The sequence below is a fragment of the Centropristis striata genome, chromosome 15 (genome assembly GCF_030273125.1).
Source record: "Centropristis striata isolate RG_2023a ecotype Rhode Island chromosome 15, C.striata_1.0, whole genome shotgun sequence".
Lineage (NCBI taxonomy): Eukaryota > Metazoa > Chordata > Actinopteri > Perciformes > Serranidae > Centropristis > Centropristis striata.
Genome location: NC_081531.1, coordinates 33,821,056 through 33,893,144, shown reverse-complemented (window position 1 = coordinate 33,893,144; position 72,089 = coordinate 33,821,056). Strand labels below are relative to the sequence as shown.

The 72,089-nt window shown below is 37.7% G+C and overlaps 4 protein-coding genes and 1 long non-coding RNA gene across 5 annotated transcripts in view; 3 read left to right on the top strand and 2 right to left on the bottom strand.

The window, feature by feature from the left end:
* The window catches only part of hsd20b2 (hydroxysteroid (20-beta) dehydrogenase 2), a 10,110-nt gene extending 373 nt beyond the window's left edge, over positions 1-9,737 (bottom strand). Inside the window, exons 1-11 of the mRNA XM_059351608.1 lie at positions 9,380-9,737; positions 7,714-7,760; positions 7,474-7,549; positions 7,258-7,368; positions 6,776-6,843; positions 6,614-6,658; positions 6,470-6,504; positions 6,300-6,381; positions 6,111-6,176; positions 1,207-1,356; positions 1-582 (exon numbers count right to left, since the gene is read on the bottom strand). The exon at positions 1-582 is cut by the window's left edge and continues 373 nt beyond it. Coding sequence (XP_059207591.1) covers positions 442-582; positions 1,207-1,356; positions 6,111-6,176; positions 6,300-6,381; positions 6,470-6,504; positions 6,614-6,658; positions 6,776-6,843; positions 7,258-7,368; positions 7,474-7,549; positions 7,714-7,760; positions 9,380-9,530 — 972 coding nt within the window. The 5' untranslated portion in view covers positions 9,531-9,737 and the 3' untranslated portion in view covers positions 1-441. The remainder of the gene's footprint in view (positions 583-1,206; positions 1,357-6,110; positions 6,177-6,299; positions 6,382-6,469; positions 6,505-6,613; positions 6,659-6,775; positions 6,844-7,257; positions 7,369-7,473; positions 7,550-7,713; positions 7,761-9,379) is intronic.
* A 720-nt stretch (positions 9,738-10,457) lies between these two features.
* On the bottom strand, positions 10,458-10,880 carry LOC131986291 (uncharacterized). Its single transcript, XR_009395690.1, has 3 exons — positions 10,772-10,880; positions 10,628-10,662; positions 10,458-10,539 (listed from the first exon to the last, which is right to left on the bottom strand). It is a non-coding gene; the product is annotated as an uncharacterized LOC131986291 (long non-coding RNA).
* Positions 10,881-17,690: 6,810 nt separating this feature from the next.
* On the top strand, positions 17,691-32,963 carry gucy2d (guanylate cyclase 2D, retinal). The gene is made up of 18 exons (XM_059351818.1): positions 17,691-18,540; positions 18,643-18,944; positions 19,030-19,402; positions 19,500-19,578; positions 19,657-19,765; positions 20,871-20,990; positions 21,099-21,179; positions 21,569-21,745; positions 21,837-21,993; positions 22,088-22,237; positions 24,450-24,598; positions 24,681-24,844; positions 25,987-26,179; positions 27,676-27,850; positions 28,991-29,089; positions 31,848-31,942; positions 32,032-32,114; positions 32,239-32,963. The coding sequence occupies exons 1-18, from the start codon at positions 17,691-17,693 to the stop codon at positions 32,321-32,323; spliced, it is 3,441 nt and encodes a 1,146-aa protein (XP_059207801.1). The 3' UTR covers positions 32,324-32,963.
* A 7,241-nt stretch (positions 32,964-40,204) lies between these two features.
* si:ch211-284e13.4 (insulin receptor substrate 1-B) lies at positions 40,205-51,080 on the top strand. Its single transcript, XM_059350985.1, has 3 exons — positions 40,205-40,924; positions 42,343-45,480; positions 50,890-51,080. Exons 1-3 carry the CDS (start codon positions 40,576-40,578, stop codon positions 50,895-50,897), a joined length of 3,495 nt encoding a protein of 1,164 aa, XP_059206968.1. The 5' UTR covers positions 40,205-40,575; the 3' UTR covers positions 50,898-51,080.
* An 11,061-nt stretch (positions 51,081-62,141) lies between these two features.
* The window catches only part of slc25a15b (solute carrier family 25 member 15b), an 11,672-nt gene continuing 1,724 nt past the window's right edge, over positions 62,142-72,089 (top strand). The window contains exons 1-5 of the mRNA XM_059351989.1: positions 62,142-62,474; positions 66,138-66,238; positions 67,732-67,990; positions 68,821-68,958; positions 70,354-70,529. Coding sequence (XP_059207972.1) covers positions 66,184-66,238; positions 67,732-67,990; positions 68,821-68,958; positions 70,354-70,529 — 628 coding nt within the window. The 5' untranslated portion in view covers positions 62,142-62,474; positions 66,138-66,183. The remainder of the gene's footprint in view (positions 62,475-66,137; positions 66,239-67,731; positions 67,991-68,820; positions 68,959-70,353; positions 70,530-72,089) is intronic.

Sequence of the window (72,089 nt, the reverse complement as noted above, 5' to 3'; positions counted from 1 at the left end):
TAGTGAATTATATGTAAAAATACAAAATTATACACAATACAATAATTTTTTTAAATTTAATACAACAAAAAGTCTGGCTTACCAGGTTACCATCATATTAAAGTTTAAAAAAAACAAACTTTTCTACAGAAATATAATTTAAAAAAAACCCAGATATTCACTATATATTATCTGTAAAAGAATTTGCTCCAATATATTAGTTTACATTGCTAAAACAAAGTAAACTTTGTTTCACTGTAGTTATATTAAATATGACAGTTATTAATCTTAAAAATGTGACATTGTGTAATGAAGCCTCCAGTAGTATGACACACATTTAAGGCATCTGAGAAGTGGACCTACAGTGAAGTTAAATGTATTATAAAAACCCTATATTCAGCTGTTAAAATCAACATTAGTGTCAGTAACAAATTCAGCTTCTGTGCAGATGCAGGCATGTGACTAGTCCTCCTTTCCAACAAGCTTCTCCTTTTCCTTGCACACTCTTCTTTCATAATCAGCTTTGCCAAAGCCTAGCAGCTTTCCTATGAGGAACGATGACATACGAAGCCAGTCTGGCAGGAGTATTGTGAGAGCCGAGCTCTGTAGGATGTTAGGAAAGAGAAGAAGAGATGTTAAAGGAACACTCCACCGTTTTTTCATATTAAAACATGTTATTCGGTCAAGTAAGACGAGTTGATACAGACACAGATAAAAAGGAGAACTATAATGTATGGCGGAATAGCACTTGGGAGCACTTCGACTCGGCGCAGTAATATCATCACTCCTGAAGGGAGAAGATTTTTCAGGAGTGATGATATTACTGCGCCGAGTCGAAGTGCTCCCAAGTGCTATTCCGCCATACATTATAGTTCTCCTTTTTATCCGCTTAGAAAAGCGCCACGTTTTATTTTGTGTCGCCATACTTGGTCGTTTAACTACTCGTGTAGCTGTATTTAAATAGGGGAAAACGTGGAGGAGTTTGGTCGCTTCTAACTGTCCATCTGTTTGGATCCTAATGAATGAACTGGGCTAAGCTAAGTGCTAGCCAAGTGGCGCCGCGTGCCAGGGCGATTGAGTGCACGCATTGAGACGCAAGAGGTCTGTATCAACTCGTCTTACTTGACCGAATAACATGTTTTAATATGAAAAAACGGTGGAGTGTTCCTTTAAGACGTCACAGCAGTTGTGAGTTTGTAAGTGATCTCCGTCTCTCATCCTTCTGACCTGGAGTGCGTGGGACAGACAGCCGCTGGTGTAGTTGGAGTGACCCACAGTGTTCAAGGCCTCCCGGGCAAACGCCGACGCCGTCTTCACAAGACAGTTGGCTGGCATGTTTTGCGTCATGTTGGTGGACACCATGAAGGGGGCCACACACTGGGGGAAAAGTTGACTGCGGTTAGACAGGTTGAACTTCACTTCACATCGTACATACTGCTGACTGAGAAGTCCTGTGCAGAATTATCCAAAGTATAGTATGTTTTATGCAGCTTCACATGCAGTAAATTTAAAAAAAAGAGACGAGGAAGATAACCGGAGTTGGTAAGCGCTGCAGGAGGCAAAGCTTCGATCTATAAGCTGCATATTTGTTCAACATATAGTTAAAGTTAGTTAGTTAAAGTTCAGGGGTGAAAGTAGTTTTAAATTCTTGCCGGTACTAGGCTATTACAAAAACCTTCATCTCTCTTTCACTTCATGCATTTTAAAATAGCAAAGTCAAAACCCAAACAAATAAAAACATTGAAATATTTTACTGTAGACCAGGGATTCCCAAAGTGTGGTGCGTGGACCCCTGGGGTGCACGGGCTGCTGCTAGGGGTGCATGAGATGAAAAATGTAATGGCGGTCTGATAATTACACAATTTAAAAAAAATTTCCCCCACACAATAAAGACGCATAAATAAACATTTCCTTTGTAAAATGTAAAATCAAAAACTGTATTATTAATTAATTAATAAATGCAGGCTATTCATAATGCACTTAATCTTAAAATGAAGCGTAGAAGTTATCTTCTTCCATTTTTCCAACCCGTGTTATGATGACGGGGTTGTTTAGCGCCATGCTAAACTTGCTGCAATTTTTGTTCAACACTGCTAAAAATATTATAACATTTTCCCAACTTATGTGCTTCCTGCCTCTGATCTTGAACCTGTCATCATCCTCTTTGCTCTTAAAAGTGGAAGTTTGCGCATAATCCATAACTGCATTATATTGAAACTGTGTTTCAGATGAATTCAAATGCGAGCGTGCATTGTTGTTATGGTGATTATTTTATTACATGTGTGTTCTGGTCATTTGAGCATGATTAAACATGCCGCCTTCAATATGGCTATAAAAAAGCTTATTGCATTTTGTTTTTTTTTGAAGGTGTGGGGGATTGGGGGTGCGTCAACCTGTTTGGGACATAGAAGGGGGTGCACGGCTAAAAAAAAATTGGGAACCGCTGCTGTAGACTATCTGTAGGCCAGGAATTAGAAACACTTGACAATATGGTAACCCTAACCCTAACAAAGAAGTTATTTTTCTCTGCATTATTACTTTGGGGAAAAAATTGACTGTTTTGTAGTGTTTCTCTCCGTTTTTTGACTGACAGATATTTAAATCATGTTGAAAGTGTTTCAGCCAACCACAAGAGTTTGTGGAATTTTGTTTGTTTAATTTATTGTTCGTCCTGTCCTGGCGCAAGCGGCGTTTCTTGACGTCTGTGGACCAGTTGTGGAAAACGTCCCAGTGCATTAAATCAAACGCACCAATGCCCATAGCAACCGCTGTGTTTAAGAGTTAATATAATAATATAATATAATATATATAATATAATATAATTATATATATATAATTATTATATATAATATAAATATATATATATATATATATATATATATATATATATATATATATATACACACACTCACATAAACACATACTTAGGAGTTTATATTCAATGATAAGTAGACCAAGAAAAAAAACAACACACTGACACTTCAATATACATATATATATATATATATATATATACACTCACACAAACACATACTTAGGAGTTTATATTATATATATTTACAAATATTATGGAAGACAACACAGTAAGCAGGCTATTAATTAATGACATCAATAACCATTTACCCGATTTTTGTTATCTGTGACTGTGATTGTGGGAAAGTATGACTATTGTGGAATCCATGAGCGCATTTAAACATGAATCATTAACACAAAACTGGACGCTAAACAGAACGTGACATGGAATGAGAATATAATTTTTGCCATTGTGTGTACGTTGTCATTTGTAGTAAATTAAACATGGACATTTAGTCCTTTTTGACATTTACTCGTGAATAAGAGATCTGTGTTATATTAAGAGATCTGAGGGGGTGCTTTTCATGGCAGGGGTGCTTAATACGGCACAACACCGGCTTACTTTCACCCCTGTTAAAGTTAAAATATGTCTTTCTTTTACAGCCATTATCAAATCAAAGCCCCACCTGCTTAGAAATGTATATAATTCTGTATGGATGCATGTCATGAAAAAAATCCTTGGTTGTTAATGTTATTTATTATTCCTTAAACCCGGAAGTAAATTAGCATTTTAGCCCCTGGTCTAACCTCTCACACTACTTACTTGATTCCTGTGGTCTATGTCTAGTACCTTCAGGTTTAATGCACTTATTGTAAGTCGCTTTGGACAAAAGCGTCAGCTAAATGACATGTAATGTAATGTAATGTAACATTCAATGAGGACTTTGATTGGGTTGGTGGTTAGAGGCCTGGAATAAGGCCCGTGGTTTGTTGTACAAAATGAAATATGTTAACAAATACCCCAACTTGTGAATGATGGAGTTTTTATGTGTCCTTAAAAAGGTGGTTGCTAACAAATGGCTAAATTAAATTACAGTGGTTGTCAGGGATATTAAACATCATCACACTGGACATGAATGGTAACTCTTTCACTTGCCTGCCCTATAGCCTCTTGGAGGATGTAAATTATGTTAATAAACAATTTATTAGGCTACGGATTCGCTAGCTTGTCAAAGCCGCTTGTTAGCTTCTCCGAGACCGTCTTAAGGACAACTGCTGTGACGTTCATGTCATGCAACCTAGTCGCGATATCATAACCTTTGCTTTTTACTTTTGTCGACTGCATTAGCACTTAATAAAACATTATAAAAGTGGTGTTAATTTGTTAAGATTAGCCTGCTGAATAAAATGCGAAAGCATCAGAAACGTGTGTTTGCCACAGAGCTTATTTTCTGCAATGTTCCAAAATACTTGCAAAAATCCCATAGGCGAATTCTCAATAGACCCCATGCTGATGCTACTTTAGGGTTGGCCTACAAAAATACCTAGTTTTGTTTGTATCTTATACAGTCTATGTTTTGTATCTTATACAGTCTATAGTTTGTATTTTATACAGTCTGTTTTGTATCTTATACAGTCTAAAGTTTGTATTTTATACAGTCTCTTTTGTATCTTATACAGTCTATAGTTTGTATCTTATACAGTCTATAGTTTTATCTATACAGTCTATAGTTTGTATTTTATATAGTCTATGTTTTGTATCTTATAGTCTATGTTTTGTATCTTATACAGTCTATAGTTTGTATCTTATACAGTCTATAGTTTGTATATGCTCGCAATGTCAAGTGCCCTGAACGTGGGAAAACAACAACACGCATGCGCAAACCGTCACCCCGAGCTGCAATTTGATTGGCTGTATTCTTCGTTTGCTCGGTGGCGGTTGGCAGAAGTTAGTAACGAAGATGGAAACGGCAGCCACCATAGACATATATATATATATATATATATATATATATATATATGTCTATGGCAGCCACCACGAACAATTTTTACTAACTCTTACAGCTCAGATTTTATATTTTAAGACACATTTTAAATTCAGCACATCTGTTCCAATCTGGCGCTGAGTATTTTTCTAAATCCAAACCGCTAGTAAAATAATAAGTGGGGTGGTTGTCAGGGTCAAAATGGCGTCACCTAACTCCTAACCGTTAGCTTGTTGAACAAGATGCTATTTTCGTTACCCGTGTGTAACTTTCAGGATCTCAAGCATCTTTCCGAGGGGATTAAAAAACATGACAGCAACAGGACAACGCGGTAAAATGGCGCTTCCTCTGTGGCGAAACATAGACAACACGAACGGGAAATTGGGCAACAGCAAGATAAGTAGAACAGGTAAGGGTTATCAGTAATGTTTGTCATAATGTTTTATGTGAAACTATAATTATCTATCTATCTATCAAAAATTGTGTAATCTTTTGCAGGGCCGGTTATTCCTACAGGCCACCAAGGCGGCTGCCTAGGGCGCCAAATTGGCAGGGGGCGCCCCCTTGTGGCGCCCTTAAGCATACATCTTTGTTTTAACAACATTGATTAACGAAACATTTTTTAAAAAGCATGGGCAATAAAACCCTCATTGAATTAAATTAATTAATTAATTACATTTATTTATTGTTATTTTCAATTCAGTTGTTGTTGGTAAAGTTCCAAAGTTTCTAAAAATTAAAATGTTGAGACCATTATATTGTCTGTATGTAGTTCATGTATCAAATATAAATGTACATTTAAATTTCATTTTTATGTTTATTTTTATTGCATTTGTATGTCTACATTTTATTTATTTTCAGTCTTTGCCATTCTTAATTTGATGAAGATCTGTGTTTTCTTATTTATTTATTCGTATGTTCAATTCAGTTGTTGTTGGTAAAGTTCCAAAGTTTCTCAATATCGCCTAGGGCAGCCAATGGGCTAGAACCGGCCCTGATCTTTTGGTTTCGCATCTCTGAAGAACTGTAGTGTTTCCCCACCCTTTTCCTAAAAATCGCAGTGTTATCAGCCCACTTTTATCTAATTTATTTCTGTAGAATAACTTAAAAACACCGAGCCTTGCAATGAAACGGTAACAACATCCATTCATTTCTATTCACCCCCCCAATTGTGGTTGCGCGTTATTCTTCATTCATGAGATTGCTTATTATTTTTTAAGAAATCTTGTAACTGCCAGTTTTAAATTATATCTCCTTTTAAGAAAATAAGACTTTCTATCTAGCTAATGTTCACTTAAAAGATGGTTGTCCCCAGCTTGAGTACATGTGAATGACCTAAGTGTCGTACTTTACCTGAACAGTAATTCCCCTGGACTTGTACTCAGCATGCATACACCGAGAGAAATATGTTACAAAAATCTGAAGAGAAAAAAAAAAGTCAGTCATAAGACAAGCAGAGCAGCGGGGTGAGTGAAATGTGATTTTGAGTTAATCAGTGAACATTTGAGTTGATGAATGATGAATGTGTAACTAAGAAAGTACCTTAGTGGCGGAATAAAGGGACAACAAGGGCTGTGGGTGAACGGCCACCTCAGAGGAGATATTAATGATCAACCCTGTCCCTCTGGGAATGAGATGAAGGACAAAGATCACAAAAATCATCCTGTTTTATATGTTATCAACAATTAACTTCTGGATGTTTGTGATAATACCTTTCAACCATGCCTGGAAGAACCAGTCTGGTCATCTGAGTGATTAAAAAGCATAAATCATCACCTTTTTATGAAGCAAAGCCAAAACTGTATAAAATGTGACTTCATAAACACAGCCATACAGTAAATATGTAGTTATCTTACCTCAGGGACTGACAGTATGTTACAGTTGATAACCTGAGTGGTTTTCTGGTCAGAATAAACACACAAGGGGAAAAACGAGTTATGAATTGGAGATCAACATGACCTCTAACAGCCTGAGTCAGTGAAAATACATCATCATTACATTTAAGATGCAAAAGTTACCTGTTCAACATCTGGCATGTCCAGGAAATAGGCAAAATGATTAGGATAGATCATTCCTACATTGTTAACTGTATGGGTAACAAGGACACACACATTTTGCATTACTCATTTTAGTTTGGCAAAGCTCAAGATCATCTTCTTGAGTACAGTTCAGCAATAACAGGGCAATTGAATTTAGAGTTGTTCCGATTATCCGATAGTATCGGAAATACTCTGTATCGGGAGGGAAAAAATGGTATCGGAACATCTCTAATTGAATTAGCATTTTAAATAGTTGAACATTTTGGGAAATACATTGATTTGATTTCTTGAGAAGATTTGGCTAGATTGTGCAAAGATTGATACAATTGTTAGACATGAGAGTGGTTTTAATCTTCAAAACGTTTCCTCTTTCTACTGTCTGTGTTTTCTGGAAGAATCAGAAAGTAATGGAATAACTTCTTATTGTTTTTCCTGTGCTGTGTGACAGATTTTCCTATTACCCAGAATCCCAATCTCCAGTCCTCGTAGTCCTTCAGCTATAACAGGATAGATACTTTGGCCATCTGTGAAGTCCACTCGAATTGTGTGAGTCTTTCGTCCATACTGATCCTCTAGAGGAGACAATTACTTTTTTGATTTTGCTGTAGAGTTGCACATGGAAAGACACAATGTACTAGAAAACAACAACAATAGCTTACTGTTTTAACTTCACTCACCTATTTCTTTGGCAACCATTTGAAGCTTATCGTCAGATCGGCTTATCAAAACAACATTCAGGCCTCTTCTTGCCAGCTAGAAAGAGACATACAAGACAGACTGGTTTTTCACCAACAAGAGTGCTCTACACTAGTGAGATCTGAAACCCTCGCTCTAAAACAGCCTAAATATCCAGCTCTGACCTTGACATTTCAACCCAAAAATTGAGGAAGTTTTGGAGAAGGAAGTTGGAGACTTACCTCACTGGCATAAGCTTTACCAATGCCACCTGTGGCCCCAGTGACAACTGCACAAAGGTGAAAACACAGACATGGAACCAATTTTATACACATACTTGTCTATTTGTTTTAAATGTCATGACAGAAGATGTGGATTTGACTACCAAGGCAATGAGTTGCAACCTTACCCTGATGGCCATGGTGATACCTTGTGAATATTACAACACCTGCATTTGTACGTACTACTGTTCTCTCTTTTTATCTTTCTTTTTACATTACCACCAGAACTTTTGACACAGTAACTGTAGTCAAGTAAGCTACGGTAATTTACCAAACTCTTGAAAAATACAAACACATTGTTTCAGATTTTGCTCTGCAGATTTAAATTGTTCATTTTGCAAAAATATTGCACACAATCCTAGATTTCAAAGAGTCTGCATGGCTATTTTTCCATACTGGGCATCAGGGAGAGGAAAAGTTAGAGGAAGAAAATGTCCAGCCAGAGAAAACACTCCCTGCTGCTGTATGTGAATAAGATCCTGGTCACAAACACACCCAAACAAAGGGCCCGGTTCTTTTCTTCTTCCTATGTGTTTTTTGGACCCCCAAATATTTTTTCCATTAGACAAATTGTCATACAATAAGTGAAAAACACAGCACCTTTTTTAAAAAAGAGTATGGGAAGTCAACTTGAAGTTTATCTGTGTCTGTAGAGGATTGAAATGTTTGCAGGCAAAAAGACGGAAATGTCCCATCAAGTAGGAATGTGAACAGCAAGTGCCTTATCAAACTGCCTTCACAGAAAGGAAGCCTGGTGCTACTGAATCCAAATATTCCCCCATCTCAGCACAATTTACAGTCATTTCATGAAACTAAGATACCCAAGGAAGCTACTGATACCAGCCATGCCATGATATCTTGTTGGGAAGGGGTTTAAATAACATTTAAAATATAGAAATAGTTAAAAAAATAAAAATAAAGGAGCCCCATGATCTCTGACTTCAATATATCTGAGTTAAAATAGTTTCAATGGGTAACCACAACACATGTCCACCCTAGGATAATAGCATGCAGTTTGGGGCCGAAAACACAGTATTTCTCATGCAGTAAAAATGTGTTACTTTCACCTATTGCATTCATATTTATATTTCTGCATACTGGGCTCCATAAACTGTTATTGAATTGCATATATTTTGTATGAATTGAAGACTGAGACTCTTGTAAATCCAGTGAGCTAAATTTTATTCATGTGTGAATATTTTAATCCCCATGGTAATTTCACTATTATTTCAAAACTTGACCTCAGTGTACAACATGTCCTGTTGTGACCCCTAGGGTAATCACACCCTCACTGAACTTTACAACAACAAACTAGAGACCTGGAGCATTCAGAGGAGTATGGCTTTTTGTTTGTGAGCAGTTTCCAGAACACACTGAAAAATGTATTATATAGACATAAATGAGCTTGGGTATGGCCATCATATTGTACATACATCATACATCATTTGTTTCAGAACTGAACAGTAGCATTAGCTATAATTTCTCAGTAGTAAACTGTGAATCAGTAACATAGGTGAGGTGCTTACACAGAGACCATGATGCAACTAACCTCATTCCCACTATAAACCATAGTCTTCGAATGATAAATACTGATAAATAAACATTGAACCAACTTCTTTGAAATTACCTGCCCATTGCCCGTATGTCCTTAAATCTGCATGCCAAAAATCTGACAAAAAAAACTGTCTGAATCCACACCAACATCTCCAGGCCAGTTTCAGCAGGTGGAAAAGCACGACAAATCCCCCAATAATGGTCAGCATATCAGTAAATGACATTTTGCAGCAGAGTTCTTTACTGATCGACGAAGAGGTGGTTCATCCAAATTTTATATTAGAGGAACTGAGAACTGAGAACAGTACTCCTCCCACACTGCTCCACCCCTCACTGTAAGCTTGGCAGACAACAAACACCCTTAGGGCCACACACTGCACCTGCAGCTTTCATACTCTCTGCAGGAGGAACTGCTCCAATTTTTTAAATCGACATTTACAGATAAAAACCAATTTGCTTTCCCAAAATCTCGCAGAAACAACCTGCTTCCAGTGTTATTTATTCATTCGTTTTTGTTATGAAAGCAAATATAAACATCATATTACAATAAATACAAGTCTGGATTATACAAGAAAAAAAAAGAAAATAACTGCTAAAGGCTGCTGATAAAAAGAAAAAGCAATATTTTTAGAGGGATCTCTTAAATCTGATCTGTGCTGGTGAATGTTGAGGGCTTTTCTCTGCTATTTTATACAGTAGTTTTAACTTCACCAGGATGAAGATGCTTGTCTACCTCAGCTTATCTTAATAACTCCAAGTTAAGAATAATATAATAATATAATATATAATATAATAATATAATTATATGGTCATATAAGAGATTTTTATAGAGATTTATAGATTTTTATTGAGACCCCCCACTATCCTTACATGTTGGATAAAGAGAAACACTAAAACAAGAAATTTATTTGAAAGCTATACCTCAGCGACATATTTCCCGTCTATGAATTTAGGTTTGTGACACAGACTTTACTGACGTAATGAAGGCTGAGGAGTACTTTACATGATAAGTACACTGAAGTTCGTCTGCAAAATTGACAAAATAAGTCAGTCACAAGACAAGCAGAGCAGCGGGGTGAGTGAAATGTGATTTTGAGCTAATTAGTGAACATTTGAGTTGATGAATGATGAATGTGTAACTAAGAAAGTACCTTAGTGGCGGAATAAAGGGACAACAAGGGCTGTGGGTGAACGGCCACCTCAGAGGAGATATTAATGATCAACCCTGTCCCTCTGGGAATGAGATGAAGGACAAACATCACAAAAATCATCCTGTTTTATATGTTATCAACAATTAACTTCTGGATGTTTGTGATAATACCTTTCAACCATGCCTGGAAGAACCAGTCTGGTCATCTGAGTGATTAAAAAGCATAAATCATCACCTTTTTATGAAGCAAAGCCAAAACTGTATAAAATGTGACTTCATAAACACAGCCATACAGTAAATATATAGTTATCTTACCTCAGGGACTGACAGTATGTTACAGTTGATAACCTGAGTGGTTTTCTGGTCAGAATAAACACACAAGGGGAAAAACGAGTTATGAATTGGAGATCAACATGACCTCTAACAGCCAAAACAGGCTAAAAAAACGTTTTTTGAAAAGTGGATCAAACCCCAAATCACTAGATCCTACCCTTTCCATAATGCAACTTGATAGCTTCTTACATCCTATCTTTCAAAGTCCATGCTCCCAGTTTGTGACACAGACTTTACTGACGTAATGAAGGCTGAGGAGTACTTTACATGATAAGTACACTGAAGTTCGTCTGCAAAATTGACAAAAAGCCCAAAACAAAACTATGACTCCTCAAGTAACTGCAGCACAGATAAAAACAAAACGTAGTTGTGATAAGTACAGTCTGTCAGGTTGTAACATCAGCAGAAACAGTTCTACCCATTCATGGAAAATCAGCGCCTGTACATCGATTAACTGAAAACACTTTTGATAAAATGTCTTTGTGATAATTGTTCTGATAGTGTACAGCTTCCAGTTGTAAATACATATGCAGCCCTGTGATCCAAACAATTACAAAAAACTGCTTATCATCTTAAAGATAAACATTTTATTGTATTTATTTGATAAACTATTGAGTCATTGTGGAAGTTAATGAGAGCTGCACTCACAAGCTCTGAAGTTGAACCTTTACCTTGAGGTTAAAGGTCAATTTAAGGGCCCTGGAGACCGTTTATTCCTTTACCTTGAGCTCTGCACATATTGAATAAGATAACAGAACAGAACATGTAAATGTGATAAAAAAAAAGTGACCTGTTTTTTGGTTTTATTGTTTTTTTTCCCTTTAATAATGGCTGGTCTAACAAATAAAAGCAGCATAATTCAGACATCAAATGTATTATTAACATTTAAACATTTGAAAGTGGTTTAATCCCAAGAGAATAATTAATATTATAATTAAGAAAACTAAAGCCATTGCCCCCACAGTGCAGCATAGCAGGGGATGATACTCTTGGAGCCAAATTTCCCCCAATTTACCCTTCAAGTTTGAATGTGTTTGAGTTTCCCACTCATAAGTGTGTCACATCAAAAAGATAGGGAGTGTTTTAGAGAGTCTCGGCAGTCAGATAGCTGTTTATGTCTGGGTTTTTTCAGTCCTTACATCAACCACCAGAGGGTACTGCTGCGCCCCAACAGGCCACAGCTGGACCAGTAATCTACTGTGGCGTTCCTGGTCAGTGGAGTTGAAGTTGTTTCACATTTTTTCTTTTTCCATATCTAAATTTCAAAAAACAACAACATAATAATGATATATGTGTTTCCATAAAAACAACAGACGGACAACAATAAGCATAGAGTAGGGCTCTCTGATGTTTACATACTTCTGTATTTTAACAAGATGCATCATACTGTTCTGGGTAATTCTTTGATAAAACCAAAAACAAGAAATCCCTTTTAATCGATCTTTAGAACTAATCAGTTATGTATTACAACAGTTTAATGATATTGTAATTAGGGTTGTGGACGAAAAACCGATGCGACCAGATAGTCTGTTTAACAAGTGAGAGATACAGCTGTTTTTATTTATTTATTATTTGCATCTGTATATAGACAATCCTCGTGATAAATTCATTATTTAATATCCCAGAACAGGTTAGATGATTAAGGTAAAATGTAAATGATGTCACTCATCAAACCTGCTCTCAGGACTAAGCCACAGGTGAGACTGATGAAAATGACAAATGATGTAAAAGTGTTTCTTGCTGACAGACAGACTCTCTGTTTGGCACTCTTTGTTTTTTACAATTTTTAATTTAATGAATGGGGTAGGTAACAGGTCATGAAAGGAAAAAATTATGAAAGAATGATTTCTCTTAACATTATTATAAATGTAGAAAGATGTTTGTGGTATTTTTGTTGTTCAGACCCACAATTAAACAGATTTTAACTCCATGGCAAATCAGAAGATTAAATATATAACCATAAAATCAAATAAAATCGTATCGTTCTTACACTGTATCCATTCAAATCGAATTGGTTTGTAATACAAGTATATCGTTTTTTAATCGTATCGTGACCTGTAATTCTGCGAATCGAATTGTTTATCACAGAGAGATGTGCAACCCTTTAGTGTTATTAGGACTAGGTGACACTTTATGATACAGGGTTCACAGGGATATATTGAAATACTGTGAGCAAGGATATATATTACAACTTTTTTCATTTAATTTAGGAAAATTGTACACAACACTGTTTGCAAAAATCTGAATTTAAAAAAAGAGTGTTTTTTATAACAGTGTGGGCTGCATTTATCAGTTTTTTTTACATCCTACACCAGAACACTAGTTTTTCTTCAAGCTATCTGCCGCAAATCTGTGCATGCTGTAAAGCTGATACAGTTTTTGTGAATCAATGCAATAACACAAAGCCTAATATCACGATACTCAAGCATATCAATATCAATTTTCTTACAGACCTACAGTAATCCATATACAGTAGATTTTCAATTAGGTTTGTCAATGAATGGATAATTACTTTTTTCATCTTTTAAAACATTTCAAAAACTATTAATCACTTCATCCCACATTGCATCTGTGCAATGCAGTGCATAGTCACAGCTCTGCAGGAACCCAATCCAGTCCTGAGGCAAGTCTCCAAGAACACTAAGAGGTTTCCTATTACCTCACAAACATTTTAGATAACACTCTTGACATCAAGGAAGTTCCCTGCTTTTCTGTGACCTGTGATCCTCAAAAGGCCGAGTGGTGTCGCTGTGAGAGGCAGCATAATGGGTCCACCTGATCAATTAAGTGGGGTCATTAAGGAGGCAAATGTCTAAGCTTCTCTATCACTCCTCCCACAGGTTGTCAGTATTAGATTAATTAAGCTTGACAAATGACTTCTCCCCAGAAAGAAGAGAATTCCAAGAGAGATGTACTTATGAACCATCAAATCACACCATAGCTTTGAAAGTTATGTGACCAAGCATATGCTGGTATCACACTGTATGTGGAAAACAGACGTGTCATATTGAAATATAGATAAAGTGCATTTGGATAGATTTAGATTAAAAACCACTGACACTGAATGCTACTTATCTTCCCATGTTTTATACCAACATGACTTCAGTTGTTGAGGTTCAGGCTACAGATTATAATGATATTGAGGGTTAATTGATAAGAAAGTCCCGTCAGAAGTGCTGCTCCTATCAGTTATATGCAGTGCTGATGCCCCAGCAGTAGGCCATGCGTTGCTCAACTGGGTCAGCTGTGTGTCTGACCTTGCTTCGAAGTGATCTCTGTCAGTACTGTTAGCCATGTCACTAAGAGGCTTGCAGGCAGCAGATCAGTTTAGCACAGCCTCACCTGACTAATCTGATTACTTCAACAAGGCTGCTATCAATGTGCAGGACAGGACAAGCAAAGAAAAACTCACCGTCACACTTCCATACTTAATGCACAAAATGCTCAGCAGTGGTCATCGAAGTGATCGTGTATTTTATTTTTTTTATTTTTTTTAATGCATAGCTTCCCTTCCCCTCACCCCAAAGCTTAAATTCCAGCTGTAGTGAACTGCACATGCTTCCAGGTCAAAAGAGCAGCAGCAGCCTCTCAGTAGATTACCACAAGATATTTTCAGCCCTCCGTTCCAGCTCACATAGTTGTTATGTCTCTCAACGTATGTAAGATTCTCACATTGACCTTCTGTGACCTGTCAAGGAATCAAAGCGTTAAGTTGAGAAGGGAAGGAGGCCCACCACACTAGAAAGATTTCAATAAGTAAAAGGTCATACAATTGTGGGAAATGTAATTTTACATCAAAATCAATGATAAAATACATACTTTATTGTGTAGAGCAGTGGCAATGTCATGGAGTCACTCATTACATCTTTTATTCACTTTACAAGATGAACCACAGGCAGAACTGCAGCACACTGTAATTCTATAACCGGTAATAGCCTAACAATAATAATGATACGTTTATTTATGATTATGTTGGGGGAACAGCAAAGTGTATGAGCTCATAAGGATTTAACATGCAGCAGCAGGGTTACATGAGGCTAAAGGTGCAGGTGCCTTAATCACTGTACCAGTTTCAAGCCCCAGGTGATTACATGCAATTCTTTAATGTGAGGAGAGCCTCAGCGATAATGTGTGCAATTATTAACATTGCAAATGTTTTCTTTGTTTTGCTTTACACAAGGAGGTTTAAAACTGTTTGGTTTTTTTTGCCTTGGGCACATTTATAGCTTAAAGAATCAGAATTGGGAGTTTCACAAGGTATGCATGATTAGCAGTGATGGAACACTTTTGATAAGGGTTCAAAGTAATTTTCCTTCTTCAAAAGTTCATGAATTTTAAAGTGCCTTTGTTATGGCACAAACAGTCTCAGACACTTCAACTCTCACAACAGCAAATTGGTATATTATGATTTTTTTAAGGTGCTCCTTATCACATATGAGTTCAATTAGCCACCATTTTCAGCATGATTCTTCACAGTTCTGACCATTAAAATAGCCGTTAAATCCATAAATTGAATCAGCCTTGTGATGCTCAATGTTTGTTTATGGTAAGTTAGTTAAAGAAAGCCACAAAAAGCCACATTAGCACCTCAGTTTACACACTGTGTAAATGATACAGAAGGAATATACCTCTACTTTCACCGCCCCCACACACTCTTCCCACACTTATGTGGATTAAAAGCTAAAGAGGACGGGGAAGTCAAAGCTTACCTGTCCTTTCCACTCTTTCCTTTACCTGTTACCTCTCCACAGCTCTCTGCCAATCTTTTTTTTTTTTTTTACCAGTCCAGGCGCCGCTGCACCTCTTCTCACGCACTGTCCCTCGTTCTGTGGTTTGGGGTGGGTCCCAGTCCAAAACAGAGACAACAAGAGCTAAAGCAAAGGTCTGGAAATGAGGAGATTTGTCTTTTCAAGTATTGTCTTCAGGGACATTGGATGCAAGAGGAAATAATTTGATTTTTCTTTTTTACTTTTCATGCAATTTGGATTACCTATGATATTTTTTCCAAATGAAAGGATAAAGATAAGTCTTCCCACTGGAAACTTCTGGATACTTAATCCACCTGGAGTTTGAATGGTGCAGTTCAATGACATGCTCCATTATCGACATGGCTCCTACAGTATGCTGAGAAGCTACTCCAGGTCAGAGCGCTCTCTTTATAAAATTGTTTCAATGAATAGTCTTGTAGTCGATTTACCACTATTAGGAGTGAAATAGATATAATTTTGTTGTAAAAGATATGAACCATCTATACATTATACAGTGTCATTGTGTCCTTTCACCTCTGTTTCACCTTAAAGGTGAAACTGTTAAAATGTCAGGGATTGTCCAGTCTTTTCATACATTTTTATAGACTATATAAAAAAATGCTTCATTATGTTAAATGTATAATAGCATTGTGATGGATTGACCTATTTCTTATTTTCAGCAGCACTGGAAAACGAGGCTAGCATTTTCGTCAGCGCTCTCGCATATTCGTCAGCGCTCCTCTTAACCTATTAGGAACTGATAAGCCAATGTCAGCATTAGCCTCTTTAGAAGGCTTGTTGGTCACCACTTGCTTTCTGCATTTGAAGTCAAAGAATCAATTCAGGCTCTGTGGTAGTTTGTGCTGTTTAAATGTAATTTTGGTTTTGAAAGCCACAAGTTTACATGCAAGATTTAACCAAGAATAGGCCACATTTAAAGTTGTGCAAATATAAACAAGAGCTAGACAGAAACATAACCAGGCCAATTTATTTATATTAAGCTGTGGAATAAAATGTTTGAATTTTATTTACAAACCGGTATTATAATGTTTGAACATAATTATTTTAATTTCTTTCAAGCTGAATTTCCTTAAACTTGAGGAAGCAATGGTTTGAATTTTAGCATTAGCTGCAACTAAAGCTCCCCTCACTACTGGTAGGTTGGTCAGGCCTTTTGCTCAGCTGTCTGTGTCAATTCTTTTGACATGGGCAGCCATCTTTAAGCCATCTTTTCTGAACACAGAATTACATTTTATCTGTGTTTGTTGATAAGTTTAAAAACTTATTTTTAAGATGTCAAAATATAGTTTCAGTAGATAAAGTCCAGACTATTATTCTTAAAGTTATTCCAACTCTGAATAAAATGTAGTTAAGATGTACTTTCATGCAATAATTGCCACAAGTTTTCTTCAGTTGGATTTGAGTGTCCTTGTCTTTTAGCAATAAAGTTTCTAAATTCACTTCATGTTACGGCCTAACTTTGTCGTCTAATTTAACCTGAAACACCAGGTTACCACCAGGTTTATTCCTGAGATATTCTGAAACACCCGTACTCATTTAAATACTGGTTTCCAGAATTACCCAGAAATAATGGCTGGAAAGATTTCAAGACAGGAAAAGACACCAAATCGAGACATCATGGACAGATTTAGCCCCATTTAACCTGGTACTTGATTTTTGAAACTAGCCCTACAGGGCTAAGCAGCTTGACGCACACGTGCCATTAATTCTTCAAGGAATTGCACTGGCATTGTGGGAATCATGTCCTCACTGAGACAGATGGATACTGATAAGATCCAACATCACACTCTGTTAAACAACAAGATGCAAATTCAAGTCAGGGAACTTCGACTGTACACTGGAGAATGCTTAAGTTACCAGATTTCCTTGCTCATATCACAGAACTTAGGAAGCAAAAACAGATCAGTCTAGATTGTTGAGGAAATTTTCTAATTCCACCTTTTCTTCTTGTTTTCCCGAGGCAGTGATGGCTTGGGGTCGTCTCATCGCCTGTCCAGTTTTGGACTAGAGGCCTGCTGAGAGCCAAGGCAAACAGTCCATTCCACAAAGACACACCTGCTGTCACACTAATCAGAATAAACCCTCTGCTCTCCTAGCTGTGCCCAAAGCATCAGAACAGCCGTGTAAGAAAAATGGCAAGTCACAGAGACCCTCGATTTCTGCACAACCTGTCCTACCACCCACGATGGCAGCACGATTCGTTAAAAGTTAAGACAAAAGGACATGTTTGGACAGTGGCTGCAAACAGTTGCAGTAACTATAGTGTGTTTAAATCATTAGCAGCTTCAACTTCAAAACCACAGTTGCCATCGTCTCCTGGGCAACGGTCCAGGAGCTGGTCTGGGGGCTGGCTTCTTTTGCCCTTACTCTTGCTCTCATTTCTGCCGTGTCAAGCCTGGGCGACCACTTTCAAGGTGGCCCTGGTTGGACCCTGGACCTGTGACCTCTTATACTCCAAAGCCCTCCCCGACTTGGCGGCCCGCCTCGCCACTGCTCGCATCAACAAGGACCCCTATCTGAACAAAGGCTACTGGTATGACTACACACTGATCAATGAGGACTGCAAGACATCCCGTGCTCTAGCTCGCTTTGCTGAGTTAGAAGGTTATGGTGCTGCTTTCCTGGGCCCTGCCAACCCAGGCTACTGCTCCTCAGCTGCATTGTATGCAAAACAGTGGGATCTTGGGATTCTGTCCTGGAGCTGCCTCAAACCCAGCATGGATCAGGGAGAGATGTATTCAACCTTCCTGCGGCCGCTGCCACTTTCCTCCCGTGTGCTTTTCACTGTGTTGCGGTACTTTAGTTGGGCTCATGTGTCCATTATCTCAGAGGAGACAGATTTGTGGGAAGCCACAGGACAGGAGCTGGCCTCGTCACTCAGAGCCCTCGGCCTACCTGTCAAACCTGTAATCACTATGGAATCTGACAAAGACGGGCCCAGGAGAGCCCTTACAAAAGTGCGGGAAACAGACCGGGTCAGAGGTGAGTTTTTAGTGAAACGACTGAAATGGGACAATTAACAATATTTTATTCCACATGAGTCAAGTTAATGAACCCGTTTTTAATCTCTCCTCTCCTCCACAGTGGTCATCATGTGCATGCCTTCTGTTCTGATTGGTGGCGAAGCCCAGTACCAGCTTCTGACAACAGCCTTGGCCATGAGAATGATCGACCGTGGCTACGTGTTCATCCCCTATGACACCCTGCTCTACGCACTACCCTACAAGGATGCCGACCACTATATGCTAGGCAACGACACCAAGCTGCGGAAAGCCTATGACGGGGTCCTCACAATCACTGTGGACTCGGGAGAACGCAATTTCTACGAGGCCTTCAGAGATGCTCAAAACAGCTATGAAGTCCGCAGCAGCACCCCACCAGAGCAGGTGAGATTTTCTGTTGTATTTTTTAAAAATAGAACATGACCATCAAATAATTTCAATTAAATCAAATCCCTGTCTCCTCTGTTAGGTTTCTCCATTCTTTGGCACCATCTACAACATGATATACTATACCGCCATGGCTGCTGAGCAGGCACGCACCAAGGGGGGCCGCTGGGTAACTGGTCAGATACTGAGTGACAGCAAAGGCTACTTTGAATTTGAAGGCTTTAATCAACATGTTATATCCGGCAAGGATGGGGAAGGCATGCAAACTCGCTATGTAGTGCTAGACTACAGTGGAATTGGCAACTCTCTGTACTCCACTCATGTTCTGGATGCCAGTAACACATACGGCGGGATTGGGAACTTGAAATACCTCGGCCGTTCGATCCATTTTGCGGGCAGCACGCCCTACACAGACTCCAGCTGCTGGTTTAGCCCATACTTTGCCTGTACTGGAGGTAAGTGCACTAGTAGTGTCATCACAGGAAATGGGTATAAGCTGGTATAACTTATTTTAAACCATTTTTATGTTTCTCTTTTCTTCTCTTCCAAAAGGCCTCGATACAATCACGATCTTCTTTTTGTTACTTCTGGCCACCGCAATCATTGCATGTGGAATGAATTTTAATTTCAAGTACGTATAACAGAATCAAGAAATCATATCTCATCCGGTGCAGTTTTAAAAAAAATAATATGATTGGGTTTCTTCCAGACGACGTGGAAGGATTGGACTCAGCTTTGGAGGAGCTAGCGGTGGATCAGCGAAGGTAGTCCTCACACTGGATGACCTGGTCTTCATCAACACTCAGATCAGTAAACGGGTAAGTTCTGTGCTGATTCTCTGACCGTACTGACTGTATTTTGCTATTATGTGCTTTACAAGTACAATCCTGATTCCTAAAAAGTTGGGACATTATCTAAAATGTGTTGGCAGTGTGTATCTTAAAAAACAGAATGGGATAATTTGATAATCATGTGTGACATGTATTTAACTGAAAACACGTAGGTAGGGGTAGGGTTACACTAGCTTTAGTCTTATGGATCTGAAGTACTTTTGGCTGTGTTTTAGCTGCATACTAAACAGGCACAGCTGCAGACACTTTCAAATAAGTTTCATTTATGCATTTGGCCTTACAGTTCTCCTGGTATAATCTTTGGCACCAAGTTTAGCTCTAATCCGAACACTTCCCCTAGCTCTAAACCTACCTGTGCAGGTGGGCGATAAGCGTTTATTTTGTATCCATTTCTTTTTGGGGGTTTTCTACAGCATCCAAACTTCTTTGGAATGAAGGGTTGCATGTCACGTATCAAAGTTGTTTGTCTACACTAAGTAAGGACGGGTATCTGCAGTAGTAGCCAAATCTTTCCAGTCAAACAATACCTGCATTTGACCCCTTTTTGTATCCAGATTTAGAAATAAAATACTATACCACAGCAGCTACAACCCATACAGTGTGCGGGGCAGTGAAGTTGAGCATGGTGTGTTTGACTGAGTTGGCAGTGTGTAATGAAAATTTTGTATCAGATAAAAAACAAACTTGAAAGAATTGTGTTTGGTTATAAATCTCTTCTTTTATGCCACATTGTAACTTTTAGGCTAACATATGATTGCATAGGATTATTCAAAATATAAGGTGACTGTAAATCGCATATTTAAACTATATTTTCACTATTGACATCCAAAAGCTGATGCTTGTTTGCCAGCTTGGCAGCCACTTTTAAAATTTTAAGAGCCCTAATGAAAAAAACAATTGGCTGGTGAAGAGTGGCGGCATTTTAGACAACTGTATTCTTCCAAACACATGATGGGTGTTATATGAAATAAGGGAAAAGGGTTTCAAATGAAGTCAACTGGTCTAATGTTTTTAAACAATAACCAGCTAACACAAGGCTTACCCATCCTCTTTGAACCGCGTGTGTGAGCAGAAACTCAATGACGAGAGCATCCTGAAAAGCCAGCTTGATGTGAAGACGCCTCATCACTCCGTGTCCGGTCGCAGCTACTTGGCCACCACACCAGACAGCTCCAATGTTGCTGTGTTTGAGGTGAGGCGAGTCTGACACATTCAGTAAACTCCTGTTCATTATTTTGGTGCTGAGGCCTTTGGGTGTTCTTGGTTTCACAAAGACTGTGTCGTTGTGTGTATATCCCAGGGTGACTGGGTTTGGTTGAAGAAATGTCCCAGTGGAGCTGTATTAGGTGTCAACAACAGCACAGAGTTAACCTTCAACAAGGTAAGTGAATGTGTGTGTCATTATTAAAAATGACTTATTTTCCATTGTTGCCAGAAAACTATTCCTAAACATTTAATCCAAATGGCTATAATTCAATGGTTTGATTCTACAAACTGTCTTTTAAATTTGTGCTGCATTTTGTAATTAACTTTTGTGCTGCACTTTTCTAATGTATTTTGGAATGTATTTTTACTGTTAAAGTTGTTGTAGGGCTGTTGAGTATTACTTGTTGGAATGTGGACCCCAGGAAGACTAGCGAACTGCCACGGCACAAGCTAATGGGGATCCTTTAATAAAAACAAAACATAAAACATAAATAAACCACAAAATACAGACCTGTCTGGTAACTGGGCCACAATAAAATGTATCAAACTCCTGCATGTCATCAGCTCAGAGACATGAGGCACGAGAACATCAACCTGTTCCTGGGACTGTTCTTTGACTCTGGGATCTTCGGTATTGTGACCGAGCACTGCACAAGAGGCAGCTTGGAGGATCTGCTCGGCAACGAGGAAGTACGTCTTGACTGGATGTTCAAATCTTCACTGCTAATGGACCTGATTCGGGTAAGAGAGACAAAATTACCCAACTGTGTTTCCTTTTTCTGTCTCGCCATGTTTTCACACCACTTGCATGTTTTTCTCAAACTGTTATCAGGGCATGAAGTACTTGCACAATCGTGACATCATCCATGGACGGCTAAAATCCCGTAACTGTGTGGTGGACGGACGCTTTGTATTAAAGGTTACAGATTATGGATTCAATGAAATTTTGATAAACCAAAGCATTGACAATGATGTGGAAAAGCCAGAGGGTGAGTTCATGTGCAGCCACACACTAATTTAGGGACTTAGCTGGCACATCAGTATTCTTTGTTTATTGACGCTATGTTTCTTTTTTCAACGAAGATCTGCTCTGGTCGGCTCCTGAGCTGCTGAGAAACTCCAGTCTGAGGAAGAGAGGCACTTTCACTGGAGATGTCTACAGCTTCGCCATTATCGGACAGGAAGTCATCTCTCGCTCCGCACCTTTCTGTATGCTCGACATGCCTCCCAAAGGTGAGTGTTATGGAAAGAGCAACCCCAAAGGATGGGGACATGAAAAGAAACAGTTAAGTAGTAGAAGTTAGTTTTTTTTAGCTTTTGCACAGCAGCTGAATTCTCATGTGTGAGTGGCAGGATTGCATAAGACAGGAAAATCCGTCTTGTTAGGCTTCAAGTAATGAGTTTGTGTCTAAACCAATCAGTGTCCTCAGTGAGAGGGTATGCGGTCAGGTTTACCCCTGGCTCAGGGAAAAGGACGCCCCTGCCATGCATAGTCCACTGGAGGAGCAGGGACCCCTTAGGTATGTAGCACAAGGCCACCAGTGTGTGGATACACCCTGGCTGCATACCAATCCCTGCACCAGCTATGGTTAAATAGTCCTGCTGCCTTGCAGGTAGTCCTTGGTTGAACAAAGGCTAAGGGACCACCCCCAACAGAAAAGGGTGACTGAAGGAGTTGCGCCCTCAGATGCACTAAGCAAGCGACAGGATTAATGATGTCACGACTTAATAGCACCAGGGTTAAATCCCCTGTCCCCCCCAGGCTTTCTAGGCCCACTGTGGGCCCTGCCACAATGTATGATGAACTGGTCTGAAAGCCAGATGGAAGGATCAGCTGTGATTTCGACAAAGATGACCTGGAAAGAAGATTAATTCGTCACATGACCCCTTGCAATATCAGCACTTTAAATGTTCGGACAATCAGAACAGGATAACTCCTCACCTTGACCCGATTCTTCAAAGGAACCAAAATGGGTTCTGGAAGAAAAGATCCACCTCCCACAGATTCTAGCAATAAGGCGAATCATTGAGGACCTCAAGGTCTCAAAGAGGAGAGGCACCATCATATTTGTAGACTTCTCAAAGGCTTATGACATTGTGAACAAAGCAGCCATGATGCACATCCTCCATAATTATGGAATCCCTGAGCAGATCGATAAAGCCATAGCATGAAAATCCCACCAGCTTCGTTCAGAGCCACAATGGCCCAACAAAAGAATTCCAAACTACAGCGGGAATTCTCCAAAGTGACACGCTTGCACCTTTCTTGTTCGTCATTGTGGTGGACTATGCTCTCAGTGGACAACATCAGAGACCACGGCCTCATGGTTGGAAAAAGATCTGGTCGCCAGAGCGACAAATATCTGACCGACCTCGACTGCGGATGATGTTGCCCTGACCGCAGAACACACATCATCTGGCCAGACGCTGCCAAAGTAGGACCCAAGCTAAATTCCAAGAAAACAGAATGCATGCTGATGAATGAGGACCCTACCCACCCTATCACATCAATGGATGGATCACACATCAAGAAAGTCAAGGACTTTAAATGTCTTGGTTCATATGTGGCTGACAGCAGAAAGGACTTTCTAGCCAGAAAGGGACAAGCCTGGAATGCCTGCAACAAACTCCTCGGAGTCTGGCAGTCCGGCATTTCAACCTCCATCTAGGTCTCTTTCTTCAGGGCCTGTGTTGAAAGCATCCTGCTATATGGTGCGGAGACCTGGACTATGAAGAAGGAACTTCAAGACCAGCTTGAAGCGAAAACATCTCCTGGCCTATAACAACAACTGTAGCACGTCGAAGAGCGATCTTTGCTGGTCACTGCTATTGTGCCAAGGATAAAGTAATATCTGACATCTGACATAAATATCCTGACACAATCTTCAGGGACACAGGACTTACATTCCAGGAACCGGGAGCAGCAATGGCCGACAGGACCCGATGGGAAGACGTGGCATGTAGGATCTCGACGATGGTCGAAGGATGATGATGAAGTAATGAGTTTGTGTCTAAACCAATCAGTGTCCTCCGTGGGCGTGGTTTATGTGACTTTAGGTTACTGAGCCAGTCAGTATTTCTTTGCAGTTTTTTTTATGATGGCTTCTCTGTCTAAGAAAACCCATCTGGCGCAGCATGTTAGAAGATGTTGAGGCCCTTTCAAAAGATTCATTAAAATTTAAATATTTTTGGCAAATCTGCACAGGTGCTATTTGAATGACCATCGCCATCCCCACCTGTGGAGATGTTGTTTTTTCGCTCACCCACAGTTCAAATCTAACCTGAAAAGAAAATGACAATATTAGAATTGTTGCAGGGAATGTCTGATTTTTTTCACCAGTGATATTTATTTATGTGCTAAACTTTAAGTGCAAAATTTTAAGTCTTTTTTTCTGTGTTTCTGTGTGTGCTTAACATCTATGTGTTCTTGTCTGTGTGTTTCCAGAAATTATCAGCAAGGTCAAAGAGCCTCCTCCGTTGTGTCGGCCTGTTGTGTCAGTGGAAGAGGCCCCGATGGAGGTGATACAGGTTTTGAAACAGGCCTGGAGTGAGGAGCAAGACAAGAGGCCGACCTTTGAGGATATCTTCAAACAGGTACAAACACGTGTTGATCTATTCCTCCTTATATGTTGTTGGCTGGAGATGTCATTCCTGTTTTCTTCTTCTCACCTGACAGTTCAAGAACATCACCAAGGGAAAGAAGACTAACATCATTGACTCGATGCTGCGCATGTTGGAACAGTACTCTTCTAACTTGGAGGATCTGATTAGAGAGAGGACAGAGGAGCTGGAGGTGGAGAGGCAGAAGACTGACAAACTGGTGGCTCAGATGTTGCCCAAGTGAGTGTCCAGAAACTTTAACTTACACAAGAGACAGAATGAAACTGTGATATCATGCTCTAAGTGACTCTAAGTGAAATACTGTAATGGTGTGAACTCTTCTGTAAGGATTTAACTAAATGATTCTCAGGAACTGTGGAGAAGAAATGCAGCTGAATCTAGATCACAGAGAAATTACTGTGAGATTCTTATGGAATGGTGCTCTCATCTCTTGAGCAGGAAAACACAATTATACAGTCAAAAAATGTTTTTAGGGCTGTCTCATATTCTAGTTTTTGGACTCTAGACCTTCGATAGCAAATATTTGTGCAATGTTTCTTCTAGATTCTTGGCTTAAGCCTACAGCACTTTATACTGCACAAATTTGCCTCGCTGCTAGCTGACTTTTTTCAGTCTAGCCTTTTGTGTGTGTTGCAAAGTGTTGGACATAACAGCTGTCGAGGTTTTTGCCACAGTGGAACTATATGACTCCTCAAAGATCCTCATGAATGAACTGTGGTTTACAAATAATGCTCACAACAAGGTCTGTGGATTATCTTGAGTAACAGGGTAATGATTTCTGGAAAGAGACATTTCTGTTGGGTTTTCAAAGTGTATTTTTTTAGTCGTTTTGAGCACAGTGAGCTGAGTGGCATTATATTTGAGAGATGGCAGACATCTCTATGGCCGATATCTCCAACAATCGACAACTCGCACCAAAACAATCTAGTCTGATAAACGGCACTACCGCAAAGAGGAAAAACTTGATTTTGGTCCCTTTGATTTGTTGTTCATAACATTTGATTTGGGTAAACCATTTCTCTTATTGAATATTTGTCATATTTGATTAAATAAAAATGAATGCTTTTGATCTGCAAAGAGAGGTGAATTTCCTGTATTTAACTGATTCCTGCATAATGAGTGGAGAGAGTAACACCATGCTGTCTTTGTGTGCATCTAGGCCATGTTTTTTAAAAAAAGTCACTTTGCCTTTTTGCTATGATCATTGATAATAGTCTGGGAGTAGATCCTAAAATCATCACATTTATGGGATTAGAAAGGGACAGTGGCTGAATGTCTGTAAGAGCTTGTTGGTGCTTAAAAATGGCTTTGAGCAGTTTGTGTTTCAGCAGCTCAGCTGTCTCGTTATCTGCCTCCTTCAGGTCTGTGGCCCAGGCGCTGAAGACTGGCAAGCCCGTCAAACCTGAGCACTTCAGCTTGGTCACGTTGTACTTCAGCGACATCGTGGGCTTCACCACCATCTCGGCTCTCAGCGATCCCATCGAAGTGGTTGACCTGCTCAACGACCTCTATTCACTCTTTGATGCTATCATTGGACTGCATGATGTCTACAAGGTGAGTGCCATGTACAGTATTTATGATAAACACCTTGTTTTTATATTATTTTAACCAATTTTATTTATAGACTATTTATAGTAGTTTTGGTGTTGGTGATATCTTTAAATATTTTTAATTTTTTTTTTCTTGCTTTATTTTTATTCAGCTTTTTACAGTATATTTTGAACAAAAATTATGACATGGTGTTGTAAAGAGGAAAATAAATAAAACATATAATAATAGACATCTAGACATACAATTATACCCATACATATATACTACTAAACTTGCATACATATGGAAATTTCACCAAAACAAGGGCATTTTGGGGCAATATACACTTTCCATTTCTGTCATATTTCTTCAAATGAATTTACTTGAGGCTTCAGGGAGAAAGGGATTCTTTCCATTACAAAAATTTCATGAATTATATTGTATTTTTTCAGTATTTTAAATAATGTGATGGATCATTAGAACAGACTCTTTCTTAGACTACATAAATTTGCTTGATTGCTTACTTTTATAAATATCCTTTTTTGTTCTAGTTTTTTAAACAAAATTTCATTGAAATTTTTGTCCTTTTTCCTTTGTCAAAGTCTCTACAAGAATCAGATGTAGGATTCTCTGTATTGTTGTTTTTGCTAAAATGTTTTTTCTGTTGATCCTGAATCTGATCTCTCCTTCCATTTTAACACATTATATTATAATATTTATAGTTGTAAGCACTTAGTTGATAGTATTTTTTATTCAAAAGTCATAAAACACAGTACAAACGTAATAAACAGTGTATACAATATAGTATCCAATAAGTATTAAAAGTCAAGACAGTATCAACAAAATAATGATGTGTTTGTTAAAAAGTCACAAGTAGAAGCTTATATACACTACTGGTCAAAAGTTTTAGAACACACCAACTTTTCCAGAGTTTAATTGAAAATGATGCAGTTTAATGTCTCAGTTTACTCTGAAATTAATGCACATTTGCAACATTTAAAATTCTTTATTGACCATGATAGTCTTTTGAAAGTAAAAAAAAGATTCAAAATCACATTTTATGTTCGACTAAAGGACTAAAAAAAAGACACAAAATGACCAAAAAAAGACACAAAATGACTTACAAAGACATGAAAAGAATTCAAAAATGGACAACATAGCCCAAGACTCCATAGAGTTAAGTTGTTAACCCATTTCTTGTTCCCTGAAAAAGGCCTACTTGTATAATTCTGAAATGTACATTATCTTTCAGTTTTGGTTAAGCTTACCTTTTTTTATTTACCTCTGGCAGTTCACCACTTACCTTTGTACCCTTTCAAGCTGTTCATTTGACTTGAACTGCTTGAATTTCAATAAAAAACTGGAAAAATTGGGGTGTTCTAAAACTTTTGACCGGTAGTGTATGCCTATTCAACAATCTTAGCAATTTAAGAGACTGTCCTGTCATAGAAAAACAGTTTTCTCAGTGACAGGAAAATACCATATTGTGTGTGTTGACCTCTTATTTGTATTATATTTAGGTGGAAACTATTGGAGATGCCTACATGGTCTCCTCGGGGGTCCCCACTAGGAACGGCAACCGGCATGCAGCTGAGATGGCCAACATGTCTCTGGACATCCTCCACTGCATCAGTACCTTCAAGATGAGGCACATGCCTGATCTGAAGATCAGGATCCGTATTGGCCTGCACACTGGTGAGCAATATGTTCATCCTTTCTGTGCTTTGATGCTCTAGTTTTAGTTTTATTTATTAGATAGATAGATAGATAGACAGATAGACAGATAGATAGATAGATAGATAGATAGATAGATAGATAGATAGATAGATAGATAGATAGATAGATAGATAGATAGATATTCTTTATTTATCCCAAGCTGGGAAATTACAGTGTAGCAGCAGCATTACACACATAGACAGTGACAAAACAATGAAATAAAAAGAACAACCTAGGCATACTTCAAGCAATAAAATATAAAAATACAATAAAAAATAAAGTGTCTAAAGAAGGAGTATGTATTAAGGAGTAGAATAGAATTCCAGTGCAGAATAAATATGAATATACAGTATAAAAATGTTGGTGCTATGAAACAAATAAGGTGCAATGAACAGTGTGGATAAAAAACACACAAAGTGCATAGACAGTATGTAATGAACCAGACTATTATTTGTTATTGTACAGTGTGATGGCATGTGGAAGGAAAGATTTTTTGTATCTGTCCCTATGACAGAGTGGCAGTTATGTGGCATGAAACAAATCCAAACTCCATCCAGAGTGAATAAAAATGATTTTGAGTACAATGAGTGCAGAAGCCCCAAGCTGCTATGGCAAGGAGGTATTTTTACCTCCTTTATCCTCGTCTAGAACTTATTCCTGGAACAGTGAAACGCTATCCACTTAGAGTGCCGTCATCCAATTAACACACTGCATACTGAGGGCTTCTCACTCTGTTCTATGAATTTCATTATGCACACGTTTTTAGGGGAATGAGTTTTGCACTTTTAGTGGTATTCAAAGAGATTATGTGTCTATTTATGATCCCCATAAAATTTGGATGCTGCGTTAAACAAAAATAAGAACAGAATGCATTAAAGTCAAAGTGTATGTTATGTATGTAAAAATAAAACTGTCAGTTTGAACATTTTGTGTATTGTCTTTGCACAGTTTTCAGTTAAACTGGTTGCAGTATGTTTTATTAACATTTTAGAGCAAACTTTCTTGGAATCTAGAAGTAGTAGAGGGAAATATTAAAAACTGTATGATGTAACATATTGTTTGCCATGGAGAAGGTGGACACTAAACTGAGTGTGTGTGTTTTTTCCCTGATGTTTGCAGGCCCAGTGGTAGCAGGAGTCGTGGGTCTTACGATGCCTCGGTACTGTCTGTTTGGAGACACTGTCAACACAGCATCTCGAATGGAGTCCACAAGTTTGCGTGAGTGTCTCATACATCTTTAATAAACCAGACAGATCATTTTTTTTAAATTGCCGTAGTGTTAGAGAGGACAGGTGTAGTCTGTGTGCATGCAGCCTGAGGCTAAACTGGGCTTTAAGTGAGCAGTTCTCACTAATCCTTTAAGACTATCAGCAGCGTCAGAGGGCAATTTGAAGTTTCGCTTTAAATGTCAACGTCAGTTTGCCTCCATTACCCTCTGCATATGTAGAAATTAAGTATGAACTTAAGTATTAACTGGTAAGCACACTTCACTTGTGTTTAAAAATAAAATTCCCAGAAGATTAAACGGTAAAAAGTTAAACTATTCACCCTCAAACTGATCTGTGGAAGTTACATTCCACCACTATGTTTTTGATACAGTATTTAAGTACATACTGTACCCAGGTACAGATTCATGGTACTTGATAATAAATATATATATATATATATATATATATATATATATATATATATAAATTGGACAAAACAACTATAACTAACTATTTAAATGCAATCACAAAGCTGGACACGGCTGTTTTTCTGAAAAAGTTGATGGCCATGCTTCAAACATATTATGATCTCATAGAATATAATGCATTGCTGTAGATTAAATTCCATTAAGTTCAAATGAGCTCAACCTTAACCATCTACAGCAGTAAAATGCATCACAAACATTAATGCAGCGGTCATATTAATCCAGAAACATCATGTTTTCTGTACATGGATATGTTTACTTTTGATATTTTAAGCAGATTTTGCTGATAATAATGACTTTTATTCAAGTGATTGCTTTGAATGCAGGAACGTTATTTTCACAGTGAGGACTTTTACTGATGTAAATGATCTGAATACTTAATCCACACAGTGTTAAAACATATTCCACTTTCTAAATACTTTGGGTTACTTTTTCAATACTTCATAATTGTGTTGCTGAGCTCATCTGTTTTATACTTATATGCCAAAAAACACATTCCTGACATTGTCCTGGTTGTGCATTTCCTCTCTCACTGTCATGTAGCAGGTGCACTGTGCATGCACAAGTAGTTGCACATGTGTCTATGTGTGCCTTTTGTGGATTTTATATGAAAAAAAACAAACCCCAAAACAAACTGGAAGGATACTTAAAGAGCAGTAATTTCAGTAATCCTGCAGACAAACATATTATTACAAATATACAAATATTACAAAAAAACATAACAATAAAGTAATCTTCAAATAATCTTTTTAAAGACAGTATCTGTATTTATAAAACCATCAATTTCCCTGTAACTGTAACAGAATACAAATTGAAATAAATGATATCAGTATTTTAAATCTCATACCTGTATTCTGTTACACTCCAACACTGCTTTCACATCACTGGTCACAAATCAGATGCATTTATGCCTGTAATGTCCTGTAGATGTTGCAGTGAGCAGCAGAGTATTAATGTGTATTCTGCTGCCACCAAGTGGCGTAATACCAAAACGACAGTCTGACTTTTGACTATTGCCAATAAGGTTTTCACATACAACAAATTTGCTGTGGTGTAATGCTGCGTAAGAATAAACAAAGTATTGAAAATATAAATAGAGACTAAGGCTTAAAGTACTTTGAGTCAAAAATAGCAGCATAAATAGAATATGGAGAATTGAAAAAGTCAACATACAAAATATATTTTAAAAATTCAATGGTAGAAATAATATATACTAGAGCTCGACTGATAAGGGATTTTTGAGACCGAATACTGATTTTAGAGGGGGAAATTAATTGATAACCGATATGGTGGATGATATTGTAATATTTTGAGCTGGAATGAAAATGTATTTGATTTTTTATGTGGATTGTGCACTGATTTTTAACCGCTGCAAATGAACCCTGAAACCCTCAAACATAAAACTTTATTAAATAATATTACCGAATATTACCGTTGGTATACATTATACAAACAATGTATTTCATTGTCAGTCGATTTCTATTAATAATAAAATAAATAAACATCATTACTTTTCAGTGTCAGCCAATTTCTAACTATTAAAAAAAAGGAGTTCAAGAAATCACCAAGCAGTGTTTTGTTGCATTACATATCGTGTAAAAAAAAAAAAAAACCATTTCATAACGGCACATATCTGACAGCATATACACAGATACCGATATGAGACCAATATCGGCTGACAATATCGGTCAAACTATATATCTGTCTAATATGTACAAATATGATGTTATTTAAACCGGCTATTCTCAACCTTGGGGTCGGGACCCCAATTGGGGTCACGAGATGACTTCTGGGGGTCGCCAAATAATTTTGGAAGTCAGCTCTGTCTCCACTGTGTTCATGTGTTTTAGTCTTTTTGGTCATTTTGTGTCTTTTTTTGTCATTTTGTGTCTTTTTTGGTCATTTTGTGTCTTTTTTTGGTCATTTTGTGTCTTTTTTTTAAATAATTTTGTGTCTTTTTTGGTCATTTTGTGGTCAATTTGTGTATTTTTTGGTCATTTTGTTTCTTTTTTGGGTGATCTGAACTGTGCATGATTCTGTTCAGTGAGCGGGGGTCGCGGACAACATGCATGTTAAATTGGGGGTCGCGACTCAAAAAGGTTGAGAACTACTGATTTAAATGATGGCAGGAGCTGTGCAAACTTTCCAGTGTGGACATTTTTCTCAGCTACAATCACCTTAAACTTTTAAAAGTTCAAAGCCTTTCCAAATTAAACATGTATAACTCATTAAATGGTGTTCAAGCTGCACATGATGATGATTTCTCTGTATTTTCCATCACAGCTTACAGAGTCCATGTCAACCAAACCACAGTTGACGTCCTGAACAGCTTGAAGCTCGGATACAAAATCACATGCAGAGGCCTGACAGAACTAAAGGTAAAAATAATAAAAACACAGAAGATTCACACTGCAACACTGACATTGTTGCAGTGATTACTGAATGCTAATAATGATTTATTTTTCAGGGAAAAGGGGTTGAGAACACATATTGGTTGGTCGGGAAGGACGATTTCAACAAGCCTCTGCCTATTCCTCCAGACCTTCCAGGGTAAGACGGTGTTTGGGTTTTTTCACCACAAATGCACAATTTAATTTTATGACAACAGTTTTCATGTAGCAAAACTTGATATAATTAAGTCAGGGTGCATAAAAAGCTGTATTTCCTATTCCAGGGGAATCAATCAGGCTATCGGTATAGAGGAGATCCCTCCTGACAGAAGACAGAAATTCTTGGATCGACAGAAGAAGATGGGCTAGGTTTATATATTGTTTTTTTTTTTTTTGTTTACTGATATCCCTGAATGCAAAGTGATATTTTCTAGATCAACTACACAGAGAGATGTGTGAAGAAAAAGTTAAACGTGCAACAAACTACTTCATATCCAGCAAAAGTTGAACTTTCGACATTAAATAATCTCTATTTTAGACAATACGACTGTCTATAAAATACAATATGCATACCAAGGTTGAATTACAGACCAAACAAAGTGTTGTATTAGAGGAGATCAATCACGTAACAACAAAAATGGCCGCAGTATCGTGTAATACTGCTATACTTTATGTACTGTATGTATTTGTAATGATCTTTGTAGAGATATTGGACATATTATTATCATGAAGCTATTACTGCTCGGGTTACAAAAGAGCACTCGCTATAGAAGCATTAGCCTTTTTAAAACAACTCTGTATTAATACATCAAAACATTTTCACAGTTATTTAAGATGGGAAGCAGAAGGCAGGTCAGTCAGGGTCGAGCGCTCAGGACTTGGATCGCTCTGATTTTACTGTTGTAGCATCCTAACTGTGATTATTCACACATGTAATAAATGAAGCCATAAAAGCCACAAATTAATCTTGGATGTCAAGCAAAACATCCAGTTTTTTTATTTATTTTATTTGATCCATATAGATTAAAAAAATCCTACCTTTTTGACTTCTTCAAAGACTCCATCCCATTACTGCGGTAGACGTATTTGAGCTTTTTTTTCCATGTTTCATTCTAACTTATTACTTCGATTAAGTCTATCTAAAGTCAAAATGTGCTCTAAATTTTTTAGTTTAGGTGATTTGTTCCAGTGGTAATTCTAAAGATGCATACTGGAAATGATCTTGGGGCCAAAACATCTGCAATGCTGGAAATAATGAATAATTTCCAACATTAAATGACAAGGGACCCACATTAAAAGACTGATTTATCATCTACAGTATGTTTATCTCCCTAACGATGTCATGATACTACGTACAGTATGTATTGTTTTTAAATTATGTGTGTATTGCTTTGAACATTATGCTGACATTTTCTATCAAATCATAGAAGACATACATGCAAACAAATCCAAACTCCATCTCACTAACAACAACGCAGCTACCGTACATGTAGCCTATTACTGCAACATGCTGCGTGCATGGCTGAATGTTCTGCACAGTTGTGTGTTTAGCAGGGTCTTTAAAGGACAGCAATGTGAAGACCTGATTTCTGTGACACACAGTATATCTGCTCTGCACTGATAATGCAGAACGTCTGAGTCAATTGACTGAAATTATTATCTCAGATAATGTGCTTCAGCAGATTGAGCCTTTTCATGTGTATCGCAGTCTTCTAGAGGAGAAAATGTCTGGCGGCGTCTGAGTTTTTCAGCCATTATTTTCCTTTTTGGACTCCCAAACAGCGGCTGTATCCAAAGGTCCTCCGAGAACAAATGTTCACTAAGTCGATCCCATGCCCGACCCCAGGGGATTTTACTGAACATATGGGGAAAATGTGCAGACGACAGAGTCTTCTGAGTCATTTCTCTTCGGCTTGGGGATGTGTATATAGTGTACATTTGTACATAGTTAGTTATGTCTGTGTCCTGTGTCCTTTAGTGGAGGTTTTTTTTTTTCCTTTTCCGCTTGGGTTCCCTAAACCCCTCACACAAAAGAAGATATCAACAAAAACATAAGCGTTTAATGACAGTGCATTTATAAACCAAGCAACCACATTGTTCACTCTGTTCGCTCTCTGTTGGCTTTCTCATTGTCTGCAGCAGCAGCAATAGCTGCGACGTCAGGTGGTGATTTTTTTAACAACAGTTACAGTCTGCAAACATTTCTTCCTTGGGAACTCACTGTCTGGCCACTTGTAACTCAAAAAAATGGACATCTGATGGCTTGATTATCGGGTTGCTTGTGGTGCAAGTCTTTCACACATTTAAGTGTTAAGCACTGGTTCTCCAAGCGTGATTCAACTCCTCAGAATCAAGATGAAGAACGTGGAAAAGCTCACTGATTTTTTTTTTTTCTTTTCTGATGGGTATCTTAAGAACAAAATGAGTTATTCTTCTGCATAGGTAGGACCTACTTTTGATAGATTTTTAATCAATTTGCCAAATAGATCGAGCTCCTCCAAACTGAATGGACTATATTATTGTTGATTTTGAAAGTGTTCTCAAAGTGTTTGAAAGTGTTTCTGTAAATAAATTATGGTTTTAGTGAAGATTTTTGTCGTTGTTTGTTCAGTCTGGTTGTGTTAAAGCTGCCCGGAAAGTACATTAAATTATGATTCTTAACAAGTGGACCTATAAATCATAAATTCAATAAAGGCTAGTAAAGCAAACTATAAATAACTGGTAAGCCATTTATAACTTCATATATCTGAGCCATTTATTTGTCAAATACTCCTGAGCTTGGAAATATGTGTTGTAAATAGACAAAGGCCTTAAAAGTATTAGCAATGTCAAAACAAGTCTTAACTGACCAAGCAAGTTATTGTGATGCTAACAGGCTTTTCTTCTGTAGTGGAACAATCCAATAAAAAATTGAGGCCGGCTTTACTTAATGCAACTTCTGTGGAACACACTGCTTTCTCGGTTACAATTTCAAATGTTGATCTTTCTTAATCATAATTATTGCAAACAACCTGCATGGAGTTAAACCTGCATCCAAGCTGCAGTAATGGCAGCTAAGTGTTTAGATTTAGATTCAGACATGAAAAACATAATTATGGTTCAGTGACAGAGTGTATTTCCTGCTTTAGGTCATGAGATTTTCTTGCACCAAGCAACGTTAGGGCGTTTTTTACTCACTGTGGCCTTGTATTTCACTATGATTTATATATATATATATATATATATATATATATATATGTATATATACACTACTGGTCAAAAGTTTTAGAACACCCCAATTTTTCCAGTTTTTTATTGAAATTCAAGCAGTTCAAGTCAAATGAACAGCTTGAAAGGGTACAAAGGTAAGTGGTGAACTGCCAGAGGTAAATAAAAAAAGGTAAGCTTAACCAAAACTGAAAAATAATGTACATTTCAGAATTATACAAGTAGGCCTTTTTCAGGGAACAAGAAATGGGTTAACAACTTAACTCTATGGAGTCTTGGGCTATTTTGTCCATTTTTGAATTCTTTTCATGTCTTTGTAAGTCATTTTGTGTCTTTTTTTAGTCATTTTGTGTCTTTTTTTGGTCATTTTGTGTCTTTTTTTAGTCCTTTAGTCCAACATAAAATGTGATTTTGAATCTTTTTTTTATTTTCAAAACACTATCATGCTCAATAAAGAATTTTAAATGTTGCAAATGTGCATTCATTTCAGAGTACACTGAGACATTAAACTGCATCATTTTCAATTAATCTGGAAAAGTTGGTGTGTTCTAAAACTTTTGACCAGTAGTGTGTGTGTGTGTGTGTGTGTGTGTGTGTGTATATATATATAAAACTACACAACATAGAAGTACAGAAGAAAAGTCTCATACAGTCTGCGGTTGAATCGCAGGGGTGTGATTGCACCACCAAACTGCCAAACAAGATTTGGCACAACAAGCTGTCAAACTGATCACATTGTCCTCATCGCAACCCCCGTTAGTGGCAGAAATAAGAATTGCTTCTGAGCTGACATTGTCCTCAGGGTGCTGATATCGCTTGTAGTTATTCCTGCTTGCAATGCAGACATGATCTGTACGATGGGGATAATATTTTAATAATTTCACAAATAAAAATAGTATCTTATTTTCTTCAATGGTGGCTGACAAGCTTGTAATGGTATTTGAAGTCTATTTTAACCCTCTGAGGCCTGCCGGTTCCAGGATTCGACAGTCCTTGAATGAGCATAGGTCACAAATGTTTCTGTTTGAAAAAAATAACTAAAACAAAGCTTAACCCATAAGAACCCATGGTGACACCCGTGTAACAAACACGTTAAATCTTCTATTTTTTGTTACTAGGCTAAGTTTAAACCCATTTAACAATTCTAATCCTTTAATAGGGTGTCCAGTATTGCATTTAACTTGTTTTGAACATATTTCCTGAACAAATTAAAGTCACAATTTTGATAAACAAAAAGACACATGGGTATTTGTATTTATTTATTATCGATTTATTATTATTATTATTATTATTATGCTACTTAAAAACAAATCTAAAAAATAATTTGTTGTTAAACAGAACTAATAATGTCACAATTTTGATAGATGTTGTGGAGATGCAGAGAAAAAGGCAAATTTGTGTCTAGTTTTTGTAAATTTTAAAATACGAAATATTATAAACATAAATACTATAAGCGCCCAATGTAATGTTTATGTCACATCACAGATCTTTTACATTTAGGGATAGTGTTTTTGAAAACACATCAGAAATGGTGGTATATCCCCCATAACTTTCCTTTAAGGATAACTGGGTCTGGGTTCTTATGGGTTAAATTGTGATATTTCTGTCAAAATCACGTTATTCTATGTCTCATTTAAAATGTTGCCAAAAATAAATGATCTGAAATAACTAGATCCTGTTAAAGACATTAAATTCTGCTCCTCAGCGACACTGTGAAGCCATCACTGATTCTGCTGAGACAAATGGTCATGTGACAAATATTCACTGAAATTCTGTTTACACAGAGCAGAGAGGAGAGGACAGGAGAGGTTGTCAGTAGTAAGTTGTAAAAATGTGAATAGTTCAATATGTCTAGCACGTGGAAACCCATTTTTTTTGTGACAATTGTGGGCACTTATATGTATACATTGCATTTTATTCCTATTTTTTTTTAAATGTATCAGAGAAATAGAACTTGGGTTTTTTTTTCTTTTTTTTCTATGATTTATGTCAGTATAACTGTGTGCTTGTTATTTATTGTTCCCACTTCTAGCCATTATTGTACTGATTCCATAGAGCTGCAGGATATATTATATTGCAGTGAAATACAAGGCCACAGAGAGTTAAATGTAAAAAGAGCAAAAAACGCCCGTAAAAACAGCTTATTAGGGTTCAGAGGGTTAAATGCAACTGAAAAGAAATAATGAACAAACTGGACACTGATAAGATAGATAGATAGATAGATAGATAGATAGATAGATAGATAGATAGATAGATAGATAGATAGATATAATTTATTTATCCCAAGCTGGGAAATTACAGTGTAGCAGCAGCATTACACACAGAGACAATAACAACACAATTAAATAAAAGAACAACCTAGGCATACTTCAAGCAATAAAATATAAAAATACAATAAAATATAATAAAAAAAATAAAGTGTCTAAAGAAGGAGTATGTATTAAGGAGTAGAATAGAATTCCAGTGCAGAATAAATATGAATATACAGTATAAAAATGTAGGTGCTATGAAACAAATAAGGTGCAATGAACAGTGTGCATAAAAAACACATAAAGTGCATCGACAGAAAACCATATTATTACGTAAAACATTATAAAACCAATTCCTATCACTATAATATTAGATCAGTTAGTTCCTGGCATTGTGTCTGGAGAGATATTCTTTAAAAGCATGCATTTTTTAAATGTAAAAATATGCTAATATGCATTAAATGTCTGCATGACATTCGACAGAGCTACCCTGGAAGATGTATGAGGCCTCTGGCTGCAGAAGCCCTGACCTCTCATGTTCTGCAGTTGTTTTCCTGCTGTCAGTGGGCTAAAATCCCACCAAAATAAACGCTGAAATAAACGACGTTATCTGTCCGGTCGGCCACGTGATCATAACCGGCTGAACACCGTGTTCCTCCGTGCACCCCATCAGCCCTGAAGCACCCCTGGCATTTGACTGGCACCGGCTTGGAGGTGCCAGTCTAGCAGAAGCTCGAGTCAAGTCAGACAGAGAGAGTCAGATGTAGACCGGAAATACAGCAGGTTGGCTTTCACAATTAAAGCATATTGCATTGTGGGTACAAGAAAACACACTGGTCGTGGTAGGTGGTGTCTTGAATCATGTCTTTATGAAACTATGGCTAATAGGAAAGCAAATTTGGGACAGATAAAATAGGTTTTATTGTGAAAAATCAGTTATCGTAAGGCACTCAGTTCTTTAAAATCTCTTAATCATTTATTTCCTACTCTGCATTATAATGTTGTTCTTGTTTTTATACCGATTTATTTATATTTTAAGCCTGTATTAATTCCCATTCTCTTTGATCTTTAATGGCAGTTTTTATGTGAACCATCTTCTTGCTGAAATGTGCTATATAAATAAACTTATGCAATAAATGCAATTTATGCAATAAAAGATAAACCAACTAAATGCTACAGTAATGTGAGTAATTTCAATCAGCATATAGTTCTACATACAGAACAGACTGTAGCATACAAGTTGTTATAACAATGGCTCAAAAAAAGATGATGGAAACTAGATAGATAGATAGATAGATAGATAGATAGATAGATAGATAGATAGATAGATAGATAGATAGATAGATAGATAGACAGATAGATAGATAGAGCCTTTATATGATGATTTTTGTTATTGTGACATTGGTGCATGGTTGCCAGTTTTTCTGGCAGTTTACAGTATATCCACCAAAATAACACTGGAATATATAACAGTATAACAAGAATATACTCACTTTCTCCTCAGTAACCTATCCTCATTGAGCCTTATCAGCCATCACTACACCACGGTTTATAGTGCAACACAACAAGAAAAGAAACACATAAAAGAGATGATACAACAAGGTGAGTGAGGGAGCTGGACTCTGAACAAAGCAGCAACAACATTCTTTTCTTTTTATTTTGTAAGTTTGCTCCTTTCAATGTTTTGCACCTTCTCCTCTTTTTTACTTTCTTTGCTTTTACCTTCTTTAATCCAATTCCTGCCCTGTAGGAGCTGTTCGGACTATTGTGCGTCACATGTCCTGTAGAAGGAGGTGGTGTTTATGGGGATCTTGGGAGTCTTGATTTCAGGCTGTCACTAACCAGTCCAGTCCCTGGAGTGGAGGGAAACCCCTGTCTCTGACCAGGGGTGGGCAACCTTTACTAACTAAAGAGCCAAAAAAAGAGAAAATTGCGTAATGGAGCCACAAACCTTATATTGAGCCTAAAATGAAAATGAACAGCCTAATAAGTCTAAATTAGCCTACCAACATTATTAACAGTCATATCAAGCATTTATTAATATGATTTTCAAAACTAGTCTATCTCGGGGAACTCAAAACTAAACTCAAAGTTGGCAAAATTTAAAGGTTAAGGTGCCAGGCCGCAGACTTTCGTAAGCTCTGAAGCACATTTTAGTTGACTTGAATGTCAAAACTTTTTTAATATGCTGTAAAAAGGCTATACGATTTTACAATTGAGGAATGCAAATAGCTTTTGGTCCACACCATTGATAAATGAACATTTTAATGTAAAAATATGTCTATAATTTTTTATGTCTCAGCCACGGGGAGCCCCTGCAGGCGGCCTAAAGAGCCACATGAGGCTCTGGAGCCACAGGTTGGCCACCCCTGTGTTAGATTGATGAGAAAAATACATGAATGTATAGGCAGATTTCATAGCACCAACATTTTTATACTGTATATTCATTTCATAGCACCAACATTTTTATACTGTATATTCATATTTATTCTGCACTGGAATTCCATTCCACTCCTTAATACATACTCTTCTTTAGACACTTTATTTTTTATTGTATTGTATATTTTATTGCTTGAAGTATGCCTAGGTTGTTCTTTTTATTTAATTGTGTTGTCATTGTCTCTGTGTGTAATGCTGCTGCTACGCTGTAATTTCCCAGCTTGGGATAAATAAAGTATATCAATCTATCTATCTATCTAGATATGTAGAGGCCTTACGGGCTTTTATTTTGAATACTGCCGCAGGAAGTTCTGTTTTTATCCCCCCTATCTTGACAGTGGTGGGTAGAGACTGACTGTGGGCAACCTCAGACAGGTGGAGGAGACGTCCTCAAGCAGCTGAACTGCACCGAGGTGGTCGGACCTGATCGGGCAGGACTGGGCTGGGCTGGGCTGCAGGACGGACACTGTGCACGCTCCGGTGCGCGGATCCTCCTGCAAGCTGCTGGATTCAAAGTATGAGACCAGATCCAAAACATGATTTGGAATGATTTCTCCATCCTGCTGCTGCTGCTGCTGCTGCTGAGGCTTCGCACACATGCTGGACACTTAAATGTGGACGCGGGGAGGACGAGGGATGTAGTTGCAATGGATTAATGAGGAGTACACATGGGCTTCTTTTTTTCTGAGATTATTGGCGTGTAATTTTCATCACCCTGCCTCGGCCATGGAGAACCAAGCAGCCGAGCCACAGAACTATGAAGACGTACAGAAAAGCGGCTATCTCCGCAAGCATAAATCAATGCACCGGCGGTTCTTCGTGCTGAGGGCGGCCTCGGAGCATGGTCCCGCTCGACTCGAGTATTACGAGAACGAGAAGAAATTCCGCAGTAAATCACCTGTGCCCAAGAAAGTCCTGAACCTGGAGACTTGCTTCAACATCAACAAGCGGGCAGATTCCAAGAACAAGCACATGATAGTGCTTTATACCCGCAGCGAGAGCTTTGCCATCGCTGCAGATAGCGAGGAGGTCCAGAACGAGTGGTACCAGGCGATGCTGGACCTCCAGTGCAACTGTAAGATATGAAAAGTGTGATGTGATTTCCACTATCTGTCTCTGCATCAGGCCTATCCTGCCTTAGGCTGTCTTGTTCTCCATACACTATTTTTCTCGGCCATTCCTGATTGTGCATTTCACATCAGTGACTCGAATTGTTTGATTTTTTTTTTTTTTTTGCTGCAGCTCTAGTTTAGACATTTAATTTGAATAAATATGCAATTTGGACGGTGTGGGTTTTTTTTTTTTAACCACCAAGAGGCAGGTGGATCCGACTGAACACGCTATGGGCGGCATGTGCTGCGTTTGTGCTGCACAATCTCACTAAGCCTTAATACAGTTGGATAATTTTCTGTCTGCAAAATGTAATTTAATGCAAAAGAAAAACTCTCTATGTGCTATAATGTTGAAATGATCGCCTTTTCTGGCTGAAATGCAGCGCCGTTTCATACGACGGTGTGTTTTTGCATGGCGCAGTGGGCATATAGCAACCATCCAAGGGATGCATCATATAGTAGTAGCCTATCGTGGTGCACTCCGCTGGAGCCTGTGTTTTTGTTTTTCTGCACAGCTCTGACTGCCGCTCGCCTAACCTACATTTGTGTTGCACGGTGCTGCTGGTAGGGAGGAGATGGCATCGTCAGTGCGCTCTCACTAGAAAATGTGTTTCTGTTGGTTATCCTCGTGTTTACGTTGTTATCCTTATGCTGGAGCCGAAACACCACCACCACCACCCACCCACCCTGTTATCCTTCTACATTCCAGTTAGTTGAGACTGATGGGCTTGCCCTGCTTCAAATTTGTCATGTTGTGGAATCTTGAATGGATGCACATCAGACCCCCATTTTGTTGAGATTATGTCTCAGGGACAGCCACAATAAAACCCATAATTTAATTTAATTTGGTGTTCATAATTTGTGGACATAAATGGAGATTTAAACACATGAATTAATCAGGTGATTCCAGTGAGGATCATCTTTAATAAATTAAATATTGTTTCTTGAGGAGGAGCAAAAAAAACACTACAGTTGTTTAACGAAGATAGCCTAACAGTGGCTGTGTGGCAAGAAAAAAATGATAATGCTATAATGTGTCATGTAATTGGCATTGATGTGAACTGTGATGCATTATTTCACAACGGAGCGTGCAGCTTTTCTCTAGATGTATTCCATACCTCCTAAGACTTAATTAATTATAGAGCTGTTGCTTAAAAGTGATGGTGATGAATTAGCTGCAGCACTGTTGCTTGGCAGATACACTGGAGATTCATGCATGTAGCAGTTTAGGAAAGATACTTATTACTACACTGTTTTTTTTTTTTTTTTTGTTTGTTTTTTTGGGGGGGGGCAAAATATCAACAGGTTATGTGTTTTATATGAATTAAGGATTGTGATTCAGTCTCAAAATGTTGATTTATTTATTCTTTTTGTTTCCAAGGTAAAACTCCTGAAGACTATGGCAGTAGTGGAGAGTGTAGCTCTCCGTCTCCTGTTCCAACCTTCAAGGAAGTCTGGCAGGTCAAGGTTTGGCCCAAAGGTCTTGGACATGCCAGGAACTTAGTGGGCATCTACCGGCTGTGCCTGACTGACAAGACGGTCAACTTCGTCAAGCTCAACTCTGATGTGGCGGCTGTGGTGTTGCAGCTGATGAACGTCCGCAGGTGCGGTCATTCTGAGAATTTTTTCTTCATCGAGGTGGGCCGCTCTGCCATCACCGGTCCTGGAGAGTTCTGGATGCAGGTGGATGACTCTGTGGTGGCTCAGAACATGCACGAGACCCTGCTGGAGGCCATGAAGGCGCTGAGCGAGGAGTTCCGTCAACGCAGTAAGTCTCAGTCCGTGGGGACGTCATGCGGAGGGGGCACCGCCTCCAACCCCATCAGTGTCCCGAGCCGTAGGCATCACCCCAATCTGCCGCCGAGCCAGGTGGGCTTCTCCAGAAGAGCCCGCACGGAGACCCCCGGAACAGGAGGCAGCAGCACGAGCACCTCACCTACATCACGCCACGGGTTCCCGAGGGCGAGGACTGCCAGCATCGGGGCCAGGTCCGAGGAGGGCGGAGCGAGCGCCAAAGGGACGTGGGCGAGCTCCAGCCCGAGTCTTAACGGCTCCTGCTCAACCACACCGACACTGAGGCCTAAACCCACCAGGGCCCCCACTCCTGCAAAGATAACCCTAAGCCTTGCACGTTACACGCCTAACCCTGCACCCTCTCCTGCGCCGAGTCTGTCCTCCAGCTCGGGTCACGGCTCCGAGTGCGGCCTAGTGGGAGCAGCAGTGGGGGGCATGATGATCTGCTCCTACCCTCGTGTTTCTCAGAGAGTCTCTGTTTCAGGTTCACCGAGTGACTACGGCTCCTCCGATGAATATGGCTCCAGTCCTGGGGAACACTCGCTGCTCGTCCCCAGTCTGTCTGGACACCACGTACACGGCGAAGGCGCCTCCAGCTACATCGTGATGGGACAGCGGGAGGGTCTCCTTGGCTCCCATCACCGATCTAAAGGCCGCCGGATCTTGCGGCGCTCATCCAGCAGGGAGTCTGAGGCAGAGCGCAGACTACTAAGTAAGAGGGCGTCCCTGCCTTTGGCGGCCCACGAACGACTTGCCCCGCACAGGAAAGACGAAGATGATGAAGACGATGAAGAATACGCCATCATGTCGCAGAGTGTGAACCGAGAGAGAGCTGATTTGCACCACGGTTCAGGGGGCTTGGCGGTTGGAGGTGGGCAGCTTGACACCGGAGGGAAAAATAGGAAGAGGGCTGAGAAAAGCAGGCGAGAAGTGGAAGGTGGACCTGCCGTGGACAGTGGCTACATGTCAATGCTGCCTGGAGTCACGTCTCCTCCCGTTTCACTCTCTCTCTCCATAGGCATGTCAGAAACCAGCGCTAAACCTGGAGCAGATGACGAGTACATGGCCATGACCCCCAACAACAGCGTGTCACCCCCTCAGCACATCCGCCAGCCCAGCACAGAGGGCTACATGGTCATGTCTCCCAACAGCAGCAGCTCCACAGACCTGCACGGTCTGGGCATGTGGGACAGCAGGGCCAGCATGGAGAGCCGGGCCGCCAGCGACTACATGAACATCTCACCGGTCTGCAGCCGCTCCGCCTGCAGCACGCCGCCTTCCCACCCCGAACAGCACCAACTGCAACCAAAAATGTTCAATTCCTATTTCTCCCTGCCGAGAGCTTATCAACACACGCTCTATAGTCGCTTTGAGGACGACTTAAATAAAGGGGAAGGAAAAAAGGACAGCAGCGGGCTTGATGGTGCTGGAAGGGGAGGGGGAGTGGGATACAGCAAGAGAAACAAAATTGCAGCGGGCTCTGCAGGAGGCTGTCAGCTCTCCATGTCTTCCTCTTCCTTCTCCTCCAGCTCAGCCAGCAGCGAGAGCCTGGAAGACAAGTCCATATCGGTGGGCAGAGGGTTAAGTTTAGTAAGGACTGGAGCTGAGTACAAGTTTGCGGGTTCGTCCGCAAAAGACGGGCGTCACCATCAAAAGCGTGGGTCGACCAGTAAGAGCCCAAAGCAACAAAGGAGGGGTCGTCCCCTCAGCGTGTCTTCGGACATCACTAAAGCAAACACCCTGCCCCGGGTGAAGGAGAACCTAATGCCATCTGTGTCTCAAAACGTCGGTGAGTATGTCAGTATTGTGTACAAGGAGGACAATAAGTACAGCGGAGGACAACGTTCTGGCTCTCAGCGTGGACAACCTGTGATCCATGGAACCCTCCGGCCTTTGAATCAACCCCTCCTCTGCCACGATAATCCTGCTAACCTCCCCCGCAGCTTCTCAGCTCCATTGTCCACCTCCGCTGAGTACGTCAGCATGGATTTAGGGAAGTCCTCGACACCCCGGACTCCCCTTCGATCCACGTTCAGCACCCCACAGGGCTCACCAGCTGCCGCCCCCAAGGCCCGACATGAACACAGCACGTCCTCTCCTCTGGCAGCAGAGGGCAACGCCGGGTACAGAAAAGTAAAGATGGCGGTGATGCCAATAGACAGCCCTGCTCCCGGTTCAGATCCCAGCATTTCAGTTAGACCTGCCATCCATTCTGGTCAACCCTTGTCTTTGGAGCAAGAGACAGGGTTGGGTTTCTCCCCGGTCAAGTCCTTCCAGTCTCCCGAGCGGAGCAGCAGATCGGTCCGAGGTGACCAGCAGCAGGGGCGGCAGAGCCTCCACCCAGAGACGTTTAACTCCCCTCCCTCCCTACCGCGCCACCCACCATCTTCTACCTCCATCTTCCCGGAGGGCAGCCAGGCGGCCAGCCATCGGCATGGTTTGGATTGCTCGCCGTGGGAGAACAGGCAGGCAGCTAGTTTATCTGCCACACCTCCACCACAAGCCTCCACCTCATCTGCTGAACAGGGCCTTAACTATATTGACCTTGACCTGGCCATTAAGGAGAGCCCTCAAGCTGGAGTGGAGCGCCCCTCTGCCGCCTACAACATTGGGGGAAGCGCCATTGGCAGCAGCGCCGGCTCCAGCCTCAATACTTACGCCAGTATTGATTTCTATAAGTCAGAAGAATTGAGAGCACACCAGAACAGTAGAAAGGATGGTCAAGGTAAGGGCTACCATCTTTTCTTAAAATATATATATTTTTTATCAGAACATCTGAGATTTTGGGTAACACTTTACAATAACCAATTAAGTAATGTTTATAGATGGTTTATAAACCAATTATTAACCATTTACAAAGTGCTATACATATTTAATCTTTAAATGTGTTCAACCAATTTCTTAAAGGTATATGAATCATTTCAAAATCATTAACATACTTAATATGGTGATAAAAATGTTAAAATGAGTGCAACTAAAACTATTGATAAACTATTAATTATAATGTATTGGTTTCTTAATGGTAAAGTAACTATAAACTTACATTAATATACAGTCTATTTGTAACTTATGAATGATGGAGTTAGTTAGACATTAAGAAATTATGTATTTACCATTCTAAATGGTCTATATACAGTTTATAAATGCTGATTAAACATTAATAAACGATCTGTTTACCATTTATAAATGATGGTTATTGTAAAGTGTTACCAGATTTTGTGTTCAGATATTCTACACAGGCAGTTACATACATTATAAGAGATTATCTGTTATATTTTTATAGTTTGAGACACCTCTGAGTGGGGCCTTCACTTGTACTTATCACAAAGTAGGAAATGCAGTTTATGACAGTTTAATTAACCCTTTGTACCCCAACAAGCCGTTTCAGGGTTTTTTCCCCCTCTTTTTACATTTTACTCACTGTGGCCATATATTTCACTGCAGTATTCAAGTCCTGCACCTCAATGGAATCAGCAAAATCATGACTAAAGTGTAAACAACTCAAAAATGTGTCATGAATATTGGAAAACATAAATTGGGTCTCCACATGCTTTACATATTGAACTATTTGCATTTTTACAACCTCTCCTGTCCTCTCCTCTCTGCTCTGTGTAAACAAATTTTCAGTGAATATTTGTCACGTGACCGTTGGTCTCAGCAGAATCAATCATGGCTTCACAGTGTCGCTGAGGAGCAGAATTTAATGTTTTTAACAGGATCTAGTTATTCCAAATGTGTTTTTTTGGGCGATATTTTAAATGAGACATGTTGAATAAACACATTTTGAGAGAAATTTCACAGTTTTAAGCTCCGTTTTAGATACTTTTTCGAACAGAAACTTTTGTAAGCTATGATCTGTTCAAGGACTGTTGGAAAGTTCAGATTTCAACGATAATGCCTGTTTAACAGTTTACGATAAATGCTGTAATTTTGGAGATTTCTAAAGGAAAACACACATTTCAATCTAGATGTTGGGGTTAATTGATAATCAAAATAATGTTAGTTGCAGCCCTGTAAACGGTTTTCAGAAAGATAATGAGTGAATATGAAAGAAATATTTCAAAAAAGGAAAAACTACATAATTCGAGGTAATGTTTGTCTCGCTGGATGTAAGCTTTTTATGTGATGTGCATAATCCACAGACAAAACTCATGTCTGGGTCTTAGTCACTCCTTCCCCTTTCATCCTTTCCTGATGTGCACCTTTGCTTTAAGCTGGAGGGCAGCACTGTGTTTCCAGGCTGTGGGTTGTCTGTAGAGTCTCTTATTATCACAAGTGGGTGTTCAGAGAGCAAAGCCAATTGATTTGTCTGCTGGTAATGAGCCATTTCACATAAATGGAGGTTGAGGGGAGAGAACGCGGGCCAGGTGTTTATGTTTATGTGTGGGTGTGCTATCGGCTGCAGGATTTCACACGGCAGCTCTGAGGTTTTCCTCACGTTGCACAGATAAAAGATAATTTAACGGTTAATGTAAAGTACTTTTTTTTATGCATTAACACGAAGAGATCTGTTGCATGTCAAGAAATAAAAACTGCAGTGTTTTTTAAACACACTCACAGGTGAATGTAATATTAATCAGAGGACTAAATGGAACAAACAACTTGTGCATCGTATTTATTCGGATCAGCTCCAACATTTGCATGATTGATTCATCCAATGCTATTCAATCTCTACGTGTACATGCATAATCATAATAATTGCCTAATTATTTAAATTGGGGGTAGTTTATTTATGCATTTAACATGCATAGCGAGAGGAAGAAGGCTCTGTTAATATTCTGTAAATTACTCTTTCATGTAATTTTTCACACTGTGATTAATGATTGAACGTGCCTCCCCTCTTATAAGCTGCATACAGCGAGCTTTCAGAAACCGTAGCCATATTCTAATAATGGAACTCAATATATGAAGCCCGCGTTTATCAGGAGCACGGCTGTACTGCAGCATATGAAAACACGCTTCTCAAGTATCCAATCAACACTCAAATAATTTTTCTAATATCATTACTCACAGTTTTTAATAACCTTTTAATTAGACGCTGGAATAACATTTTTATTAAAATGCCAGAATTAGATTAAGATGTTTATTTGTGCAACATGTTGATGTATTCTGACTTCTACATCATGTGAATGTGGCTGAAGACTTTATTTATTTATTTATTGGAAGATGCAAAGCCTGATTCAATGATGTAACTTAAATCCTTCAGGCTGTCTGTAAATGGTTAATTATCTCTTACAACAATATGAGGAGTTATTAGTTAACAACTAATGATTTAGCACTCAAGAGCTTCATAACCTCCAAGTGCAATATAAAGACGGTCTTCTTTAAATGTATTTTAAAAACATTATAATTAGAGTCAGATTGATATATTGGTTGACCAATATTATCAGCCGACTGTCAAAGACATATCGGTGTTTATTGTTATCGGTGTTTTACAAAACATAAAATGGTTAAAACTATTCTTGGGCTGATCTAGAAATGGTTTCATAATTTTTAATAATTTTTTTGATTTATTTAAATGGTTAGCAATTGACTGACACTGAACATATGGTATTGATATTTATTTAGATACTTATTTTATTTCTATTTATTCCTTATTTTCTCAGTCATCATTTCTTATGTATGTGTAACGTATAATAATGTATAATAATTTTAAATATTATTTATTTATTTGTTTAAGGAAACAGCCTCCTGAGTGCATTTTCATTTATTGGTCATATTGGTGAATGGTGATCTGTGAATACTTTACCTTAAAAATCGGTATCAGAAAGTGAAGATTTACCCAAAATGCCCTTTCGCTTGTTTAAATCTTTTTCCATATTTATGTAAGTTTAGTAGATTATATGTATGAACCTGATTGTATGTTTACATGTCACATTTTTTTTTTAATTTTATATTTTTCTTTCTTTAAAACGAAACACCCCATGTTCTAATTTTCGTTCAACTTATATTGTAAATAGCTGAATAAAAGAAAATGGCAAAAAAAATATCTGCGCTGAAAAACAAAGAACATAAAAAATACATAAATTAACTCATTTCCATCGATGAATGTCGAGGTTTCAGAAGATCATTTGGCTCTAGAAGTGGTCAGACTGAATCATCATGATTATTTTGGTCAATTCAGATTATTTAACACAATCATTCATTGACTTTGAATGTATTGAACTTTAAAAAATGTGACTTTTTAACTTTGGATTTACTTGAAATAGATCTCAATTGAATAATAATCATAATGATTTAAAAAAGGATATGAATTATATATCTAAACATATAAATATATATTGAAATAAAGTATATAAAAATCTTTAAAAATATAAATTAGAGTGAATTATATTCAGTCAACTATTTTGTTACAATAGTGTGCTCTGGCTGTATACACTGTTTTTACTGTAATGATTTCTTTTTACATTTTTATTTACATTACATTTTAAGTTTTACTGTAAGAAGTAAGTTTACATTCATCATTCATTGTGTTTTTTCTTATTTTTACATAGAATTCACTGTAATTTCACATTCAAGACGATTAAGCAATTGAATAATACTATACTATATACAGTATATATATATATATATATATATATATAATTAATCAGTACAATTTTGGAAAATAACTCTTTTTGATCTTCCCTTGATGTACAAACTATGGTTATTCTTTAATAAAGTTCACTGTAATTTTACATTCAAGACCATTAAGCAATTGAATAATACTATACTATACTATACTATACTATATGTATATATATATATATATATATATATATATATTGATCTTCCCTTGATGTACAAACTATGGTTATTCTTTAATAAAGTTTAAATCCTCTCTTCTGTTGACCTCAAGAGAAAAAAAAAAAACCCTTGTAATTTGAAGCTGTAGTCATCACACAGATATTTGCAGCTACTGACCTTATTCTGCTGACCGGTTCAGAACTGGAGCTGTGTTTGTTTGTGTTGCTCCATAAAAACAAGAAACGACCTTAAATACCTGGAACTGATACGTCTGACCCGAGGCACATCATATTGACATCTGCAACAGTGTGCAGAGACTCCAATCTGAAAATCCTTTAGAAAGATTTCACACGTCACGTGATATTTACCCAAGCAGCCTGCTGGAGCTCAGAGGCAATGTGCTCAGGAGAATATATGATCTAGTCTAAACTGCCTTTCCTTCTGTTGCATTTTGTGACTTAAATTAGATTTACTGTGGATTAATATGCAAATAATCAGTGGCGGTTCTACACAGGGGCCTACAATTAATAACGATGAACAACGGAACAATTCTTACCTATTTTTTGTTCTATTTTTTTGAACATAGAATGTGTCTAACTAGTTTAATTGTGCAATAAAAGCTTGTGTATATATATGTATATATATATGTATATGTATATATATGTGTATATATATGTATATATATATATGTATATGCATATATATGTGTATATATGTATATGTATATATATGTGTGTATATATATATATGTGTATATATATGTATATGTATATATGTGTATATATATGTGTATATATATGTATATGTATATATGTGTATATATATGTGTGTATATATATGTATATATATGTATATGTATATATATGTGTATATATATGTATATATATATGTATATATATGTATATGTATATATGTATATATATGTATATATATGTGTGTGTGTATATATGTGTGTATATATGTGTGTATATATATATATATATATATATATATATATATATATATATATAAGATAATTCTCACTATACTGCACTTTCAAAATAAAAAAAGGAATTGTGCACAAAAATGAGAAATGTCATTGTCGTGCAAAAATAATTATTGTTGGTAAGTCTCATTGTTTCAATCAGTGTATTTGTATCTTCCAAATATATACTTAAATGAGATTTTTAAATGAGCTAAAATAAAGGTTTTGAATGCCTAAATATCATCTTTGCCGTTTTCTAATGTGACCCTCTGATTATACACTGGCCCCTGCTTGGCCCCCACAGTAAAACTGGTGTAGAACCGCCACTGCAAATAATAATAGAAAAACACTTATAAAGACATAAATGATTGTAGCCAGGAGAGAAATATATTTGTTAGCATGATTTAAATTCCTCCCTGCTTGCTTTTGTTTCTTCTCTTGCAGACTGTTGATCTCCATGTCTGATCTGAGCGTTGATGCCGGTGAGACCTCTCCACTCAGTCTGTGACAAGACGCTCGATCTGTTGCCACAACAGAACTGTACACTGGAGTCTGAACACTGGAAACCCTGGAAAACTCATCCCCATCCCGTCGGCTGTTTTCTGTCAACCAAATGTGTGCCAAACACACACACACACACACACACACACACACACACACACACACACACACACACACACACTCACAGGGTAAGAGAAAGGTTTTGTTTGATCTTGTTTTGAACCAAAATGGCATTTGATCACAGATTAACTTAAAGGGATAGTGCAGATTCTTTTCAATGAGGTTCTTTTCCATAGTGAGTGTATTACCTACAGTAAATGGCAGTCAGCACTAACGTAGTTTGGAAAAGCAGACAAGAGAACTCCATTGACAAAAACAGCATTTTTACCTCACAGAACAAGGGAGTTGCTAGTCTAAACGCTGCCTTGATAGGTTAGTTTGAAGAAGAAGAAGAAGAAGATTACTTTATTAATCCCACAATGGGGAAATTCAACCTCTGCATTTAACCCATCCTTTTTTTTTTACACACAAGTGAACACACCATGCAAGGAGCAGTGGGTTAGGTGCCTTGCTCAGGGGCACTTCAGTCCTAGACCTGTCAGTACTGGGATTCGAACCAGCGACTCTCCAGTTACAAGCCCGATTCCTAACCTCCAAACAATCAAGGCAGCAGTAGACCAGAAACTGGAGTTTTTTTTGTGAGGTAAATTACTGCTTTTGTCGAGGGAAGCAGGATACTACAATTTTTCAAAAACAAAGTATTTTTAAACCGCTTTTTAACAACCCTTCAAAAGTTAAATAAATAAATAAAATGAATAAATTAGTACATTTAAAATGAATTTAAATAAACACATGGGAAGTAGGAAAGCAGATAAACAAACTAAACAATCATGGCAGCAGTAGACCAGAAAACTCCTCTTCCTGCAAGGTCAAATTACTGCTTTGTTCAATGGAGTCTGGTGGTTTTGATAAGACCTTGGCAAGATATAAATAAATATTCAAAATATAGCATACACTTAAACTGATATTGATTTTTTTTTCTATAAGTGGCTAAAATATACTTTGCTATGGATTAGTACCTCATATAACCTGAACTGTCCCTTTCAATATAGCTAAAGGATGACAATTTGATATACGATTGTGTGTGACTTTTCAGGTGGCTGCAAAAAAAATTGTCCATCTGTGCATCTTAATTTAAAACACTATTGAACGCTCGTAAATCAAGACTCAAAGTGGCAGCTGACTCAATCTCAGCTGCACGTGTTAATTTATTGGGTCCCAGGAGTGAATGCTTTTATAATATCATCCTTTGTCCATATGTAATAAGTCATCATGTGTCATTTTGACTCATAAAAGAAGGAAAAACAGCTTGGCAGAGGCTTCATACACTCATATACGCTGTCACTGCAAACATATTTGGTTTATTTAATAACAGTTGCCCCAAAAAAGCTTTTATACTTCTTTAACCACTTTTCTTGTGCTACTGATGGACTTCAAAGTGAGCTTAATTTCTGAGAGTACAGTTTATGGCAAATGGCAAAGAAATCATGTTAAAAACCGATTAAAAAAAACCTTTTCTGTCAGTTTTTCACACAAGAAGAAAAAAGTTGTGTGAAAATCCCACACGTCTTATGCAATCTTTATAAAATTAGAGGAATAATAAATAAAAATAGGATAACATATAATTATTTTCTCACTGTCATATTTGTGCTCAGGGTTGATCTTTCGGTTGTAGTTGAGGAAAGAGAACAATCGCTTTATTTTTACCCTCTCAAAATTGTCAGAAGGTAATTCTGTGTTTTCCTACATAGGATTACATTTTATCCGTAAAGCTGTAGATACATGTTTAAACAGCCCCAGCTTTGATAATGCACAAACTAAACATGTCCTGTCACATCCTGTGTTTGAGTCTCAGATGGCTCCAGTATAAAAGTCTGGTCAGATCATTTAAGGATATTTGGTAAATTAATTTATCCAGTAGTTTGATGGAAAAGATAACTGATCATGTTTTTGCCCGGTGGTGGTTCTGTCCTTTCTTTTACAAGATTTCTCCACCACGTTAGAGAGATTTTTATCCCAAAATACATATTTGCATATACACTAACTCTCCAAACCTTCAGTAGCTGCAGAATTTTTTTTTTAACATGCATAGATGAACAACAATGCATTTATTCACTAATCACAGTATGCAACATTGCATAAAAATGGCAAAATTAACATAATATTCTTCTGCTTTGCATGCAAACAGCTTAATCAAATTGGCTTCAAACACGCAGTAAGGACAATAATTAGATTGTATGTATGTAAATGTCCTCGCTGAGATGTGCTGAGGAGAACTGATAACACACTCATTGAGGGAAGCTGAATACTACAGTTTTAAAAAACAAAAATATTTTTAAACAGTTTAGGGACTGTACAAAAATGACTGGGGTTGGGAGTTAACACTATATAATAATAAATGAATTAAATGAATAAATAAATAAATTTAAAAATGTATAAATACATTTTAAAGTGAAACTCCAAATAAATAAAAAATAAATGCAATTTAATTATTTTTAATTATTTTTAAAAATAAATGGAAAATAGAAAAGTAGATAAATAAATAGGGGGAATGAAAACAAAGGTAAATAAAGAAATAAATTAAAACATTAATATAAATTCATGTAACATTTGATCAAATATCAATTTAATCAATTTAATTATTTTAAATTATTTTAAAAAATAAATGGAAAATAGAAAAGTAGATAAATAAATAGAGGGAATGAAAACAAAGGTAAATAAATAAAGAAATTAAAACATTAATATAAATTCATGTAACATTTGATCAAATATTTAATTCCTCTTGCATATTAATTTGTCATTTATTTTGGCAATTTTGGTCCATAACAAATAATAATAATAATAATAATAATAATACAAAAAAAATAAATAGACATTATATTTTCTCTTTCAAGTTTTAAAGATGTACAATGTGAATTACATAAATTATGACATAAAATATTTATCACAAATTGATTCCGACCAAATAAGATTTCAGATTCATGCGTTTTGAACCACTGTGTTGCACAAAAAAAATGAAGAAAGTGTAAATACTTTTTTTGGCAACTGAGCTTTGTTCTAACTGTACATTATACGATAGTATATACTACAGTATACGAGTAGAATGACAGGAACTATAGTATATACTGTAGTTGGTTTTCCTCATTTGCATAACAGTTAACACAATTCTAATATAAAGTGACACATTACAATGGTATATAAAATATACAGTATACATATTATGATTAATACTATATAGCCTAGATATCTATATACTCTTTTATAAAGTGCCTCATTTTTGATTGTAGCTGTTTTTACACAGGTAATCTTAAAATGGGTTGTGAAAATAGAAAAAAGTGTTGTTTCTCTCCTGAGTCTAAATTGTGAATATGTTGAACTTTACAGAAGACAGACCGGACACTTATATTGCTATCAGTCAGCCATAATCAAATTGCCTTACTGTGTTTTTATCAGAAACATGAAGAAAAAAAAATCTCGTTTTATGTTTTTTTGCAGTGCCTAACACTTCAGCCACAATGTAAGCACTCCCTCGCTCTTTGTTTGGCTTCCACAAGCTGAGCTTTGGCCAAAAAAAAAGAGACCATCTCTTTCTTTCAGTAGTTTCACATGCTGGGACGCATCCACTTCATACTTTAATTAATATTATATTTTTGCTCCTGTCCACTACCAACCAGCCACTTCAGTGTAAAAGCTGACAGCCTGATCGTCAATCTGAAGCTGATTATTATTGGACACTGTGCAGCAGGAAAAAAACCTGAATATGTCTTGTACATTAGGATTTTACATTGTATAGATTTAAATTTCAAATCATATTTTTAATGACTTAACCTGTTTTTACACCAAGAACAAATGAATACAGTTCCCTGTGTCTTGTATATAAAATAAGTTGTCCACTGATAAAAAAAAAAGTTTTTCTGTCAGTATTAACCCTCTGAACCCCGTTGGGATTGAAAGCCAAAAATTCACTGTTTATCATAGAAAGAAACTGTAAAAGCAGCCATTATCATTGAAGTTTGAACTATCCGACAGTCCTTGAACAGATCATAGGTTACGAAAGTTTCCGTTAGAGAAAGTAACCAAAACGAAGCTTAAAATTGTGATATTTATGTCAAAATCACTTTATTCTACATGTCTCGTGACAAATATTCACTGAAAAGGCTGTAAAAATGCAAATATTTCAATATAGAATGTGGAGACCTCATTTCTTATAAAAGTATTCACTTGTCAAATAATTTTAGCTATAAATTCAATATAATAATTCAACTTTTTTTCTCTTTTTTTTATGATTTATGTCATTATAACTGTGTTATTCTGTACAAAACTTTTTTTTTGAGTTGTTCCTACTTCATATTGCAGTGAAATAAAGGCAGTGAGTAAAATGTAAAAAAAGAGCAAAAAACACCCTGAAACTGCTCGGGGTTCAGAGGGTTAAACAAAAAAAAACAAAAAAATTCTGCTCTAATTTTCTTATATTTTAACCCCCAAACAATCATGAAAGGAGGTGATATCCTGCTGTCTGACTGTTTATCTGAGCTGAAACAGTATTTGCTGTTATTTTTATCTGGCTGTGGAGTCAGTTCCCAGAAGGTGTGAATAGTGCGTCTTCTCTTTCTTTTTCTCTTTTTTAACACGGACGTCATCAAAGCTATGAGACGATCCTGTTTGCGCTCATTACTCTCTCAATTATTCCGTTGATAACGTTCTGCTACTGTCAAACAAATTGCCAAAAAAATGTCTGACAACAATTCAAAAGTCTACAGAGTCAGTCACAGAGCTGATTTATGGACAAACAAACAGCCACTGGGCCAAAAAATAAGTCTTTTTTCTTCAAGGTAGTGTGACTTTTAGTTTATGACTGGTTGCGTACTGTATCCAGAGTCACTGGTGGAGAGTTGTGATATGAATGTGTTGGTAAAAAAATGATGGATTGGATCTGAACACTTCACTAATTGCAAACTCTTCCACTCCAGGGCTCTGGCTGTGTGGCTACAGGGTACAAACTAAGAAGGCTTTCTTGATGTATTTTTGACACTGGTAGCTTTTCCCACATTTAGATTGACTTTTTGTTTCAAAAACCAAATAATTTTGACCCTGTGGCAGATATTAGGGGAGCTTGACTGCACTTGCACGCTGCTGCTGCTGCTGCAAAACAAATAATTTAAGTGTTTTAAATCGTGGAGGTAAAAAGATTTAGATATTTACTCAACAGACGTATGAGAGGGCTGTGATCACTTCTATCTGATCGATAATCGGTTGTGTTTACGTTTTTTGCAATTAGGGATGCACAGAAATATTGGTGACAATGGGGCTGATCATTTTAATTCAATGTTTATATACATTAAAACTGGATTTTAATTGCATTTGAGCATTTTGTTGCAGAATTTAAAAGGTTTACACTTTCTAATTTCTGTTTATTTGCAAAATTTTTGATCTGGTGCACAATTAATCAGATTTGGATCTATTGATTTATTGGTTATATTTTTTCTAAAGCAATGTGTAAGTCAAGCCTGCTGTTTCCTCACACATAAAAGAATAATCCCTGTAACTTCCACACAGTGAAGCATGCAGTTTATTAGATCGGTTCTCAGTATTGACAGATACCCAAAGCCCAAGCATTGATATCTGACAGATCGGTGCATCTCTAATCTCAGTGTATAAATAGAAATTCAAACCAGCTCCTGGAAAACCAAGTCTTCCACACATTTCTTTGGTATTCAGTGTGAGATGTGCGTAACACCTGGCCCCACAGGTCCTTTTCTACTGAGGACGTGTTTCTGGTGCCAAAGTTTTGTGTCTGGTGATCTCTGAGCCCGAAACCCCGAACAAAAATGTTTAATTACAAATTTCAATATCTGTCACTGTTTTTAATCCTATAAAGTAAAAATGTGTGTTGTTTGAGCACAGCCCACTACTGCCAACAGTTTGTGCTTTAAAAAAAAAAAAAAAAAGAAGAAGTTATTGCCAAACTCTGTGTAAGAAATCCACTACACGACTACATGGACTTGTTCCACTTTTATAACTTGTGTTACTCTTTTGTTGAGGTGATCTTTTTATAATCTCTTTGTTATTCCGTCAATGTAACTCTTCTAATTGGGGATTACTGAGATTCTCTGACTGTACCTCATAATCTCAATTTGGGGCAGACGTAACAGTTGGCAGTAAAGCCCCTTGGAGAGTCTGAGAAGGATATTACTGACGTCAAATAGGAGGAACGCATGAATAAAAGCCGTGGATTTGGGATAAATATCATTCAACGTATTGTGTATTCAAAAACTGCTTTAACAGCGTGACGCTCTCTGCAGTGTTTCCATTCTCACGGCGGTCGTACGGAAATGCTTCTCATCTACGAACCATCAGAATTCTGCCAAGCCTTTTTTTAGTTTATTGAAATGCAGAGACTTGTGTCGTCTCTTCAGAATATTTTGTGACAACATGTTGGAAAACGAGGCACATAAATTGCAGACTCTAACTGTGGGAAATGATACTGTATGTACAATCAGGATAGCGATTATAATTACAATGGAAAGAGCATTGTATGTATTTTAAAGCTATTGATACTACTTTGATAATGATGTAAAATGCAAAAAGACTGAACAGGAACTATAGGTATGTAAAGTATACTGTGTATAGAGGAGTTTGCTCCAGGGGAGGGACGGGCATGGGGTTCATTCTGTTCATGGCGAAATTGTTTAAAACAGAATATTGATGATTCTTGTCTGTGATGTAGACAACGTCAATGTTTTTCTTTTTTGATAAAAGGCAAAGTGATATGAAAATGGAAAACTGTGTGTATTTCATTGATTGCATGTCTGCTAAAGTCTACATTGGTGAGGTGAAGTGAGTCCAGACTGTTATAAGCCAGCAAGTTTTTAAGGATAAGCCTGTGGAACGAGGACATGTATTTAATCCCAGGCTACTCTGTTTAAACAGATGGCAATGTTTAAGTTCAGAGGTGAATAACAACAATGGGACTTTGTGGGGGTTTTTTGTTGTCTGACTTGCATATTTTTACCTTAAGGCCAAACACTGCAGGCAAAAACTGGACAATTTTAAGGTTTCGGGCTATTTTTTCCCATAACAAATACTCTTTCAGAATAGTGGGAAAAACCTCGGTAACACTTTCTATGAAGACTACATCTATAGTGCATTATGAGCGCATTCATAGTGAATTATAATGCTCATTATAATCAATCATAATGCATTATGACTGCACTCATAAACACATATAAAGCTTCATGATGCACTATATCAACAGTTATAAATATAGCTTATAATGACTTATAAATCCAAGTGTCTTATGAGTGCTCTTGACTGGTTATAAACTACAGGCTGACTGATGAGGCTTATAATACATTACAACTACTCATACCCCTCTATACACACACCTCAACAATCAATTGTTATAAGGAAAGTAAAGTAAAGTAAGTAAAGTGACGTTCATATAGACACATCTATAATGCAGTATAGCTAATCATGATGTTTCATTGTTGGCATTAAGTAAAGTGTAACACATTTTCATGCATTTAAAAGAAGCTATGCTGCATCATAAGTCATTTCATGATGCAGCATAGCTTCTTTTACATGCATGAAAATGTGTTACACTTTACTTAATGCCAACAATGAAACATCATGATTAGCTATACTGCATTATAGATGTGTCTATATGAACCTCACTTTACTTACTTTACTTTACTTTCCTTATAACAATTGATTGTTGAGGTGTGTGTATAGAGGGGGTATAGAGGTGTAAATACCCTAATAAAGGGTAGTGTCTCCCCTTAAATCACTAATCTACAGGTGAAGAGAATAATAATTAAACTTCCACGTCATTGCAATTAATTAAAAAATATATAGAATGCATCAAATTGTAAGAAATTGAACATTGTTTTCTACAACTCAACACTTCTCGTTGGTGCCTTTACTTTTTCAAGTAAAACAAAAAAATAAGTGAAAATCTTTTATTTTCATTTTATTTAACATATTTAATACTGAAGCAAATAGCATTCAAACATTCTTGTGGGAATTAATAGTGCGAGCATAACAAAAGTGTGAAAAAGCAATAAAAGCTGACAAAAACTTCTTTAGACTTTGCTGTGCAGGCAAGTGTTTATTGGTTGCATTACAATTTCCAGTAAGACTCCGTAAGCTGTTAATGTCAGTAATGTGGGAGAGTTAAAAAGCCGCAGAATGAGGAAAATGACTTGAATTGATTAGCTGTTTTGACCTTTGTCAGCCACATCGTTCACATTACACAAGTTCAGCTGTTGTTTAAAATTATCCATCGCTCAAGATTTCAGTCCTTTAAAACTACAGAGTATATGTGGAAGGTGGATGCTAGGTTATCAGATGTTGTTGGAATATTGAATGGTGAAATATAATGTTTTGTTTACAGGTCTGACTTCATGAAAAACAGACACTGTGCTCTTTTTTTAATTACAGAAAATGTTTTTTAACCTTGAAATTAAGTGGCAATTGTTTGAATAATTGAATAACCATCTTAGTCATTTTTAAAGCAAACGAAAGCCAAACATTTCCTGATTTCATGCCTCTCAAATCTCTGGTTTCTGTTCTTCTCTTTACATACATGATGATAAACTGAACAGCTTTGGATTTTTTGTAGCTGTTTATCAAATCAACTTTACCCTCTAAGGACTTCACCTTAGGCTTTGCGAAATTGCACAGGTATTTTATTTATTTATTTATTTTTACTATTTTTTGATATTTTGTTAAAAATATCAATTAATCTAGAAAGTCATGGGAAAATATATTGATATTGGAAATAATGCAGTCTTATTATTTACAAGATATTGGACTGTGGGTTGAAATGCATGCAAATGTCTCAAAATGAAAAAAGAAAAATGGAAACTCAGATCTGTGCTATGTATGTGTAAATTTGCTATTTTTTTGGTTTCAATTTCTTTTTTTTTTAATCTCATCAGTTTAGTTTTATTTGATGCAATAAAAAACAGATAGGACGTAAAAAAACACACTAAAATGAATAAATACAATTTAATTAAAAGTTCCAAAATGTGAAAAATAAAACCCCTTTTACTTAAAGTTTAGTTAAAAAATAAATAGATAAATAAAATTTTTAAAAAAAGCCCAGTAGGGGGTGGTGTGACACCTTCTGAGTAGAGTTTATTTTGAAAAATAAGAAAGAATGTGAACCGGAAGTGTTAATGTTCACTCATTTCACAGATCGTAAATTCAGTGACTTTTATCTGTATCATATTATTGTATCTGGATATCGCGTAGGTTACATTTTACGTGAAACACATGGGTATATCTGGAGAGTTTGAAACAAAAATTAATTAAAACGTACAATGTAATATAATCGAGGTAAAACGCAGAAGAAAACGACTCCAGCGGTTGCGGAATTAATCTAAATGATGTGCGAATTTTAGTATAGATGTGTAGGTTTTGCGTTCAACCCAAATAGTGTTTGTAATAGTGTTAATATTGGTGATATTCAGCACAAAGTTGTGAAAAAAATACACTTTCATAGCAGATTGAGTAGAATAGAGTAGAATCACAAAAACATCCAGACTAATACAGCAGGGGAGGGATATAACATTCATGTGGGTTCCAGCTCATTTAGGAATTCAAGGAAATGAAAAAGCAGATAAAGTCGCTAAGGAGGCAGTAAAGAAAGAGGAGGTGGAAATGAAAGTAAAATTATCAAAAACAGAGGGGAAAAGTTTAGTACGGAAGGAAATAAACAATCAATGGAACCAATATTGGAAGAACCAGGAGAAAGGGAGACATTTATAAATTAATTAAATATATATATATATATATATATATATATATATATATATATATATATATAATTAAATATAAATTACAAAGTGTAGTGGGAGAGGTGGGATGTTATGGAGACAACCGAACAGAGCAAGTTATCATGAGCAGAATACGAATAGGACATAGTAAACTGAATAATACACTTAGTACAGTGGTGGTTCTAGACCAATTTTCCTGTGGGGGCCAAGGAGGGGCCAGTGTTTAATCAGAGGGGCACATTAGCGCATGAAAAAATGGCAAAGATGATATTTAAGCATTCAAAATCTTTGAATGTCTTGAAAAAGACACAAAATGACCAAAAAAGACACAAAATGACAAAAAAAAAGACACAAAATGACTTACAAAGACTAAAAAATGGACAAAATAGCCCTATAAGACCCCATAGAGTTAAACTATTATACAATGTACACATTCTGGGTTCCTTTTGTGTGCAATGAGATATTGTTTGAACAAAAAATAGGTAAGAATTGTTCCATTGTTCATTGTTATAAATTGACCATTTTATTATTAATTTGACACAGGGGCCACAGCAGGGGCAAAAGGCTTCTTCACAGGGGCAGTGGCCCCTGTAGGCCCCTGTGTAGAACCGCCAATGACTTAGTATAATAGGAAAACATCCAACGGGGCAGTGTAACTGTGGGGAGATGGAGACAGTGGAACATGTGTTGATAGCATGTGCTGGATATGAAAGAGAGAGGGAAGAGATGAGGATCGGGCTGCGGAGGGAAGGAATGGAGGGAAACAGTTTCAAGAATTTAATAGAATGTGGGAAAACTAAGGAAGGAAGGAGAAACATCATGAGATTCCTTATCTCAACTGGATTAATTAAAAGATTATAATAGATTTCTATTTATATTATTATTATATTCTATCTATATATTATAATTTCTATTTATTTTTTCTTAGGTTATCAAGTTTACTGATATACTGTGTGTTTTATGTGGTAATTATGTTTGATGTATGTTTGTGTCTTGTTTTAGTTTTGATGTGTTAAGGTTCTTGTTTATTATTGTGGTTTTATTTATGTATTTGGGTTGGTTTTGTGATTTTGTTCTTGTTTTTCTCTGTTTGTTCATTGGTGATTTGTGTTGTGTTTTGTCTAAATTAATAAAATAAAAAAAAAAATAAAAAAAAAAATAAAAAAAAGATTATAATAGAAGGGAAATGAGAAGGAAATAAAATCCAGCAGATGGCGGTAAATGCAACATTAAGGATGCCCACTGCCAATAAATTCCAACGAAGAAGAAGAAGAAGAAAAAGAAGAAGAAGAAGAAGAAGAAGAAGAGTAGAATCACGGTTTTGATACCTGGAATTTGGAGCAGAGTGGGAGCTCCTGACCCCGGGCATCATTAAAGCAACCTCCAGCTTCTCCTCCTCCTCCTGCTCCTCCTCCCTGATGGCCGACCCATTCATCGGTCACATCATCGACTGACCCACGGCGGAGGAGGTGTTGCAAGTGAGATGACACCCAGATAAATTGGATATTTTAGCCGGTGGCCTCAGTCAACATGCGGTCACGATGTTAGCTTGGATCAGCAGCAGCAGCAGCAGCTCAGTCGGTGACCGTTTAAAACCGTTAGACGTGTTAACGGACGCCAACGGTTACCTCTCCGACACCAGCAGCGACCGTTTGATGCTCCGAGTTCAACTTGTCACTTTCTTTTAAGGTTTGCTTCAAAAAAATAATCATTTCTGTTCGTTTATCTCATTCGTTTTTACACTTACAAAGTTAACATTCGCCATATAATATAAAAAAACTGTAACTTTCAACCGGTATTCGCAGGGCCGGTGTCGTGCCAAAAAGTGATTGCCTGCCAGAATCTGATTTCTGGCCGCGGGAGCGCGCACGGCAGCCCGTTGAGCGGTAGTGTAAACACGTCTGCTTTTCTCTGGATTAAACGGTCTTAATATGCAGATACACACAGCTGTATTATAATCAGTGGTGGAATGTAACTAAGTACATTTACTCAAGTACTGTACTTAAGTACAATTTTTAGATATTTGTACTTTACTTGAGTATTTCCATTTTATGTTACTTTATACTTCTACTTCACTACATTTTGAGGCAAATATTGTACTTTTTACTCCACTATATTTAGCTGACAGCTTTAGTTACTTTTCAGTTCAAGATTTAACATAAAAACATGATTAATATGAAATGTTTGCTAACATGTTTACATATTTTAAATTGAACATCATAAGAGTATATTAAGTAGTAAAAATTAGCCCTACCTTGAGAAAATTAAAGCGGTCCGTACATAAATGCATCAAAAATAATAACCCACCAATATATTTTTAGAATATATAAAACAATCCAAGTGGGTCCATTCTGCATAAAAAGTACTTTTACTTTTGATACTTTAAGTACATTTTGATGCTGATACTTTTGTACTTTTACTTCAGTAAGTTTTGAATGCAGGACTTTTACTTGTAGTGGAGTCATTTCACAGTGTTGTATCAGTACTTTTACTTAAGTAAGGGATCTGAATACTTTTTCCACCACCGATTATAATGTAATTATAGCAAAGGCATGTGGCTTCGAAAGTTTAACGTTTGTTGTTGTGTAATTATTACAACTGTGGCCAAAAGAAGTGTAGTTTGTAGCGAAATCAGACATGGCAACTACGTGATAGACACGTCTATTTCAGTTTTCACCTCGCAAAAACTGATTGAAGGCATAGTATAGTTACTCAAAGGTTATTTCTGCCTAAATCTGACTTGATCTCATTCATGAGCTTCATAATGTAAACACTAGAGCTCACAGGACAGCTTGGAATCCCTTTAAAGGACCATTACAACACAAAATAGGCATTTTCACCTGCCAAAAATTGATTGAAGGCCAGATACAGTTACTCAAAGGTTATTTCTGCCTAAATATGACTTGATCTCATTCATGAGCTTCATAATGTAAAGATCTGACCGCTCAACGGGCTGCCGTGCGCGCTCCCGCGGCCAGAAATCAGATTCTGGCAGGCAATCACTTTTTGGCACGACACCGGCTCTAGCCCATTTGGTGCCCTAGGCGAGATCCATTGGTGTTGAACAGCTCCTCTTGCTGTTTCACGGAGGGTGGAACTCCTGTTTTGTTTGCCCATGGTGCCAACCAGGCTATATAATACAACTGTCTGTCTATATGATTATTAACTTACAAGTAAATTTGCAAAGAAACACAGCTGGAGGCCGCTAACAAAGTAAGGGAGACAAGAAAGACGATGAAAGTGCAAACCACGCGAAAAATGTGCTTGACTGTGTTAAGTTAGCGTTGCTGTATTTCAACCTAGCTAGTAAGCTAATACAAATGAAACACCTTCACACAAAACGGCATTTAAAAAAAGATTGGGACTTCTTCTCCTCCTCCTCTTTTCTTCTCCTTCGATACTGTGCACTGGAGAGCTTTGACAACGTTTCATCTTGCAAGATTTATCAAAACATAACGTGTCTGTCACTTAATGTGACCTGACCTCTGTGACAGTGGTCTGACCATCTAAAGGGGGGCAAGGCAATGACCACACGTCATGTGACTCAGCACCACATGTGAGAAAATGTCATTGTTTATCTGTTTCTTTATTTTGTTAATATTTATTATTTTCAAGACAGAACACGAAGCGAGGGCCACAATGGGCATAGAAAATTATCATTTTTAATAATTTTTTCTCCCTTGAGGGTGACTGGTGGCGCCCCTCCAGCAGATGGCGCTCTAGGCGACCGCCTATGTCGCCTATGCCTAGAGCCGGCCCTGGGTATTCGGCTTACGGTGACTTACAAGTGTCGTAAATGAATGTTGATGCTAATGTTACACATGTTGGCTAACTTATAGCTGTTGGCCACTTAATGTTAAGTTTCTCGTCTTTCTTGTTTTTCGACATGTTTTTCTCGTTGCAATAAACAAATATATGCAGAATATGTCACTCCCGTCCCATACAAAATAGGAAATATAACATATAGATGAATGACAAAAAGGCAAGATAACAAGATAACGCTACATACGGTACATCAAAAATAAATGTATAGCCAGAAAGGGCTAGCTAGATGCAGGAGATTCATATTATGCAGTATGTTACTTATCCAATTCCATTGTAATGTTGACAACTTGGATAGTTGTTTACTCTGCACCTTATGCATGGAATATGCTACAGAAAGAATGGAAATTAACTGAATTTGTTACTTTGAGCACTTTTAAATCCAAACTAAGAGTTATTGAGGCCAATTCCATAACATGCACTTGTTTCTCATGATGTGTTTAAGGTCTGTATGTTATGTAAATATGTAACTGTATTCTGTGTTTGCTGCCTCTTGGCCAGGGCTCCCTTGAAAAAGAGGTTCTTAATCTCAATGGGATATTCCCTGGTTAAATAAAGGTTAAATAAAAAAATATCAATAACCTATATAGAAAGCGTTTTTTAATAAATAGAAAGAAATATGTGTTTATGTATAGGAGAAACTGTCCTAGTTCTCAGGGTCAGTCAGAGAGGGATACATGACAGATAAATTACTCAATTTCCTCTTCAACATATTTGAAAAATGGTGAACAGATCTTGCAGAATTTTCCTAATAAACCTCGTAGTGATTTTTTTCTAGCTTCATATAATATAAGAAGTTCTAGATCCATTGTCTATGAGATAAAGGGGTTGCGTCATTTTAATCCATTTTAAACAACTTTAAAATCCTACATGTGTCCTTTAGTCTATGTGGTATTTAAGATGTGACATTCCTGTACAAAGAATAGCATTTTGTCCCCCACTGGTGGTAACCTTGTGTTGCAAATCCTGATAGTAACAAGAGCAGCTACATAATGTTATTTAACACTGGAATGACCGTCACAGTGTCCCTGAAAGTACAAATACTACAACATTTACTTCATTTTTAATCAGTTTGTGGACTTAACAGCGTTGTGATATGTTAATTTCACCGCTTGCAAAGGTCAAGGGGACATAGTTAAGCCTAAGGTTGTTTTAGTTTCAGAATATTGGAAACACATTTCTTCTTTTCAGAAATACTACACAGTTGTGTAGGTTTCCCCCTGCATTTTATCGTACATGTCAAGTTATTGTGTTTAGACTCAAACCAATTCTTAGCGTACTGTAAATAACTACTGTTGCTAAATGAGGGCAGGTTTTATTGCAGTGAACTTTACAACCCGGAGGCAGTTGTTGCTTGTGTTGGTCCCTGATCCCTGTGGGGAAACACACACATGTTCACTGTCTTAGAGTGTTTGAAAAGACACATGGCTGATTACGGTCTCTCTGTGTTTATAGAAATGAATAAGATGTAGCAGCATATGCTGTGAGTGGAGTTGGGCTTATCATTCCTTTTGTTTTTTCCGCCACCAGGTAGCTGAGAGAAAGAGAAACCGCTTCTGGCGACAGCTTGGACACCATGTCCCCACACCCGGTGGTCCAGGCCATCATTGACCTCTCTGCAGGAGCCATAGGTAACTACAATGCAAACAATATTTGATCTTTATGAAATTCCCATGCTTTTCCCACGACTCCCTTGCTTTGCCTGACGTAGCAGAAGATTGTGATGACTCCTGTGTTTTTCCGGCTCGTTTCTCTCTGTGATTCTATTGACTCTTCATACCGCTCAGTCAAGCACAACCCTACGTCAAGCCCTGTCTCTCTTCACAGCACATAAGTTGCGTGCAAACATAGATTTTTCTGTGGTTTGTGTAACAGCTCTGGGTGTCCTCGGCTAAAGAAATTCTTAAGTGACTAACTCTCATTTGATTTTGTCGACCAATCAATTACTTGATCTGATTGTTAGATCTGTAAAATTGAGTTTCTCTACAAAGATTATGCAAAAGCACCACTTTGTGTCATGTGTTTACCAGAGACATTCTCATTTGTTTGAAATAAGTAATTTAGCATAAAAAATAAATTGACTAAAAAAAATGCACTTACGATCATTTGATTTTGTCGACCAATCAGTTAGTTACATCTGTTCACATCATTTTCTCCACAAAGATCATACAAAAGCATGACATGACTTTTATCTTGTGTTTACCAGAGACGTTGTCATACATTTCCTTTGACACAGAGATACTAACTGAGGTCTTTCAGCATTGAAAAAGCATAAAAAATGAATAATCGACCAGAGAAATCTTAGTCAACTGAGGCCCCGTTCACACGAGGACGCTTGCGGGTGAAAACGACAAAATATTTTATCGGAAGTGCCTTTCGTTTAGATGGTGACGGCGTTTTTGGGGCTTAAAGACGAAGACAAGACGAAGACAAAAATCTGAAACCACCCTCCAAAGTGGAAAAGTTAAATCCGCTCCTCCGTAGCGTGTCGTCTACACTGACAAGACACAAAACTCTGATCTGATCTGCTCACGTCACGTATGTGTTTACGTCACATACATGCTCCAGTACAGGAAAATAAACAAACATGTGGGATTATTTCCATGCGTCGGACCTTCAAGCTGCTCTGGCAGCTCTAATAAACTTACAGGAGTCTTTCCACCAAATGAACAGGATATGTACAGATAGTATTAGTGAACAGAGAAGGATCTGGAATTACCTCTATCACATTTTGGATGCAGCAATTCGTCTGAGGCGAGCCAGACGGCTTTTGGACTCATCTAGTGGAAGGAGTAGCTGATGAAAATGTGTGAAAACTTCTGCATGCCCAAAGATGCTCTTATCGCTTTAAGTGATGCCGCCTGGCTGCATACAATCGAATTTCACACACTTTTGCGTCATCGTATGCAGCAGATTTCCTCCCGAAAATGCTCGTCTAAACGAGGAATAAAAAGTGAAGACGCAACGCCACTTTTGCGTCTTCTGTATAGACCGTCCTCGTGTGAACGGGGCCTGAGACCAAAATGACTTATCGACTTAGAGGTTGTAGCCAAGGTAACAGCAACACTCTGTTTTTCTTAGATGACTACTGTTGTTGACGGTTTCCTCCCTGTCTTCCTCCCAGGGGGAGCTGCATGTGTGTTCAGTGGGCAGCCTCTAGACACAGCAAAGGTCAAGATGCAGACCTTTCCTACAATGTATCGTGGTTTCATCCACTGCGTCACGTCCACCTACAAACAAGTGGGTCTGCGAGGTCTTTACCAGGGAACAACACCAGCACTGATGGCCAACATCGCAGAGAACTCTGTGCTCTTCATGAGCTACGGCTTCTGCCAGCAGGTCATCCGCTTCACAGCTGGACTGCACAGTGAGGCTGTGCTGAGGTAGGGGAGGTGTTTTTTCTGTTAACATGAAGCTAACTTTACCTTTGTGTCAGATCTCTAAAGCCTGATTTCCACCGGGCGCGTTACTGCAGCGTCATGTCAGCGTTGCGTATGCCGTTGCAAATAGGTAACACTCTAATCAATGAGAGCATTTCCACCGGGCGCGCTGCGTAACGTTACTGCAGCGTCGCGTCAGCGTCTCTACGCGAGCATTAGCTAGGACTTCTATTTCTCCGCGAGACGCTGCCAAACCGCGTGAATCTCAACAGAGCAGATCGCACCAGACAGGAAGTCCGACTCAGAATCAGCGTAAAACACTTCCGCCCCTTTCAAAATAAAACACAATACGCAGTTCATGCAGCTCAAAACTACTTCACATCAACATTATGTTATGACCGGGGCACCTGATCAGCAACCAACCAATCAATCAATCAATCAATCAATCAATCAAAGGGTCTCAGAGGATCGGCGACACAGACGACAAGAGACAGATTATTGAAGTGGAACATCATACAATCATTTATGACATAACATATTGTTTTTATAAGGATAGATGGTCAAATCAACATATCTTTCACCTCAGAGAAGCAAAGTAAGTTGGTTTTTGTTGTTGTTGTTTACTTTATACACACAGTTTATCCATAGACTGTATAAATAGAGTTTAAAGTTTATCACGGGATCTTGTGGTCTCCCGTATGGTCAGGATTATCGCGTGATCTCGTCATCTCGCGTGTATACGGCCGGTTCGCTAAGCTGACGTGCTGCTGCTGTAACGCGCCCGGTGGAAATCCCCAGTAAGTGTCTTGTGTTTGTCCTTCCCTCTGTGTTAGTGACATGCAGAAAGCTTGTGCTGGCTCAGTAGCATCCATCTTCTCCTCGCTGGTCCTCTGCCCCACCGAGCTCGTCAAGTGTCGCCTGCAAGCCATGTATGAGATGGAAGCATCGGGCAAGATAGCCAGGAGCCAGAAGTAAGTCGTTTTTAATAGTTTCGTTTCGTTTCGTATCTGTTTATTTCGGTCAATACATGTCATCAAAACAAACCAGAAAAAACAAAACAAAACATTAATCAAAGTAAACAACATGTAAACAGAGAGAGAAAATTGATAATAGACATTTGGACCGAAAAAGCTGAAGCAGCTTATTACGCCTACCCTGTTACAACTCAAGTAAATTTAAAATTTAGAAATGTACAATCTGTTATTTATCAACAAAAGAAATAAGCAGTCACAAAAGAGAGAAAAGAAAGAAGCTTATTACTCATTACTCTAACTTATATAAATGAATCATCCTATTTTTAAGTAATTTTTTGAATAAGTTAATGGTATTGCAAGTTTTCAAGTCTTTCTCCAATTTGTTCCATAAATTAACAGCTGTTACCGTGGTGCATACAGTACAGGCCAAAAGTTTGGACACACCTTCTCATTCAATGTGTTTTTCTATATTTTCATGACTATTTACATTGTAGATTCTCACTGAAGGCATCAAAACTATGAATGAACACATATGGAATTATGTACTTAACAAAAAAAGTGTGAAATAACTGAAAACATGTCTTGTATTTTAGATTCCTCAAAGTAACCACCCTTTGCTTACTAGAATATAAGACATGTTTTCAGTTATTTCACACTTTTTTGTTAAGTACATAATTCCACATGTGTTCATTAATAGTTTTGATGAATTTACAATGTCAATAGTCATGATAATAAAAGAAACGCATTGAATGAGAAGGTGTGTCCAAACTTTTGGCCTGTACTGTACATATTTGGATAATAATGTCTAATTTACTCTCACATTCGTCAGATTTGGTAATGGTACAGTGGCTTATATAAGTTATGTGATTTGATGTGATTTTTTTTCGATTAATTTTCAATATTTTTTTTATTTATAGAAATATTTATTTTTTCTTCTTTTGAAAAAAGGTGATCATTTGTAACAGATTTGGAAATGTTTCCTTGAGAAATCTGGATTTTTTTTTTTTTTACCGGCCTTAAAAAAATCCAACTTTATTTATTCATATATGCTTCCCTTTTTATCTCAACCACATTCCTTTATATATGCATTTTACAACACAATTATCAATAATCAATTCTTTGGAAAGCAATTAATATTGAAAACATTATATAGAAGAAGAAGACAAAGGTGATTTGTATTTGTCATGCAACAAAACCACAGTTCTTAGTTACAATAGCATCGTTTTAGTCAATAAAATGGTAGTAGTTAATGGTAATTTATTACTGCTTAGTGTTTCATTCATGTAGTTGTGTACGAAAAGGCTTTTAATCTGCTTATGCTTCTCAAGTGTGTCTTTGTGTGTGCATTGACCACACCATACAACCTCTATCTATACACTGCTCTATCTGAAGTACAGTGTGGTCGGTGGTGAAGTCCATCATGAGGAACGAGGGACCGCAGGGCTTCTTCCAGGGCCTGACCACCACCATCGCCAGAGAAGTCCCCGGTTACTTCTGCTTCTTCGGGGCCTATGAGCTCAGCCGCAGCACCTTTGCTGAACACATGAAATGTGATAAAGACGACATAGGTACTGGCACAATGTTCTACCTGCACCGCAAGGACACACAAAATATTCCCCACCTGTTGAAAACGTCAAATGTCAGCGACGCTAATATTCAACATTCATACCAGGAGAAATCCACTTTTCAAGCTTAAAGGAACACTCCACCGTTTTTTCATATTAAAACATGTTATTCGGTCAAGTAAGACGAGTTGATACAGACCTCTTGCGTCTCAATGCGTGCACTCAATCGCCCTGGCGCGCGGCGCCACTTGGCTAGCACTTAGCTTAGCCCAGTTCATTCATTAGGATCCAAACAGATGGACAGTTAGAAGCGACCAAACTCCTCCACGTTTTCCCTATTTAAATACAGCTACACGAGTAGTTAAACGACCAAGTATGGCGACACAAAATAAAACGTGTCGCTTTTCTAAGCGGATAAAAAGTAATATCATCACTCCTGAAAAATCTTCTCCCCTCAGGAGTGATGATATTACTGCGCCGAGTCGAAGTGCTCCCAAGTGCTATTCCGCCATACATTATAGTTATCCTTTTTATCCGCTTAGAAAAGCGCCACGTTTTATTTTGTGTCGCCATACTTGGTCGTTTAACTACTCGTGTAGCTGTATTTAAATAGGGAAAACGTGGAGGAGTTTGGTCGCTTCTAACTGTCCATCTGTTTGGATCCTAATGAATGAACTGGGCTAAGCTAAGTGCTAGCCAAGTGGCGCCGCGCGCCAGGGCGATTGAGTGCACGCATTGAGACGCAAGAGGTCTGTATCAACTCGTCTTACTTGACCGAATAACATGTTTTAATATGAAAAAACGGTGGAGTGTTCCTTTAAGCACATTCTCTGAGTGTTGCTGAAAGACTTTCTTGGAAAAGTTATTCTTGTGAAAAGAAGTTCTTAGTAACTAAGTAAGTGTATTTTGTTCATCTGCCACCAGTGGTCTGACTCCTTTGGTTCACCTACTACCCTTAACACTTTCAGCTGGTAGGTGAATGCAAATTGCAAGTTCGCTTCTCCCCATAAACTCTCTTAGATTTTTTTTAGTCCATTGAATAAACAACTCTCTTACATGCCATGATCATATAAACTAGGGGTGTCCTGATAAACTGTTTTTCGCCCAAATCCGAGTAATTTATTAACGAGTATCTGCCAATACAAAATCCCAATCTAATACTTTTATTTTCCCAGTTGATACAGCTGTGTTGCATCAAGAAAAAAAACACCTGCAACCATGCCCTTATATTTTTATTTTTTCTTACAAGATAAAGTATAATGAGAAATTGTCTCTGTAGTCTTTTTTGGGTCATTTTTCTCCCCTCTTAAAAGTGTCCTCTAGCATTTTTTGCTTCAGTGCAGCTTTTGCCTGAGTTACCCCAATGATTGGAGCAATATAGTCTGAATCAGATTATTTTCATTGTTTGCAGTATGTTGAGTATCACTGATCAACTGTGCATGTACCATACATTAGAATAAAGTAGGATTTTGGCTTCACTCTCACTTGCAAATCAAGACTCACTTCAACAAGAATGCTTTGTTCATGCATCTAACAAGGCACTCACTAATAGAATAAAATAGG

Excerpts from the sequence above, each read along its gene's own strand:
- gucy2d (XM_059351818.1), top strand. The coding sequence starts at position 17,691 with ATGGCAAGTCACAGAGACCCTCGATTTCTGCACAACCTGTCCTACCAC. Across the intron at positions 19,766-20,870 it reads ACACTCAGATCAGTAAACGG|AAACTCAATGACGAGAGCAT; the intron begins GTAAGTTCTGTG and ends GTGTGTGAGCAG. Across the intron at positions 27,851-28,990 it reads CCGTATTGGCCTGCACACTG|GCCCAGTGGTAGCAGGAGTC; the intron begins GTGAGCAATATG and ends TGATGTTTGCAG.
- si:ch211-284e13.4 (XM_059350985.1), top strand. The coding sequence starts at position 40,576 with ATGGAGAACCAAGCAGCCGAGCCACAGAACTATGAAGACGTACAGAAA. Across the intron at positions 40,925-42,342 it reads GCTGGACCTCCAGTGCAACT|GTAAAACTCCTGAAGACTAT; the intron begins GTAAGATATGAA and ends TTTGTTTCCAAG.